Source organism: Strongylocentrotus purpuratus, unplaced genomic scaffold (assembly GCF_000002235.5).
Source record: "Strongylocentrotus purpuratus isolate Spur 01 unplaced genomic scaffold, Spur_5.0 spur5_scaffold_8, whole genome shotgun sequence".
Taxonomy (NCBI): domain Eukaryota; kingdom Metazoa; phylum Echinodermata; class Echinoidea; order Camarodonta; family Strongylocentrotidae; genus Strongylocentrotus; species Strongylocentrotus purpuratus.
Window position 1 is genome coordinate 11,048,934 of NW_022145614.1, and position 51,089 is coordinate 11,100,022.

Consider the following 51,089-nt stretch of genomic DNA (forward strand, 5'->3'; position numbering starts at 1 on the left):
GACATGGCAACACTGCAAGTATTACAAACATGGTTACATTCATCTGCTGTAATGTGTCTCAGTAGTCATAAAGGTATTTGTTGCCACGTTATACTTGTGCTGGGACATGGCAACACTGCAAATAATACAAACATGGTTACATTCATCTGCTGTAATGTGTCTCAGTAGTCATAAAGGTAGTTGTTGCCACATTATACTTGTGCTGGGACATGGCATCACTGCAAGTATTACAAACATGGTTACATTCATCTGCTGTTATGTGTCTCAGTAGTCATAAAGGTAGTTGTTGCCACGTTATACTTGTGCTGGGACATGGCAACACTGCGAGTATTACAAACATGGTTACATTCATCTGCTGTAATGTGTCTCAGTAGTCATAAAGGTAGTTGTTGCCACGTTATACTTGTGCTGGGACATGGCAACACTGCAAGTATATATTACAAACATGGTTACACTCATCTACTGTAATGGGTCTCAGTAGTCATACAAGTAGTTGTTGCCACGTAATACTTGTGCTGGGACATGGCAACATTGCAAGTATTACAAACATGGTTACATTCATCTGCTGTAATGGGTCTCAGTAGTCATGAGGGTAGTTGTTGCCACGTTATACTTATGCTGGGACATGGCAACATTGCAAATAATACAAACATGGTTACATTCATCTGCTGTAATGTGTCTCAGTAGTCATAAAGGTAGTTGTTGCCACGTTATACTTGTGCTGGGACATGGCAACACTGCAAGTATTACAAACATGGTTACATTCATCTGCTGTAATGGGTCTCAGTAGTCATGAGGGTAGTTGTTGCCACGTTATACTTATGCTGGGACATGGCAACATTGCAAATAATACAAACATGGTTACACTCATCTTCTGTAATGGGTCTCAGTAGTCATAAAGGTAGTTGTTGCCACGTTATACTTGTGCTGGGAAATGGCAACACTGCAAGTATTACAAACATGGTTATATTCATCTGCTGTAATGTGTCTCAGTAGTCATAAAGGTAGTTGTTGCCACGTTATACTTGTGCTGGGACATGGCAACACTGCAAGTATTACAAACATGGTTACATTCATCTGCTGTAATGTGTCTCAGTAGTCATAAAGGTATTTGTTGCCACGTTATACTTGTGCTGGGACATGGCAACACTGCAAATAATACAAACATGGTTACATTCATCTGCTGTAATGTGTCTCAGTAGTCATAAAGGTAGTTGTTGCCACATTATACTTGTGCTGGGACATGGCATCACTGCAAGTATTACAAACATGGTTACATTCATCTGCTGTTATGTGTCTCAGTAGTCATAAAGGTAGTTGTTGCCACGTTATACTTGTGCTGGGACATGGCAACACTGCGAGTATTACAAACATGGTTACATTCATCTGCTGTAATGTGTCTCAGTAGTCATAAAGGTAGTTGTTGCCACGTTATACTTGTGCTGGGACATGGCAACACTGCAAGTATTACAAACATGGTTACATTCATCTGCTGTAATGTGTCTCAGTAGTCATGAAGGTAGTTGTTGCCACGTTATACTTGTGCTGGGACATGGCAACACTGCAAGTATTACAAACATGGTTACACTCATCTACTGTAATGGGTCTCAGTAGTCATAAAGGTAGTTGTTGCCACGTTATACTTGTGCTGGGACATGGCAACACTGCAAGTATTACAAACATGGTTATATTCATCTGCTGTAATTTATTGATTTTTTATTGTTTATTGAAAAGGTTTTATTGATTGCACTTCGCAGCCAGATGGCTGAATTATGAACAATTTACATTGGCAATGAATTATAATACATACAAATGTGGTTGACATTGTCACAAAGTATAATATACAGTATATAACAAAATTCATAACAAAGTTCATAACTAATATGACGAAGGCAATAACAGTCAAATTAATTCACGTTTAAAATATATTTTGTGAGGTGACACAAGAGTAGGTCAAAGGATGAGCAAGCAGGCCCTTTGCTCTTCAATACACGCTCTCATTCCTATACACGCTCCTATTCTCACTCCTGTACCTTGGACACTCTCATAAACACTCACATTTACACTCCTATACAAACTCCCATTCACACTCCCATACACTAGCTAACGGTCTGCTCGCTCATCCCTGGACCTCTCGTGTCAAGGAGTGTCGGGTATTTAAAAAAAATAAACAACAAAACAAGTAAGCTCCTTCCCGACTTTCGTAAATTGGGGGGAAATAAGCAAATGAATTAAAAACTTGAACACCATTTGATCTGAATTGCCATGTCATGATTGCTACAAAACCTTATCACTATTCAATGTACATTTTAAAAAGATATTACAAGTAATTATGGAAGCATAGAATTTAAAATTTAAAATGCGGAATGTAAAATGTAAAAATGTAAAAATGTAAAAATGTATGCAGACAATGAGACACCGGACCATTCAACAGGTAGACAATTAAGATTCATTCATGCATTCAACAGGTCTATAAGGTATGGAATTGAGCTATTTCTATAGCGGTTCGTTTTACAATGAAATTGACGATACTTGGTCCTTCTTCGCAGTGAATAATCTACATTATTGTTAACAGGTAACCAATGTTTACAAAGTGGGTTGTTGACAAGAGATGAAGCAAAATTAGTGCATAATTGTTTGCGTCTATCTGACAGGGTCTGCAAAGAACACACTTCAAGAGCTTTGTCATAATTAATATATTGATCACCTAGTATGGTCCTACATGCTCTTTTCTGGATTCGTTCTAAACTTAAGATATGACTTTGGGTGAGATTTCCGTTAAAAACAGGTACTCCATAATCCAATATTGGGCGAATATATCCCTTGTAAATTGTTACTAGATCACAGAAAGGCAATCTGTATGTTTTGAGAATACGAAGCATGAAAAGTTTTTTATTAGCACGGCATAAAAGGTCTGAGATATGACTGTCCCATTTCAAATCGGACTGCACAGTTATTCCTAAAACTTTTGCTTTTTGTACACTGTTTAAGCACTCATCCCCAATAAACAAAGGTCTCTGATCAGCTATATTCTTAGAAAAAGAGATAAACATACAATGACATTTCGATGGATTAAGAGTCATGTTATTACGAAGGGACCATTGATAAAAATCAGATAAAGTATTTGGTAATTTAGATGGTTGTGATAATGTACGACTTTCAACTAATGTCAGATCGTCTACATACTTGAAGTATGGTACTTCTGAGTTAAAACAAGCATCATTTATCATTATTAGGAAAATAATTGGTCCTAATTTTGTACCCTGTGCTACACCGGCATGAGACGTTGACCAGTCTGAAAAATGACCAAGATATTTCACACGTTGTTGACGGTGTTCAATAAAATCTAAGATCCATGAAATAATACAAGGCCGAACATGAAGGTGGATTAACTTATTGGCAAGTATATTATGGTCTATACGATCAAAAACTTTTGAAAAGTCTGTAAATATAAGTGTAGATATGGACCGAGAATTTTCTGCATTTTTATAAATCTGGTGAAGCAAACGAATTAAGTAATGATTAGTTGACAGACCTTGACGGTTTCCGTATTGATTAATATCAATTTGAATTGAAATGTCTTCGAGTAACCATTTACATATATAAGACTCAGCTATTTTCACAAAAATAACTAGTTAGTGCTATAGGTCTTAAATTCTGAGGTATTACAGGCTTACATTTAGGAATTGGTGTGATCTCACATCGTTTCCACTGATATGGTACCACTGACAACTGGAAAGAAGTGTTTAAGATATCAGTAAGAGGTGTACAAAATTCCAGTGCAAACTCTCTAAGAATTCGCACTGGTAAGTCTCCACTTATAACAGACTTTTGTTGGTTTAACGAACTCAATTGTTTAAAAACTTCATAAGGTCGTACAATCGGACATGTTTCCTGAGCTGGTAAGTAAGCAGGTAAATCATTCCTACTAAGACCTGGAAGATCGGATGCCACCGCTAAAAAATGCTCGTTTATATAATTAGCAATATATTTGAATTTGTCGGGGTCATTCGGGTCAATATTTGGTACTACAATTGGAGTATGTTTCTTTTCAGTATTTGTTAAAATCCGAATCTGCTTATACCAAGCTGCTGGGCTGTCACTTTTTAAGTTGCGAACTCTGGTGTTATAATATGAAATCTTCTGTCGTTTTATCAACCGTTTAACTTTGTTTCTAAGATGATGCCACAAACTTTTTGATTTGTTATTAAAAGCTTGCTGTCTTTGGCGGATAACATCTTTAACTTCAGCATTTATCCAAGGCTTATCTCTACAATGCAAACGAATCTCCTTAGTAGGAACATGTATATCCAAATGAGACTGAATTGTATCCAAAAACATTTTACATTTCATAGATGGGTCTTTTACACTGAACATCTCTTCCCAAGTATACTGAGTTAACCAACTACCAAATGACCTTTTTCCACTATCCGGAATAGGGCGAACAAGCTTTTTCTTTACTCGGTTACTGCGATTTATCTTATCTTTGGGTATCCAAAGTATGCAGTTGTGGTCACTCATACCAATAGGCGGCAATATTTCCACTTCTTTATACAATAAAGCAATAGTGGTTACAATCATGTCAAGAATATTAGACCCTCGAGTTGGTTGTGTAACAATTTGTTTAAACTTATTATTTTCAAGTAAAAAGGTAATATCTAAATCATTAAAGTCACCTACTATTGAAATTCCAGAATCCGGGTAGCGAAGTAAGAGGATATCAATAGCGGAAGTTAAATGATCAATGTACTGCTGCACATTTGGACTTCTTGGAGGGAAGTAAATGACACACAGAATCAAACCTGAAACTTCCCTTGGTAATCTTTGGGGTCTCATGTATACCCATAAGGCTTCAACCTCTTTCGGTACAGGTATATCAATTGTTCTCGCTTGAAGGTGATGTCTCGTGTAGAGTGCAACTCCTCCTCCTGGTCGATCTTCTCTGGATCTTGAATGTAAGGTAAACTCTGATAATGCATACATATCTAGTGGTATATCGGAGCTGAACCACGTTTCGGTGATGGCTGCTATGTCCACTTTATGTTCTTCGATGATTAGGGATAATTCGTCGAACTTGTTCCTCAACGATCTGGCGTTATGTAAAAGTAGTCATAAAGGTAGTTGTTGCCACGTTATACTTATGCTGGGACATGGCAACACTGCAAGTATTACAAACATGGTTACATTCATCTGCTGTAATGTGTCTCAGTAGTCATAAAGGTAGTTGTTGCCACGTTATACTTGTGCTGGGACATGGCAACACTGCAAGTATTATAAACATGGTTACACTCATCTACTGTAATGGGTCTCAGTAGTCATACAAGTAGTTGTTGCCACGTAATACTTGTGCTGGGACATGGCAACATTGCGTATTACAAACATGGTTACACTCATCTACTATAATGGGTCTCAGTAGTCATAAAGGTAGTTGTTGCCACGTTATACTTATGCTGGGACATGGCAACACTGCAAGTATTACAAACATGGTTACATTCATCTGCTGTAATGTGTCTCAGTAGTCATAAAGGTAGTTGTTGCCACGTTATACTTGTGCTGGGACATGGCAACACTGCAAGTATTATAAACATGGTTACACTCATCTACTGTAATGGGTCTCAGTAGTCATACAAGTAGTTGTTGCCACGTAATACTTGTGCTGGGACATGGCAACATTGCGTATTACAAACATGGTTACACTCATCTACTATAATGGGTCTCAGTAGTCATAAAGGTAGTTGTTGCCACGTTATACTTGTGCTGGGACATGGCAACACTGCAAGTATTACAAACATGGTTACATTCATCTGCTGTAATGTGTCTCAGTAGTCATTAAGGTAGTTGTTGCCACGTTATACTTGTGCTGGGACATGGCAACACTGCAAGTATATATTACAAACATGGTTACACTCATCTACTGTAATGGGTCTCAGTAGTCATACAAGTAGTTGTTGCCACGTAATACTTGTGCTGGGACATGGCAACATTGCAAGTATTACAAACATGGTTACATTCTCCTGCTATAATGTGTCTCGGTAGTCATAAAAGTAGTTGTTGCCACGTAAGACAAACGCATGTGTTATGGCTTATCCTACCTAACAACGTGTATTATGTGCAATTTGCATTCTGCCTGTGAAAATAAAATTCTTCGAAACATGGGGATGAAATTATTGATTGTTTGATTATTATTATTCACGATTATTCTGAGTTTTGTTCTGCTCATTCATACATAGGTCTTTTCTCATGTACCACGAAACCGATATGTCCATACTCTGATATACCAGGACAAGGTAAGTAAATGCATCAGTTTACCAAGATAATAAGGGATTACAGAGGGAATATGCAACAGTGTGATTACATAAATGTAACAGGAATACGGGAGGTGGAAAGAGTTTTGGACAGAGAGAGTTCTTCAATGTAAAGGGAATGCGTGACAAAGTAAGTTCGGGACAAAGTGAACGCGAGACAGATGGGATATGGGATAGACATGACAGAGGGGATGGATACCGGGATTACTGGAAAGGAGCAATACAAGAACAGGAGGGATGCCGTATATAAAGAGATTATGGGACAGAGGGAATACAGAGACAGAAGGAATACAGGGACAGAAGGAATACAGGGACAGAGGGACTACATGGACAGAGGGACTACATGGACAGAGGGACTATACAGGGACAGAGGGAATAAAGGGATATAGGGAATAGAAAGACAGAGGGAATACAGGGAAACAGGGAATACAAGGAAACAGGGAATACGTGGACAGAGTGAATACAGGGACAGAGGGAATACAGGGACAGAGGGAATACAGGGAAACAGGGAATACAAGGAAACAGGTAATACAGGGACAGAGGGAATACAGGGACAGAGGGAATACAGGGACAGAGGGAATAAAGGGATATAGGGAATAGAAAGACAGAGGGAATACAGGGAAACAGGGAATACAAGGAAACAGGTAATACAGGGACAGAGGGAATACAGGGACAGAGGGAATAAAGGGATTTAGGGAATGGAAAGACTGAGGGAATACAGGGAAACAGGGAATACAAGGAAACAGGGAATACGTGGACAGAGTGAATACAGAAGGAATTTTGAGTATGTTGATGAATAAATAACATTTGTTTCAGTAGACGCTTATTGTCTTTTTTTTTACTCGCTCGCTGGCAAAATTTAGAAACGGCAAGGTTATAGAAAGGTGCATGAATTCCCCATATAACCATTTCAGTAAATTTACTGTCTGAATATCGTCGTATCCTTGCAGCAAAGTACCCGAATATAATTTATATAGTATTTTTATCGTAAAATGTTGTTTTTCTATTAAGTGTTTTTTTTCCCTCGCTCTCTGTACATAGTCGCAAAATTGAAAACAGGATGATTCTTTCGGGTATTGAGATGCCAGAATATGTCATTTCTTATCGTATTACACTGATGGCGAAATATTGATTTAACATATTATATTACAAGAGTAAATTGGCAATGCGTGAAAATCATGTATTTACTGATTAATATACTTAAACATATGCTATATAATGTGTTGAGTTATTTGGAAATTTCACGCATTTTGTTTATGTCATTAAAAATAATTGCTAGCTCAGCCGCTTATTTTTATCTTCATAAAATGTATTTATTCCTCAACATAAAGACAAGACTATCGAAAATAGTAAGTATGCTTATTACTCATTAACGCATTAAAAAAAATATGAAACTGAATATTTCGATAAATTACTTTTTGATCAAATGAAATACTTTGTGAATAAATTGTTTTCCTAAAGGTTTTTGACATGATGATACCACCACATATTTCTTGTTATACAGTTGGACAGAGAAAACTTAATTTGAACGAAACAACAACAGCCCACGCAGAGGAACACGTTTTCGGACCCTCTGCGGGAAAAGTTCGGACCTTTGTGAAACGAGCCAATGAGATTCTTCTTAAGAAACTCGTCGATCCCAAGACTGGAAACATTACTCACGTTGATTGGCTCTTTGATCAAGTCCTTAACCAGGAAACAATGAATATAAGCAATTATTGGTATCTTCCGGGTGGACATTGGAAACCAATGAACTGTTTACCGAAATGGAAGGTAAATATGGTTCTGATTTCTTAAGTGAGTTGTGTTGTCAAATATAAACTGATGACAGAAATATCGATTTAAAAACTTCACCCCTTCATAATGAAATTTTCTTTTATTAACATTTTCATTTCAGTTTTCATTTCAGATCAATGGCAGTTTATATCTCCTCCTCTTATTACGCTCTCTCGCATAATACAATCTAGTTCTAAGATATAAAAGAAAAATTGGGACCTACAAATATCTCATAGACAGAGAACTAATCGTTTGTTTACAAGAGCGAGAGAATTAACATTCACAATAATTTATGGTCGTGAAATGGAGGGAAGTGGAGTAGATATATGGTGCAAACTGTGCGTTTGAGAATCCGATGACCGGATTAATTATATATGTAAAGCGTTTAGAGAAGGTATTTCGTGTTTAGCACTATATATCACAATCCAGATTCATTATCATTTTGTATTATTAAAATAAAATGAAGGGTTAGGTTTTTAGTGGGAGACACCATTTGCTCAGAAATATTTAAGATGTTCGTTCTCCCCCACCCCCCATTTAGAATATACAAATTAAAAGACAGAGAATAAAAAAAGTGTCTAAATTATGTTCTAACGCTGCTCATAACTACCAGTGTGATAAAAGTACTCTAAGTACATATTAATAAACCCATCAATCATTCAAGTCGCATGACACATTACTGAACTATAAAATTAAATCCTTGAAAAACGTTCGACGTTCGCTTTGCCCTTTTCTCACTTGAATGTTTTACGTCCTTCTTTGTCCGTTTAGGTTGCTATTTTAATACCATTTCGAGATCGCTTCTATCATCTTCCCATTCTTCTGCAAAACCTGATACCGATGCTTCAGAAGCAGCTACTCGAATTCAGCCTTTTTGTTGTTGAGCAGGTCTGTATAGTCGTCATCTTTTATTTCATGTTATGCTCTGGTATTAAAAGGGACGTCGATCTTTGAAGGGGAGGGGGGGGGGGTGCATTTGCAATTACCGAGAAGTGATTTCGGAATTACATAGAATTGGGGGCACTGTGGTTTGTTGATGAAGGCTCTTGACTCTTATACGAGAGGTCCTGGATTCGATCCTGGCTCGGTGCTTAGACCCTTGGGCAAGGTGTTTTATCCACGTCTGTCCTTCTTGATCCAGGTGTATCAAATGGCTAGCAATGCTGGGGTATTGATAAATGTAGGGACTTCAGGACAGTATTTATGCTGATGAGACTTTTCTTGGTAAATAATACTGCCTTCATTATTATTGATATGATTATTATTATTATTATTATTATGATTATTATCATAATTATCAGTATCATTATCAGTATTTGTATGAGTAGTAGTAATGGCAGTAGTAGTAGTGGTAGAAGTAGGAGTAATAATAGTAGCAGTAGTAGTAATAATAGTAGTAGTATTAGTAGTAACCTTATTATTGCAATCACGAATATCGTCATTGCCTTGTTTTCGTTCACATTCTGCCCCATTAATTGCAATGACGAATTTCGTCATTGCCTTGAATTCTTCTTCTCCGTGTTTTCCGTGTTGTTTTCGTCAGGAAATCACATTCGTTTTGCCCGAAGTGCTTGTTATCACTAGTTATGCCCTTTTCTCATGTTCGTTTCCTTTCACATTTCATAGGCATAGTCTCTAGCATCTCATCAAAGTCACTAAATTCTTCGATTTTCAAAATCACTAATGCATAACCGCCCAGGCGCCATTTTGTCCGTTTTTGGTCCGTTTTAAGGTCTTTCTTCCTTCCTTCCTATCTCCACTATCCTAGATCCTACAGAGTTCTAACAAATTATCTAAATAGTCCAAGATATGTGCTTTCATCTGCGACGCATAACCTGACCTTTAATATGCCATCTTTGAACTGCAAATTGAAATCAGAAACCGACTCCGTCAAAAATCTCTACACTGTTTGAAAAATGAAACCCTAAAAATTTAAAATTGCCATAACTTTCTCATAACATTTTCGTTTCGTCTCAATTTCTTGCAGTATCTTTATCTCATAATTGCATAAAAGCTATGCTGAATTTAACGCTCCAATGAATATGCAAAAAAAAAAATAGTGCCCTCTAAATTTCTGGGAATTGGCTTTCTTTCTGTGGCCTGGCGTATCTCCATCATTTCTATCGAAACCCGTACCCTTTTGTGGATTTAGATACTTGAAGATATGCCCTTTCCAGCCAAGTACAAACTTATGTACCCTAACGCTGACCAAGTTAGAGAAAATTGCCCTCTAAATTCGCCATTTCCAAGAAAATTGCGAAATAACTTCAACTTTAGCTTTAAAATGTGTGTATGCCAAGTTTCATTGACGTAGGTATAATGATCATTATACCTACGTCAATGAAACTTGGCATACACATATATCCAAGCACGTGACAACTTTCGGCGAAATTTGGTAAAATTTGATGACGTCAGCGCAAAATTATTGCCCAAACTTATGAATTTGTTATGCATTACGTAACAGTCCGTAAAATGCTGCTGAGTTTCCGCCAAGTTATAACACGTATCGGCTATGACATCATCTTTTAGACTGCTTTTCGCCCCCTTCCCGTCCTTTTTTTCCTTGAAATTTTGCAGTGATATTCCGAGTTGCAATACACTTCGAAGCCGGATCGTCAAGGGGGCCAATCAAGACGCCATTTTATACTCTGCATGATTGTAGTATGGGCGGCTGTTTATGCCACAGCACGCGTCACCACAAGTTCATCATGCACCAAATCCTATTGGTTTTGTACGCTGTGGTTACGGGTCCTTTCTAGGTCCTTTCCACTATTCCAATTCCCTTCAAACTTCGTAGGCATAATCTCTAGCATCCCTTCAAGGTCACTGTATTCTTCGTTCTCCGGAATCCCTCTTGCGTGACCGTACAGGCGCCATTTTGTCCGTTTTGTATGCCTTGCTTTCGCTCTACCTATCTCCACTATCACAGAAGCTACTTCTTACAAATCGCTCTGGATAGTTCGAGAGAAGCTCTTTCGTTTGAACCGTAGAAACACGTGCGTCATTGCACGCACATCGTTGTGACACGATTGCATGTCTAGTTTTATCTTTATTGTTGTTATTATCATTATTATCATTATTATTATTATCATTATTATTGTAGAGGTGTCGTGGTCGAGTGGATATGTCACCGGACTATGGATCACAAGGTCCGCGGTTCAAGTCCCGCCACGGCACTGATGTCCTTTGGCAAGACATTGATCTACATTTGCCACTCTCCACCCAGGTGTTAAAATGGGTACCCGGTAGGATGCGAAAGCTAATGTGGTTTGATTAGCAATGGCGCTTGTAAAATGGCGACTGGCTGGAATACTCCCCAGGGAGTGGAGAATGTGCATACCTTGTGTGCGGGTAAGCCTGAATCCGATGACCGGGGTAATAATATGTTCCGCGCCTAGAAACAAAGTATTAGGCGCATTATAAATGTGAGCTATTATTATTATTATTATTATTATTATTATTATGGTTATTTGTATTATCATTATGATAGTTATTGATGGCATTACCATTTTTTCATTTTCATCATTATTATTATAATTATTCTTTTTAGGTGAGCCAGCTGCTGATCACAAGTTGATTTTCGCCAGAGTCTTTAGACATTGTTCTTTATTTGTATATTCTCCCTTTCTGTAAGTTTTTTTATGGTCAGAATTTTTCTTAAAAATCGCACAATTCGATAACCATCAATTTTTTGCCCCCTGCATATTGCTCTGATTGTCTCATTTTTGCTCGCGTGAACATTGCCAGCACAAAACACTGACCTCTACCTCCTGGACGGATCATCGCCCATTCCCATTCACTATACGTTACGTACTAAAAGGCTGTATTGTCTGATCTTTCATGACTATTCAGGCAAAATGTTTGCTTTTACTAAGTGGAACAATTACGGTGGGGGTTGGATAAAAATTGACATAATGAACATAGCAGAAGTGATAATTGATAATTCATGCTTCTCATCCTTCGTGTGCTTGACCTATAATCTTACAATCACTTGGCAGACTGAGTCCAAAGTTCGACTTGTTTCACGTGTGTATTATAGGCAATGGCGAGCTTGCAACCTATTTTGAAAAAATACGGCGGGTGAACTTTCAAAAGTCAATGAGACATGAGGGCTCCAATGAAAGAGCTAGTGATAACGTACGTCGGGGTGGATGTGCTTTTCGTTTAAACAAAAAAATGAATTTTTAACGATTTTTAAAAAAATCGTCCATAGGCTAACATGTATGGCTGCTGACTCTGACGATAGGGGGCGTTGTGAAATGAGACTAAACGGAGCTATATGGATTCCCTTTGGTCAGGATTAGAAAACCTCCCGGTCTCGGTGTAATCACTCAACCGTGACGTCATCTAGGCGCCATTTTCTAGAATCAATCATATCTTCATAACCAACCACAAAAACTTGATCAAAGTTGATACACATAAACTTCAGGCCAAGGGGCAATATCAGGCATAATCAAGTCCGCGCATATTCGGCCCGTTTACACATCCAATACACCATTTCGATAAACCGTCGAAATTTGCTCATACAGATTTTTGGGGTGAGTAGTTCGCATGCGCTATTCGTCGGTGCCCTACATGAATACGCACGAAAGCGAGGAGAGTTACGTGAGCAAAAATCGGTATCTTCAATACCGAAGTTTTCATTTACACTGCAAAAATCGGTGAAAAATTCGGCAGACGCTTCAATAAAACGACACTTCAGAGGCCGATTTTTCAGTTTCGATTTTTCGTCGTGTTTGCCGGAGTTGCTTTGCCTTTCTATCTTAAATTCGTATCAAAATTCAGATGATTCACGTTTGGATTCATATCCAAGACTAGGTACCCCAACCACTTGTGTCCTTGTGTCATTGCCACGACGAACAGGAGTGGATATACATGTAGACTATCGCCTTGCAAGATTCCTCTCTTGATACTAACTTATCCGTGCACTTCACCATTGCCTTCCAGCACAGTTTTTCCATCTTGTCAGAGTTTTGCTGAGGAACCTCCTGATTTGGTACTCCCAGTATTCCCATATAGACTCGGAGATCCAGGAGTATGGAACCGTGTCTAGCAATCGTCAATCTATGCCACTGTCAAGTTAATGTCCTTTACTTGCTGCCTTACATCACTCCTTTGTCGATGCATGTAGTTGATACTTTGTACCCCTTGCTTTCTCTTGCACATTCCTTCTTTCAATTGCCATGTGAATATTGATTAATCTCTTACGAAATTATTCCCATTAACATCTTCCAGAGAACCGACAAGCAGGTGGTTGGACGATAGTTCGATGGTACATTACCTTTGGGAAATCCTTTGGGATAAGAAGACTGTTCTTCCTTTCGTCGTTCATTCTGATAGGTTTCTGCTCACAAACATCTCCTCCATTTGCATCATCAGCCTCTCGTGGAAAGTTTTGAATTATTAATCCATAAGGCCTGCTTTGCGTCTGGACCAGTGGCCTTCTACGTGCCATCTGAATGACCGTTTCTAGCTGATTCTTGTTGATTTTCAAGTCACCTTGGGGAAGCACATTGGCACATTCCTGTTTGCTTCTCTTCAACCACTGAGCTTCTCGATTGTGGTATTGTTGTGGTCTCCAGATGCTGCTCCGGAAGGCAATTATAACTATCGGTTCTAGTGATGGGAGTTCGTACTTCCATTGATTTCTTGCTAGAACCTTTTTTGTTGTTGTAATTTTTGCTGAATCATGGTATCTTCCCTGTACTGTACTGTCAGTGTATTTCTTCATTTTTGCCGTGGTTCTAATTATTCCTCTATCCCCGTCTCCTTTCCTTTTCCCTGACCATCAAGAAAATCTTCCATTCTTCTATGACCATCCCCAGCTGAATCTCCGTCAGTCTCGATAAATATTTTCTCCATACCTTTACCTGTTGTTTTCGAATCTTCTCTTCCGTGTGGGTAGGGGAGGGATTAAGATGTTTGTTCCGTTTTTTTTACACCAATAATCTCTCTTCTACCAGGATTGGTCCAGAATAGATAATAGTATTGGTAACCGCAATGATATACGTGATGATTAAACACTAGACCTGTAATGATATTGGTGATAGCGCCAGCTATCAGCTATCGTTGAAAAGTATATTCAGATCTAAATATGATGCCAATAGAATCGTACTCTGAACTGTAAGTTGAGTCTCCAAAGTTGTCTTTATTTAGCCTCCATAATATAAGGCGTCATATTACATGGTATCAGAAGTAAATCATGAACATATAATTATGATTTGAAATGAACTGTATGCAGTGAAATGTTGTTAAGTCAACAGAAATTGTGTGCGATTGACGATGGAATGCTGATGTATTGCATGCACTGAACGTTACGTGCATGAGTCCCCGCAGCTCGACGTCCAGAAATGACCGGCTACTACATCGTGGAAATGCTCAATTGACGCTGTATTGAAACTGAGCAACCTATAGAACTGGCTTTAAAAATCTGTTTAAGTTCGGCATACCTGAGTTGAGATTGATTTGGGGTAACTTGTGAAAGATGGAGCATATTAAGCCACCTCGATCTTTAGATCTGGAAGCCAGTAACGTTCCTCATGAATGGAGAAGATGGAAGGAAGAATTTGAATTGTATTTGGATTTGATCATGGATGAAAAGGATGACAGCAAGAAGTGTGACTGAACCAGTGGTAGTAAGTGTAGATGCTTCTAAGAATGGTGTGGGAGCAGTGTTGTTGCAAAATGAACGACCTGTCGCATACGCATCCAAAGCATTCACTGACAGTGAGAAGAATTATGCTCAGATCGAAAAGGAGCTTGCTGCAGTGGTGTTTGGTGTTGAACGATTTCATCAATATGTCTTCATGAGGAACTTCGTGGTGGAAACTGACCACAAGCCCCTTGAAACAATCATTAAGAAGCCATTGGCTGATACACCACCTCGACTTCAAAGAATGTTACTGAAGCTACAGAAGTACGACCTGACACTGCAGTGTAAGAAAGGAACACTAATGCATTTTGCTGATGCACTAAGCAGAGATTTCAGTCCCCTTACTGAAAATAATGACAACCAAGGAGATGTAGTCATTTGAATGGTAGACTGTCTACCAATGACACCAGAGCGAGTAGACGAGATGCAAAGAGAAACCATGGGTGATAGAGTACTGCAGAAACTCAAAGCTGTAGTTCAAGAAGGTTGGCCTGCAAACCGTTCAAATGTTGACCCTGAGGTTTGCATGTATTGGGACTACAGAGATGAAATCACCATCGAGGAAAACCTGCTCTTCAAGCAAGGTAAAGTGATCATTCCAGCCAAATTGAGAAAGTTGATATTAACAACGCTACACCAGGGTCATCAAGGCATAGAGAAAACAAAGAGATTTGCCAGAGATGTCATTTGTTGGCCTGGTGTGAATGCTGAGATCCACGACATGGTCAGCAGATGTGAGATTTACAGTAGGCATCAAAACTGCAATTCAAAGGAACCATTGATGAGTCATGGAGTACCAGAAAGACTATGGCAAAGAGTTGGAGCAGATTTGTTCTATGAGCAGAACAAGACATACCTAGTACTTGTCGACTATTTGTCAAACTTCATTGAGATCAGCCAACTCACAAAGACGACAAGTACAGCTGTCATTACTTGTTGTAAGCAACAGTTTTCCAGACATGGGATTCCGGAGACCCTTGTGACTGATAATGGGCGACAGTTCTCTAGTGCAGAATTCTGTACATTCAGCAAGCAGTACGGATCTGTCCATACAACATCATCCCCGCACTACCCACAATCAAAAGGCAAAGCAGAAAGGGCAGTGCAAGTGGTGAAGAAACTGTTGAAAAAGGCTCGAGAGGCAGGAGAGGATCCACATCTAGCATTGTTGCAGTACAGAAATACGCCAGGTGATGGTTTGCCATCACCAGCTCAGATACTGATGAGGAGGAGGACGAGAACCACCATCCCGACTACCAGGCAGCTGCTGAAACCCGCTACCAAGAAGGGCGTTGTCACCAGGCAGACGCAGTTGAAAGAGAAGCAGAAGAAGTACTATGATCATGGTGCTAAGCAGCTACCCTCATTGAAACCTGGTGATCCTGTAATGATGAAAGCAGGAAATGATACTCATTGGAAACCAGCTGTCGTCGTAGCTGTAGATGCCAACCCCAGATCACTCATCGTTGAAGGAGAGGGAGGAGGTCGCTACCGTCGAAACCACCGACACCTTCGCTTGGCAACGAATCACCCCGAGTTTGACCCCGAGATGGATGACGATGACCTCCTTGATAATCCAGCGCCAGCTCCAGTGAAAGAGCGTCGTTATCCTCACAGAAATCGATGACCACCAAATCGCCTAAATTTGTAACAGAGATGGAGATGTGTGGAAATATGTTCTACGTTAAGTTCGCGATATCAGTGTTGAAATTGCAAGAAAGTTTTCGCGACATCAGTGTTGAGTTTGCAGGAAAGTTTGTTTGTGTTCACTTCGCGAAGGCAGTGTTTAGTTTGCGTGGAAGCTTCTACAGTAGTTTGTGTTTATGAAAAGCCACGATGAATTGGAGGGAAGCAAATATCAGTGATTTCAACATCTACAAGCACATAATTGGTGGAAGTATTGGAGATTTAGTTTGAAATATCCAAATGTGGAAAGAGCTCTTTGGAGCTTTGAAATGTGTAAAAAAAGGATCAATGTGGAAACATCGCAGTGTTAGGAGATTTATTATCAACGTGTGGCATTGGAATCATTATATGAAAATAATGATAAAGCCAATTATAGCAAATACAAAGGAAGCAGCTACTTCTTGTTTTGGATGGTTATGACAAATAACTCAACAGTAGCAGTACTCGTACAAAAGGAAAGATGGTTGAACACGGAACACAGACATATGAACAGACTCCTTGAAAGACTTAGTTATTTGATTGAGTTATGACATTTATTTGTTTCAAATGTTTTCAAACTAAAGAAAGGGGGATGTAATGATATTGGTGATAGCGCCAGCTATCGTTGAAAAGTATATTCAGATATATATATATATATATATATGATGCCAATAGAATCGTACTCTGAACTGTAAGTTGAGTCTCCAATGTTGTCTTTATTTAGCCTCCGTAGTATAAGGCGCCATATTACAGACCTGTCTTGCTAGGTCTTGTACATTCTCTTGATGTAGCCTATTTCTCGTCAGCTCTGCTCTCAACATAACATTTCACGACGTTTGTGCTTCATTTGCAGTGGACACATGCAAGCGTAGTCTAGGCCTGCTTAGAACATGTTAAAATATAACCCCTTTTCTTGCTCATGTGTAATCTGTAATAGTAATGTCATATTTACACAAGCAATAACAAACAAAGACCAAAATGAGATGAATACATGCATTTGTCATACTTCATCCGTATATGTCTCTCTCTAATACGTCTATACGGTGTCGTGAAAAAGACCAATTAATTTTAAACAACATGCTGTACAGACAACAAGAAAATTGTGTTTAATAATTAATTAATCATTGTATTACACAATTATCACTTTGCTAGAGTCAGTTTTCTATCCGCTATTGTGATAAGAACATCAAATCCAAAGCCTACACAATGCTTGTTCGTCCTCAACTTGAGTATGGCAGTGAAGCTTGGAACCCTCGGACTCTGACATCAATACAAAGTCTTGACAAAGTACAGCGAGCTGCCGCCCGTTTTGTATACCAAGACTACCAGAGAGTAACATCAGTCACAGCACTTGTCAACAAACTGGGATGGGATACCCTTCACAACCGCAGGCTTCTTGCACAGTCCACTTTGTTTTACAAGATGCACCATCATTAACTCAACATGCCTTTTCCCACTCACATTATCCCAGCTACATATCTGGGTAGAAATGATCACCCTCTGAAGTATGCAGTACCCCAAGCTTCCATTGATAGCTTTAAGTACTCCTTCTATCCTCGCACCATCTGGACGTGGAACCACCTATCAGCTGCTGCGGTAACATCTCCAACAGCTAGTGACCATCTTACAGGAGGCTGCTCTACCCATCATCAGAGCGTTGCCTCCTCCTGTAGGGTCCAAGCTACTGTAGACTCCACGTCTCGGTTTTTACTTGCACGTCCACCGTTTTATTGTAAATAATAGACATCATTTACTGTTTTGAATTACTTCATGCACTGTCACTATGCAAGCACGTTGCACGGACATCCCAGTTTAGCTGTATGATAGCTGCCATCGGGATTATCTCTACAAGTAACAAGTAACAAGTAATAGTTTTATTCCTCAATCTCTCTCTCTCTCTCTCTCTCTATTTTGCCCAGGCTAATCAGGAACTCTTCAACCGCGCGATGCTCATGAACGTCGGGTTCCTCGAATCGCTTAACTTCACCGACTACGATTGCTTCATCATCCATGACGTCGACTATGTACCCGTCGATGACCGTAATTATTACGGCTGTTCCAGTATGCCCAGGCATTTTGTCTCCAGTTCTGATACCGATGGATGGAATAACCAGTAAAGAAATTTTACACTTCAGTGAATGATTTTAAAGTGGGCCAGTGGTCAGCTCTTTCAGTCTTTAAATTAACTGAAAAACATACTCAAATCTCAGTTTAAAAAAGTGAATCCGACATTATTTTGGCGACACTTGCGCCGAGGTTACTTTCGTCATTTAGAGTGAGAGTTATAGGCTGTGATCGTGTGTAGAGTTTAAGTTCAATGTTAAGCATATTAGGTATTGTGTCCTGTGTTGAAGTTTGGAATTCGATAGGAGTTAGATATTGATCTTGGCGCAATCACCACCAGATCATGAGTCGTACTCCTTTCAAAAAGTGACGATTCCATAGTGTACAAAATGTCATAGATCCTCACAAACACACAGTCCCTACATATTGTCAATAATAGTCCTGAAATCTATCCTTGTAAGCGTTATTGTAACATTTATAAGATATTATCTTTTGTATAATCGTTGAAGCGTAAGTGTTTTACTCAGGATTCGGCAGCATCAGTTGCATTTCCTATTATCTAAACCGATTGCGGTAACATTTTCAAAAACAATTTCTGAATATGCTGTATAATCTCTTCACGAATTTCGTAGATTTGCCATGTCAATGCATGCGTTATTACCTACGTTAATCGAGCCTTTGGAAACAATTGGCCTATACGCGAGTGTTTAATATGAGAATTGTTGATTATGCAGTCTTTTTTTTCACTTACGTTGACTCCCGTTTAGATTACCGTATGGTGAATTCTTTGGAGCTGTCGCTGGTCTTACTAAAGCCAACATCCGAAGCATCAACGGATTCCCTAACGTTTACTGGGGGTGGGGTGGTGAGGATGATGAAATATATAAAAGGGTCAGGGACGCTCGCCTCATAATCACCCGCCATAAAGGACCCATCACCCATTATAACGTCATTAAACATCATCACGAAAGCGCACCCATGGCAAAGGACAGGTAGGCATTGTATGTGCTTTGGATGCAATCTGATTATGAATATTTCTATATAGGCCTACTCAAACTTTCCATGCATGCTGCTTGGAAGAATAACTGAAATACTCCCCTTCTTTATTATAAACAGTTAAATATTAATTATTTTTAACCCTATGATTGCACAACAGATAACCCAAGTTGGTTTAAAAAATATTAAAACAACTTGCCTAAAGGTGGTCGGACGCATATTCATATTGCTCCGGTTGTCTCATTTTCGCTCGCTGGACGTATATAGCAGACGACATTTGGCGGATTAGACGACACTTGGTAGTGAATTTGTATGTGAGATTGCTTTGCTTAATATAAAATACAAGAACATTTTCCATATCTTTAAACTATCATTGATATCTGATAATTAAACAGTAAAATAAACCTACCAAACTACATAATACAATGAAATACTTGACTTAAAGTAGGGGAGTTTGATGTGGTGCACAATTGCATCCCTCTGTAAATAATCGAATAGTCCATGGTGATCATGAATATTCATGTTTTTGCTTACCTCGGCAAAATATTTGCTTTTACTGAATGGAAAAATTACGGTGGGGGGGTTGGATGTAATGTAAAAAATATGAACCAATCAGAAGTGATCTATGACAATTCATGCTTCATATCCTTCGTGTGCTTGACCTATAATCTTTCAATCGCTTGGCAGACTGAGTCCAAAGTCCATGTGTATTATAGGCAATGGCGAGCTTGCAACCTATTTTGATCAAATTACGGTGGGTGAACTTTCAAAAGTCAATGAGACATGAGGGCCCCAATGAAAGAGCTAGTGATAACGTACGTCGGGGTGGGTGTTCTTTTCGTTTAAACGAAAAAAAAAAATTAACGATTTTTTTCCGTAGGCTAACATGTTGGGCTGCTGACTCTGACGATAGGGGGCGTTGTGAAATGAGACTAAACGGAGCTATATGATTACTAAAGTGTCTGCAGTTTATTGACAGTTTACATACAGTCGAACACCATACATGAATACATATGTTATTAATTTTTGGTATAATTACCCTCTCATACTTTTTAATTGCCCCCTGGTTTAGTGTATAAATGACGTATTTTGTATATTTCGGCATTATAACCCGGGACACAACACAAGCATTCTAGTGTATATTAAATGCCGACATAGTTGAATGTGATCATCAAATTTGGACGCCATCTTGAATTTCCTCGTCTTCTGGCCTTCTAACTAACTGTAAGTAGTATAAATTGATTTTCCGACTCCAAAAACCTAGGTAAAGACACCAAAATAACATTTCGCAGATGATTTGTGGCTATTTTAATGTATTTGCGGTATTGGACGCCAATTCGAAAGTAACCACTTTCCGGGGGTCTTAGATTTTAAGTGTGTTGTTCCTGATGTCAAGCACTACAGAATTGCAATGCAAAGCTTCAATGAAATCATACCCGGTAATCAATGTTTTTGTTCTTTCCTCTGATTCTTCCTTCAGGGGAGCTCTTTTGAGCACATACAAACGTCGAAACAGAATGGATGGGTTGTCGAACATCGTTTATCCGACCCCCGTGTACGACCTCCATACTCTCTACACCAACGTCAGCGTCGACATCAAGAGGATCAAACCACATAGCCCAATGCCAGGGTTAAAAGGCTGGTAATCAAGGTGAACTAGCCAAAAAGATACTCATTGCTGGACTGGCGACGAAAAGAGGCAGCGAAGAGCCGAAGATATCGGGACCGGGAGATTGAGAACGCCCGTAGATTTGGCCAAAACCCGTTCTGGATTTAAGTACCTCAGCGGTCACCCCGCTGTTACTATAGTAGCTTCTCGATTTTGCACACGAACCGCAGATTCTCCGTCCGCGTTGAGCTTGAGAAAACTTCCTAATAACTACACACACGCATATACACACATACACACACGATTCACTCACAAGTCATGCACAAAGATCGTAAGAACACATTTTCATTCACATTTCACCTTTATATTTTTCTTTAGAGGCCGCCATCCTAGTCAAGCGTCGCTTATGATGGCGGTCTCCTGCACTTTTCCATATAAAGTTAGAATAATACTTATAACTCGAAATAATATATTATAGAAAAATCAGGTTCGTTTTTATATGTTTATATGTACATCACATTTCGACATGAAGTTATTATTGTTTGCATCTTTGTATTAAGACCAGTTATGGTCATGCGATCACATTGTGAAAGAAACGTTGTGGAATCGATCAGAAAAGGTTGATCATCTAGCATATAAGTATTGGTGTGTACTGCAAGGTTCTGAATCATCAAAATGATAAGAAATTTGGCCCAGTCTTGGTAAAGTTACAAGCACTGTACACAGAAAGATGTATATGGGACTACACACACGTGCGCAACACGTGCGTTATATCTATCAGGTACAAATAGATATAGTAATTTACCAAATATATCAACTAGTAGGCGGTTTCTCGGCAAAATGTGTATGATCACGTATTAGTCAAAACATATTCTTTCACATGATTGGTAATAAGAGCTTCCATTCCATTTTTTGAGAGGGGGCGTTTCCAAAACTGGTCTTTACCTTTAAATCATTTTTTTGGAAACTGCAATATTCATGTTCAAACTACTTAACAATATGCTACCGAAGTCTTAGATAATTATATTACTGTAAATTGTTCTGTTCATAATTAAATTACTAGGAATTCTCAAAATATTCATCCCCCATTTAACCGATAACTTAATCTTCCGTCTTCTAGAATGGCTCAGTTTTATGGAATAACCTTCCTATAATAGTAAGACAGTCAACCAATTTAACGAATATATCAGCAATTTCTTTATGAAAAAAAAATTAATAATTTTAATATTTATACAATGTTTCAACCTTCTCTTTTGTATATTCTTTATCTTCTATTTTTGGGGTAATCTTAATTGTATGTAAGTTATGTACTAACTTTATCGTTATTTTATATATTTTGTGAAGATTCTTTTAGCTAGCCATTTATGTGCTTTTCATGATCCTCCCACTTCAGATACTTTATTGCGTACGTTTAATATTTTGAAGATTGTATAATTTTGTTTTGATCTCGACGTGTAAATAAATGAATGGAATGAGATACCTTACGTTTACACGTTCTTTGTTATTCATGTAAAAACGTCTCGTCATAATCGTCTTCAAGGGTCTGGATTGTTTACCGCTAGACTAGGCGGGCCGCGTAAGCAAGGACAAATAAAATTGGCGACGTAATTGGCGACGAAACCAGCCAGGCGTGAATCTCGTCGTGAATTTTATCGCCAATTATTCGCGACGAAATTGACGACGTCGTGAATTTTATCGCCAATTTTTCACGACAAAATTGACGATATCGTGAATTTCGTCGTGAAAAATTGGCGATAAAATTGGCGACGTCGTGAATTTTATCGCCAATTTTTCGCGAAGTCTATTCGCGATGTCCCTTCAGGGCCACCATACACTGTTAAGAAAAACAGTAGATTTTACAGAGAAAAAAATACAGAACCATTCTTTAAAGTGTTGTAACAGCAAATTTTCTGTAATTTAACAGGACAAATGTCTAGAAAAAAATGAAGATTTTGTTTTTTTACAGGCAATTTGCGTGATTTCAGATCCCATATACAGATTTTTTACAATTCTACGGAATGTTCTTTTTTTATTAAGAAAACTTCATTTTTTAACGGATAATAAAAAAGAAATTACAGAAAACAAAAATACAGAACCATTCTGTAAATTGATGTAACTGGAATTTTCTGCAATTTAACAGGACAGATTTCTATAAGAAGGGGAGATGTTTTTTTTTAATAGGAATTCTGTATGCTTTCAGATCCAATATGCAGATTTATTATGATTCTACAGAGCGTTTTTTTTTCAAAGTAAACCTCATGTTTTAATGAATAAAAAGAAAGAATCTACAGAAATTAAAATACAGATTCATTCTGTAAAAATGTAAACTAGAAACTTTCTGCAATTTAACAGATCTCTAAAAAGAAGATCCCATGTAAATAAATGGAGTGTCTTTTTATTCAAAGTAAACCTCATGTTTTAATGAATAAAAAAAATACAGGAAACAATAATACAGAACCACTCTGATAATTAATGTTACTTGACATTTTCTGCTGTGAAAAGGACGGATCTCTCTCCCTCTCTAAAAAAAGGATTGTTTTTTTTCTTTATGGAAATTCGTAGGCCTATGTTTTTAAGCAGATTTTGCTTTTAATTCTACAAAGTGTCGATTTATTCAAAGCAATCTCATTGGCCCGAATTCACAAAGGAGGTTTAGATTTAACCCAGGCTAAATCGCGTCATAATACGTCATAACCCCGAGCTTTAGACCATGGGTCATTATTTTGGTATTCACAAAGGAAGTTTAGATTTAACCCAGGCTAAATCGCGTCATATTACGTCATAATTTTAACCTGCTCAGAAGGGTGGTTTAAACAGCGGGCTAAATCTAACCCACGGTTTAACCCACGGTTTAACGCGTCATATTACGTCATACCAGCGAGCTTTGGCTTTTTAGCGCCGACGAACGAACAAATTTTGTTGACAAATTTGTGGTAAAACAAAGGGAAGAGACCTTCACAAAGTTGCTGTTTTTTCATCTTTGATAGCCTACATTGTAAGTATTTTTAGTTATTCACAACATATTTGTACCATATTCTCAGTTCTGCTACAATGGAAGCCCAATTGAACATGATTTATGTGCGTAAAAAGTGCACGAATAATAATCTTCATCGTAAGTTGCACAGCCTTTGCGAACATTGTCGCAGAACCTAACGCAGCTCGGACCCATGCGTGTGTATTTGTGTTGTGTTGTTTATGTAATCCTGCGAGGCAAGGCAATTTCGCAATAACTGCGAATGTGCCAGCTAACAATACGAAATTAGTTATAACATCACACAATTGTGTGATTTGGGAAGAAAAATATGTTAATCATGACATTTGAGACATAATTCCTGGCCTCGGTGGGGGGGGGGGGGCCGGGGGTAGCGACAGTTCCATTTGTATTTTCTGCTCTGCTGATGCTGCTTCTCATCTGACTAACGGAGGAGAACGAAAAATGCCGAAATAAAAATGAAAATTCTTCCACGATGATGGATTTTACTAGTCTAGTCTAGGCCTACTATATACAGAGGCCTGGTCTAGACCTAGATCTAGACTAGTCTCTAGTACTACTAGGCCTACACTGGCACTCAGTACTGACTGAATAAGACCTGAGCTTGAGCTCGAAGTCGGTGGCAGTGAGACACGCAAACACGACGTGGGCCTAGGCTAGATGATAGGTGTAGGCCTAGATCTATCTAGATCTAGTCCTCAGTCTCAATAAATTAGTCAAAGCACGCCAAACCATGGCATGAATTTATTAAAAGTATTTTGTAAATTATTTTAAAAGATGCAGATCTAGATCTAGAGGTCTAGAATCTAGACCTAACTTAGATCTAGATTGTTCTAGGTCTAGAATCTAGTCTATTCTAGATTTAGAAATTGAAATGGAATAAAAATTAAAATATTTTTCAAAATAGACCTAGATCTAGTCTAGGTCTAGTCTAGGTCTAGTCTAGTACTCTAGACTTTCTAGATCTAGAACTAGTAGTAGTAGACCTAGGCCGTAGGGTCTACCGGTATAGACCTCGGGCTCTAGATCTAGAATCTAGTCTATATGTGGTCTAGATCTAGACCTTTCTAAACCTACTTTTCATAAATTCATGCCAAGCCCGCGCCGATGGTTTGTTGTGTTGTGTCTTGAGAAGTTGAGTGTTTGTGTGTCTCACCGTCACTGAGTTCGAGCACAAGTCTGAGCTGAATGAGAGGTACTTTGTCTTTAGGCCCATCTAGATCTAGATCTAGCTAGACTCTAGTACTGACTGTCGAATGTCTCTACACTCAACTCCTACAAATTTATACTATCATGATCATGACATGTCTAGGCCTAGAGTCTACATCAATACATTGTTGTACTTGAATTTTGAAGCAAGTTTAAAATCTGTGCAAGCAAATAGCCAATAAATCAATGTGTGTTTTTCCTAATCTACATGCAATCTTAGTCAAATTCAACCTTTCACATGGGACATCTAATGCTAATTTACATGTACATGTATCTAATTTCACATTTTATCAAGCATGAGTAGATTTTTAACAAAACATGACAGGAATTGGCCCCTACGTTCTTATCGAGGTTCAGTGACATCATCTTTCCTAATTGCCCAATAGTATGAATCAATAGCACTCATTTCTTTAATGCAATCAAAGTATCGTTAATATTTTTTTTCGAGTTTGCAAAAGCTATTCAAAATCAGATTGTCTACAATACAAAGAATGCAAAACATGTAATATCATAGGATTTACTTGATAAACAATGAATGATATTTTTTCATTTCATGTTCTAATTTTAATTCACTTTTTTCTATTTTGTTGTGACAGAGACAGCATGGCTGAATATATTCACCATCTCCGCCAGCTTGATCGGAACAGAGAGTTGATAGGCAGACCTCAGAGAGGCCTTCGTGACCCATGAACCCTTTTGAAGTGTATGATGATGAGTCATTTCGGACCAGGTACTGGTTTTCCAAAGAGACAGCGCTCTACCTCATCAACTTGGTGGATGAAGAGCTGAGGACGACAGACAGAAACGACCCAATACCTATACAGGTAGTGACAGCACTTCGATTCTATGCTGTTGGTGAGTAATTTACCTTATTTAGTATTTAGTAAATTTCTATTTAATCTGGGCTGAGCAAAAAAGTAAAAGGGTAAAATTGCGGTTACCATGTTTTGCGGGAGGTTTTTTCATAAACCGGGAGATTCTACATCAAAGCGGGAGGAAGGGCGTGGTGGCGTGAGACCCCCTCTGAATGCAAGAGGGTTGACAGCCCTGATTTAATAAAAAATCTATTCTACAATTTTAAGGACTTTAAACATTTCTCAGTTTGAGAATTTGATCTGGCCATGTAACTTGTAAGAAATTGTACTAGTTGATATTTCACTAAAAGGATTTTTTTTTTTACAGGGTCATTCCAAAAGATGCATGGTGATGAGGCACAACTTTCAGAGTCTTCTGTATGCAGAGTCATCAAAGACGTGTCAGAAGCGTTTGCAAGAAGAAGGAAACAATTCATGAAGTTCCCAACATCAAGAGAAGAAGTAGAAGCAACACAGCAGCAGTTCTACCAATACTGCAGGTTGCCAGGTTTTCTAGGTGCAATTGATAGGACTCGTGTCTACATCAGGAGTCCTGGTGGAGATCAAGCACTGTATTTTATTAATAGGAAGAACAGATACTCTATTAATGAAATGAAAATTTTCCCTTTTTTTGGAGATGCTCCCCATTTACTTTTAATGCAATTAATTAAATGACCGATATGGAATTGGTTCACCCTTTAGTTTCTCTGAACGAAACGTACACCCATGCAGTACTGTGGTCTGAAACAATTAGACCGTATGATTTGAAATCTAATGGTTGATATAGTTCCTCCCAAAAACATTTTTGCAAAAGGTACCAACCACTTTGAAAGGGAAATCGTCATCATCTTCATCATTATCAACATCGTCACTGAAATCGTTATTTGACTGCTTCATCACCATCACCACCGAAAACATTGCTGTCATCATTATCATCACTGACATCATTATCGACTTCAATATTGTCTTCGTCAATAACCTTGAATACTTATTTTGATTATCCATATTAAATCGTCAATATTTAAATATAAATTTCTCTTGTTTGATGGTGTGGTTTTTCTCGTGAAATCATTAAGTTAGGAGGTAAACGTTTTACAAGTGAATGACCTACTTTGTTTATCTTGTTTAATTATTAATATACCATTTGCTGTTATCTATTACTTATAATTACCCAGTACACACCATGAATGAAAATGGATTCGGTATGTTTCGCTAAATCCAAACACCCACACAGAGAGAGATGAAGAAAGAAGGAGAAAGGGTATGTGTGAGAGAGAGAGGTGGAGAAAAAAGAGAAAGAAAAGGGGTACGAGAGGGATTTTAAAAAATGGAGTTCTAACGAAATAAAAAGATATTTGACAGAGGTGGGGTGGAGAGCTGGTGAAAAAAGAGAGACAACAAACAAAAACAAGGAAGGTGAAAGAGTGAGAAATAGAGACGAAATTTACAAAAAAGTTCTTTTCTTTTTGTTTAAATCACTATTCCCTTGAGAAATTCAATAAAGCAGAAAAATTAAGAAAAAAAAATGAACGCCCCCCTAAGAAAAGAATTAATACAGCAAATAAACAAATTCAGAAAAAATTAATGCCCCCCCCCTAAGAAAACAATTAATGCCCCCTCCCCCCTAAGAAAAATTAAAAACAAAATTACCCCCACCCCCAGTATAAAGCCCCACCCCCTAAGAAAACAATTAATGCCCCCTTCCCCCTATGAAAAATTAAGAACAAAATTAACCCCCCCTCCCCCCCCTCAAAAAAAAACCCCATCCCTTAAGAAAACAATTAATGTCCCCTCCCCCCCCCCCGAATTAGGCCTAATAATTCTTTATCACATGTCAAGACTGCCTTGTTTTTGCTGTCCTCCTATTTTATGTGACCAGTAAGCCCGGTTTTTTTTTCTCAATACATCTATGCATATTATGCATTAATGCCAGTATTTTCTATCAGATAGTATTTATCGTAACCTTTCAGCCCTTTCTTTCTACATCATCAACACATTCTGGACTAAACGTCATCGATCGCTTTCGCTGCCTCTACGGAGTCTACGCTATATATAACACGAGTCTACTCTTCGGATTGATTAATTGCTAAACTAAAGTGTGGCCTACGCTCTAAAATCATCATAACAATCAACGAAAATGTGATCATATAGCTCTATAATGAACACTACATCATAGAAAATTTTCACTCTGGTATAAGGGTCGTTTACAGAAGTTTTTTGTGGACTCTTCCACGAAAACTGTCCATGTTTAGTGTGTTGTGATGCCCAGCTGATCATAATTATGTCGGACGATTATAGGCCATAAATTAACAACGATAGTGAGGAATTATTGAGGTAATTTATGCGAAATTCTATAATATTTTGAGGACATCTGTATGAGAACTGTTTTAGTATGTGAATAGTGGTTTAAAGTTTTATCTCAACTTAGAATCGGTCGGTTTTCAGTCTCTACTTGTAGGCGAAGAGTAATAGCCCAAATACAACTGAATCTGGACTTAGCAGACGACGGTGAACTAGGTGGAGTAACCAAGTGTACTGAGCGCGCATGCTCAGTTCAGTGCTTCAATTCTGCGCATGCTCAGTTTATTATTTTGCTCTCTTAGGCATGCTTAAACCGTGGGTTAAACCGTGGGTTAGATTTAGACCATGGGTTATCTAACCCACGCTTTGTGAATACCGAGCGAGGTTTAAACCGTGGGTTAGATTTAGCCTGGGCTAAATAACCCAGGGTTAGATTTAGCCTGGGTTAAATCTAAACCTCCTTTGTGAATTCGGGCCATTTAGTTTAATGAATAAAAAAGACAGAATTTATAGAGGAAAATACCGTAAACAATTCTGTAAAATTAATAGCTGAATTTCACTGCAATTTGACAGAAATTTAAAAAAGAAGTTGATGAGGGTTTTTTTTCAAGGACATTCAGATCCCCTATAGATATTTAATGTTCTACAAAATACCCTTTTCAATTTAAAAAAAAAAAGACCTTAACTGCCTTTTAATGCCTTAAACTCAACAACGTAAAATAATTTGCGGTAAAAATACAAAACCTTTCTGTTAATTGACTCAAGCTGCCGAATTCGGGCACATTTAAAAGGGAAAGAAGATTTCGTTTTTACCGGAAATTAGTCTGCTTTTATCAGAGGTTATGCTTTATATAGGCCTAAATTTTAGTAGGCTAGGCATAATTATATATATACTTCAAAGTTCATGTAGACCTCTCAGAAATCTTTTTTTTTTATGCCATAAAAACAACGACGAACTCCCACGAACTGAAACTGTAACTATACCGGTACCGTAATTTTTCTGCATCTTCTTAATCTTCTTCTTTTTCTTCTTTTCTATTCTTTTTTTCTTTTTTCTAACAGGAAGTTTTAATAGTGCTTTCATATCTTATTCAGATTTCTGTTTTTTTATTTTATTTTTTCTTTCTTTTCTTTTTTCTTGCCGCCAACTTTTTTGTTACCGTTAGCGATAGCGTGTAACATGCATGCGTGCACTTCGTTCGCGCCCATATATGCATGCATGGCGATCGATCAGATCAGAACGAACCGGCCGGGCGCGCCGGGCCAGCGCCAGCTATAGCTTGCTAGCTGCTTGCACTCGCACGCGCGCGCCATGCATTAATTGTGCATGTTTACCATGATGTGTACGTACGTACATGTACAGTGCAGCATAGAAGTTATCTAGTTAGCACTATGAACATGACAGACAATGAAAGCGGACAAAATATACAGTTCCTCAGGAAAACAAAGGAACATCCCTTCACTGCTATTATGTAAAAATGTGTAGAACAGGTGAATATGCATGTGACACCTGTTCTACACATTTTTACATAATAGCAGTGAAGGGCTGTCCCTTTGTCTACCTGAGGAACTGTATATTTTGTCCGCTTTCATTGTCTGTCATGTTCATAGTGTAGTCTGATCTATGTACATAATGCATGCAGTACATACCTGCGAAGTTCGTTCGTGAGCTGAGCCTGGGCCTGCCTGTGATTTGAATTGGATTGGGTAAGTCGATTGTCAATTAAAGTCTCTTTTTCGTTAGGTATTATAACAAGAATTTCAATGTAGTGTTTATAGTATTAAGAATTGAGTTTGTTGGTGATCACCACGATGAGATTTAAGTCGGATAGAACTCGAGAATTTATGCTTAAACTCTAGTAAAGTAAGCTAGACCGATTAAATCTGTCTCTGTTTGGGGTAGACCGAAGGCTCCGGCCGTGTGTGTCGCGCGCTCTCAGTCATTAACATACGGACATTCTCTTTTTACCCTCTGAGTGGAGAGAGGGTAAAAAGAGAATGTCCGTATGTTAATGACTGAGAGCGACACACACGGCCGGAGCCTTCGGTCTATGTTTGGGGGACCTAGTATTTACAGTACGGTCATTAACGGGGAGGGCCGCCCGATTAATGACCGTACTGTAAATACTAGGCCCCCCAAAACAGAGACAGATTTAATCGGTCTAAAACTCTAGTAGAATCTAGTAGACTCTAGACTAGACTAGAGTCTAGTCTAGGACTAGGTCTATTTAATGATCTACAAGATCGAAAATGCCAAACGTTCTCACACACGTGGTTTGGTCTCTGGACTTTGTCTTTGGTCCTTGGATCTAAAAACGTAGGATGGGAGTTGGGTGTCCGGCACACCTGCTAAGCAAGTGGTAAATAAACTAGATCTACAAGATAGTATATTGACCACTTGCGAGGCAGACTTGCAAAAACCTGTTGACATTTTTGTGCCAATAGAGGGCTTAAAATATTGCCGACTTTACATTGGCAATACACACGCGCGCCGAGTCGATAACGCTATTTTCCAAGTCGACATATTTTCTTTCGTTTCAATATTCAAATTTCGAGAAGTTAAGCGTAGTTAGAAGTATGAAGATTAATTTGCAAGATAACATCTCTGTTTGTATGTATTTTCAGGGAACTCATTGGCATCAGTCCTGGGGGTCCAGTAAAGAGTGGAGGAAAGAAGAAGAAGAAATCGGCCGTGTCTCCAAAGATAATTGCCCTCCTTCGTGGAATCGTAGAGTTCGAATCTGACTGGAAAACAGAGTAGCAGACATCCAGCTCTCATTTTTTATGCTTCTGTCAATTTGTTTTGAGATGTGCTTTATTATGCACGATTTTTATTGTGACGAATACATGGATGAGACAATGTGATGTAAGAAACCTGTAAATTTCTATTATTTGTGCCTCATCTTGAAAGCCTTTTCTCAACATCCCCAACATAATGCAAATAAATATATATAAGTATTAGTATAGTATAGGATGTATGCATCCAGATGTGAAAGGCTTTGATTTTTGGAAAGAGCCAAGATAGTCCTTGCCAAGGAACAAAGTGAGTTTTTTAGATTTTGTTGGTAATGTAAGAAAACCTCAGCAGGTCCTATTTATAATTTTATACCTATATAATTTGTATATTTGTTCTTTTGAAGGTTGTTTATAGTGTTTTCTTGATGATATATGCTACAGTATGCAAACATTATACCATGTTGGTGTTTACCCTGGTCAACTTTATATACAGGGTGTCCCATGAACAATGCCTGACACACTTCTGATAGCACACAGATCAACTTATTAATACCATTGGTAAGAGCAACATTTCCTTAAGGCCCTGTCACATTAGGCTTGCATGTGACTTGCAAGGAAATTTGTTTTGCTACCCAGGGGTCTGCGATACTGCGATACAACAATATTACATTTTGAAATAGTTGAGAAGAGGATCGGTTGAAAAATACAAATTTTTGAGGTGCTGAGTATGTACTAATTTGTGTTTTCAAAGGTTGGCAGCTATGCTATGTACATCATCTTCATCTTTTATTGGAAACATGTACATATTTTTCATTGAGGCAAGTGGGTATTTTGAGAACAAAAATAGACATTTGTATGCTGTTTAGGAAAATAATGTACATTATGCCATCTTCAATCATGAGAACTGATGGCCATATTAATTTGATATTCTTGGCCCGAACTCACAAAGGAGGCTTAAAGGAGAATAAAAGTTAGACAGTCACATGATTTCAGTGAATGGAGAAGAACAACAAGACTTAACAGTAAAAGTTTGAGCAAATTTGGATAATCCGTTTTCGAGTTATGTATTTTTGAAGTTTTAGAAAATCCTTATTATGGACTTCCTTAAGTTGGCAACTTCGCCAGAATTTGTGATGTCATTGTGCTCAACTCTCCATTGGTTATGTACAGAGAGTTTCACTTTTTTCTAATTTTCATCAAAAATAATATTTCCGCCAGTGTATTTTGTTTTTGTATGACATGGCTACATCAATTCTGCAGTATGTCTGAAAGAATCAATACAATTGCCCTTTTAATATTTTATAAAAATAAAATGTTGTGAAACTCTCTGTACATAACCAATGGAGAGTTGAGCACAATGACATCACAAATTCTAGCGGAATTGCCAACTTAAGGAAGTCCATAATAAGGATTTTTTAAAACTTCAAAAATCCATAACCCAAAAAAGGATTATCCAAATTTGCTCAAACTTTTACCATTAAGTCTCATTGGTATTCTCCATTCACTGAAATCATGTAAATGTCTGACTTTCATTCTCCTTTAAACTCTGTGGGGGGTTAAATCATGGTCTATGTAGATTTTGTGTATAATTTGCGCTTAATTTAGCGTGTATGCTGAGAAAGGTCCAATATGAAGGCACGCTGTATGGCAAAGGGCGCTCAATTCATGCTTGTTGCTATGATTTTAAACCATAGCTTTAAACCATGGCAAAAATCATGAATTTCTAGTACTTTGCCAAAAGCGTGCATTTATACTGGATCTTTGTCAGCTAATCATACACAAAATCTGCATAAACCATGGTCTAAACTTAAACTTCCTTTGTGAATTCCGACCATTGAGTGTGTGACCCTCAAATCGAGCAGAATTGCATCAAAATATCATCAGGTTAGATTTAGTGTGCATTTTGTTTACATTTTCTATGTTACAATGGACATGTTTGAAATAGACCCCCCCCCCCCCGGCACAGTTTTAGCATTGTTATAGCACATCTGAAAGAGCACCTCAAAGTGGTCTTAGGGATCCCGTTAGAATTTGGTTTAGATGGTTGATTGGAAGGCTTCTCTTCTACCCAACCAGAAGAGCGACATGTTATGATCCTTGGACTGTGATTTGTATTTTTCTGCACTTCACACTATTTGCAATATGATATCTGATCATGCCAATCATTTATTTTTTTAGAAATGTGTTAAATTATGTTTTGTATGTGTTTAAATATGCCAATCACATACAAGTCATGTGTTGCAGTAGGTTCTATGCCTCCAGATTTTAAAGGTTTTCATTATTGGTTTGAGCCAAAATAATCTTTGTAAAGGAATGAAGAATGCAGGTGCCCTTTTCTTTAGGCATCTATACAGGGTGAGTCAGAAAAAAAAGTCCACTTTCAAAAATCTATATAATCTCTAATGTATGTTATTCTTCAAAGACTGTGGTATGTCCTAAAAGAGTATCTTCCTCTTTTATTTGGTATAAATTTTATCAGGTTTATAGCATGAATGTCATGCTTGTCTATACAGGAGGCCCTTTTTTTTTTGAGAGAGAGAGGAAATAAAATTTCACCTGCGCCAGAAGTGGTGGCATGTCGATCATGAATTAGCAATAAATGATATACCTCGGTTAAACATGACTCTTTACGATTTCATATCATGGGGGGGGGGGGGGGCACCCCGTAGGCTATATAGTTTTTTGTTACATTTTATATCTTTGTTACTCACTGAAGTTTGCTTTTATTGTTTTCTTGTTGATTAAGCTCCTTGCAGATCAGTATTTACATGTTTGTAATTGGTAATGATAAATGAACCCTTTTAAAACTACAAAATGTTGCAGTTGTTTGTTAGGCCATATAGTTTTTGTTACATTTGATATATTTGCTACTTACTGAAGTTTGCTTTTATTGTTTTACTGTTGATTAAGCTCCTTGCAGATCAGTATTTACATGTTTGTAATTGGTAATGATAAATAAACCCTTGAAAAACTACAAAATGTTGCAGTTGTTTGTTTGACTGACTTGTGTATCTGTAAAATTAAAGCAGGTGCCTGCAGCAGTCACAAGATTTATTTTTTTAGTGTGTGTTTTGATGGTAACTTGTACATACACACTCTAGCATTAAGGTCTTACAGATTTTTCATGAACATGTTTGTAGGATTTCTATAGGATATAATTTAAATAATTTCATGAGAAATTTCATTTATTACACACAAATGTTATAAAACAGATTGGCTGTAAATTATGAATCATGCTATAAAATTACAGAATTTCTCGAGACTTCTGCAAGCACCCTGCCCTTTTTATTATTTTTTCATTCCGTTATAATTTTTCTATTTTTTATTTTTGTTTATTTTTTATTCATTTTTTTTTTACATGCCGATTTTCTGTTTCAAAACAGATGGACTGTAGATTTTGAAGAGAAATATGTAGTCAAATTAAAGCACTCCTGTAAACCTTGATTCAGGCACTCCTCTGTCTTTATTTTAAAGATAAATTTCATGTATCACAGATGGCTTGTTATTAAAAAGATGAGCTGTAAATTTTGATAGTAGATCTGCTGCAAAATTACAGGAGTTCCTTGTAGTTCGGCAAGTTATCTTTCTGTTTTTTTAAGAATAAATTTCATTTATCATATGCAGATTTGCGGCTAAAAAACAGATGAATTGTAAATTGTGAAAAGAAAAATGTGGCAAAGCTAAAGGATTCCTGTAAACCCTGAATCAGACACTTTTCTGTCTTTTTTTTTTACAAAAATGAAATGTTATAATCACTTACAGATTGTATGTTATTAAACAGATCAGCTTTAAATTATGGTTACAAATATGGTGTAAAAAAACTGGAGTTCTCTAGAGTTCTGGAAAAATATATATATAAAAAACAGAAAATTTGTATTTATCACCTCCATATTTGCTGTTAAAAAACTGATGACTTGTGAATTGTGATAACAAAGTTCTGTAAAATTACAGGAGTTCTCGAGACTCTGCTGCAGGCACTTTTCTGTATTTTTATGGAGAATTTTTTTAACAGTGTAGGTATGGGTACTGTGAAAATATCGTGGAGTTACTGCAACTTTAACTCAGATCGATGACGCACTTTGCATATATGATATGCATGCACGGCCGGTGACGCGAACAGCGCATGCGCACTACTCCGATATAGTTGTAGTTTCCAGTCTTTTCATGTATCTTCCCCTAGTTTTGAAAGCAGTTTTACACAAAAAACTAACATCTGCGCAAACATAAAACTTCGCAGAGAGCGAAACTGGAGTTTAAAGTCTAGTTTTTATCATTATCATTTTAATCATTATTTGTACTTTACATAGCATTTGGAATAATAAAAGACGCAGTGTACACAAAGTACACGAACGAACACAAAGAAATCGGGATTTTTTTTCATTCGTTTTCTTCATGGCTCTAATCATTCTTTTCTTTCACCCTTAACAGGTGTTTTTATTTCAACAAAATAATCAAACTCACATATATTTTTGTTTAACACAACCACTATAATAATTGACACATACATTTCTATGAATTCAGGTAAATTATAAATTTTCGCTTCTCTTATTTTGACAGAGCTGCGTTAATGTCCAAACGAATCTTAACTTCTTTCAAAATAATATATACCATGATTTTTTTTTTATCCTTTCATCTTTTTCTATTTCGTTTCTCAAAATTATCATTTTATATTAGCTCCAAAAGGCAATTGTAACAATATCATCAATATTTTTTTCCAAATTGGTTTTTAACAAAAGGCCTAAGCCTATATTAAAATCAAAATCTACATTATAGGCATGCTTTATCATTTCCATAAAAGTTCATTTCACATTTAAAAAACATGAAATAAATCTTCTCTACAGTTACAAGTTTCACTAATATCGGAATTACTAAATCCCCATGAAAACAACATTCTTTTTGATATCATAATGGTTTTTAAAAAAATATATTAAAAAGAAAACTATAGATGATTTACAATTGAGCATTATGAATAGAAACATGCAGTAAAGAACGATACATATCTATGCTGTCCTATATAAATAAAAGTGCATACTTCTTATTCACGGTTTCATAGTGTGTTATGGTCCGAGTACGCAGAGTAAATAATTAAATGGAAACCTTTCTTCCACTTCTTACTGTACACACAATAAACTTTATTTACAACAGTCATAACCCCAAAGTCGGTAGTTGTACTAGTGGAGTATATTACTAGCACAGTATATTACTATCAATAGCTGGGGTATTTGTGATACAATGCTATCAATAATAAAAGACAGGATATTATGGGGAAGCATAATGATAACTGTAGTTCATTAATTAATCTGAAATGCATATTTTCCTTTTCATCATTTTGGAGCATTGTTGCCAATTGAATTATAATATTATTTAGATTTTCTTTGATATGCTTTAAAAAATGTTCTTGTTAAAGGATATGCTGTTTATTTACATACCAATACAATGTAAATAAAATGAATGTCTACTGACTGCCTTGCTATAAACAGAATAATGAACATTTTGACCGATTACCACTCTTAAGTGTCACAATTGTCCAAACCAGGTTGTCTACCTATCCTGTACCCGATCATACTTTTCTTGCGGGGCGCCCTGGTTTTTGGATGCCACATTCAACCGATGAAGCTTTTATTTTGAGATTTTTTGTATAGGGTGCCGTCCTTTAAACTACAAGACTGACAAAATATATTCAGCTTCATTTTGCCTCAATTCGGTTCGATCAAATTGTTCATTTGAACGGCTGCTTTTCTAACATTATGTACTTACATATACATATACAAATCTTACAACGTGAGGAGGGGGCGTTCTGGAGGACCCCAGTAAATACATAAATTTATTATGGTATGTCGTGTATTAGTCACTAATTTTAAAGGTCATATCGTTAGAAGTCACAATTATGTCGGGGTGTAGGAGAGCACTCCTAGCAACTACGTTATATCGTAACTATATTAGTCACTATATTTTGAGATACTTTATAATCAAGTATTGATATTACTGGTACTTATTCGCTTAATGTTGATTGGCATTGCTTCGAGGCAAAAGTAAATGTTCGTCTTCACGAGGTTCAAGACGTAGATGGTCGTCGTTTTGTGGCGACTCCATTTCCCTCTGTGTCTTCTGAACGTAATACTGCATTATTCTAAAATTTAAAACAAAATGTAGATTACAAAATAATAAAGGAGTCGGAAACATTGCTTACGTTGTCTATCGCCGAATTACCAATATATTTGAGTATTTATATTTTCGTTCAGATTTTTCTCGCTGCAGAAATTAGAATATTGGACTATCAGCAAGAATAATCATCCTTCATATTTCGAACTAAATGAAGTTAGTATGATACATGAATTAAAATACTTCCATAGAATTTCTTCAATCAATACTTTAATCCATGTTTCCACACTCTTCACCCAAATGCTAACTGGGTACCCAGTCATTGCCGGTAGGATGCGAAAGTCATTGTAGTTTGCTCAGCATTGCGAGTGTCTATTAAATGGCACCTGGCTGGAATGGTCCCCAGGAGTGGAAAATACATTGTGGAAATGAATACATTGTATATGCGAAAGCCTGAGTCATGTGAGCGGGGTAATAAAATAGCCGTAAAGCGCGTATAACACAAGCAAATATTTTCCAAAAATTAACCCTAGGCAATTGCTGTAGCCTCGTGCGTCACCTATTGAAATGTGCAAACTTGACAATGGCGTATTACGTAATGTGAACATGATTTCTATAGGACATATTTAATAGTATATCTGACGCCCCCGTCCTAAAGGTATTACAGGGTTTTGGTATGGGGGTCATGAATTTGGTTCAAATGAACATATTGGAAGCAAATACGATCCTACAATATTACGTGATCGTTGTCGCGGTTGAAATCGAGTCTAAAGTGATGAAATTGTAAATAATAAATTCTTTATGTTGAATAGCACTCTTTCAAGGTCAATATATTAATTTAGCTATACAACAATGTTATTTGACTAAAATCGACCAATTTGCACCGTTTGGAATAAAAAATATCACAACTGCATATTCTGAGATTTTCATGGTAGGAGCACCGGTAAATTTTTCTATTAAATTTTTCTCGAAAGCAGAAGTGTTTTAGAGGCTAATTTTTTGTGTGCTTATAACACATCCATAGGGGCATCCACATATATCAAAATTGTAAAGAATCACTATCCAGGCAATTTTCAAAATTTACCAAAACTTTGTAATACCTTTATAGGCAGGCTTTACTACTTCTGCTAGAAGGGATTAGACCACCCAGCAAGCCAGCGAGGTCATTGTGACAGGTGGCTATCTAATTAACTCAGCTCTCATTTATCATAAGAAAAAGAGGATCATGGGGGACCAACAGGCACCTATTGGGGAAGTTTCCTATATAGATGGAGCAAGTAGCTACAAGTAGGACAGTGTGCCTTTAATAGAACTTTTTCGATCTCACCCTAGCGACTTGTGGATGAGAAACAGTGGGGTTTGATCGTAAAACACGGGGTGAGCTTTTGGACACCGTCTTAATCAGCCATCCGCAAAAACCTCAATCATCGATCAGCTGGCGCGCGCTGTGTACATGCAGTGGCGTACGCAGGATTTTTTTCAAGGGGGGGGGGGGGTAAGAGGATATATATATATATATATATATACATATATATTTTTTGGTCCCAAAATTTGAAAATTTGACCGATTGTCATTCCGTTCCGTTGGGGGGGGGGGGGGGGTAAGGTCATCTTTTTTAGGTCATCCATTAAGTTGTTTTTTTTTAATTTTTAATTTGTAATTATTAAAAAAACATAATCAAAAAAAATATATATACACATAACAAAATCTGAAGGGGTGGGGGGTAACCCCCCCCCCCCCCCCCCCTGCGTACGCGCCTTTGTACATGTATACATTTTTACACGGCGATGACGTAATTTACCCGGATAAATATCACCCTGGCTCGTCTAGGGTGAGATTTACCTCGATATTGTCCGGACATTACCCCGATTGACGCGTCTTAATTGGAAGGGGGTAGATGTCGTCACGCGACTTTATTTTCCAATTAAGACGGGGTTTAAATTGCGTCTTAGATTATTTTGTTATAAAAATAGTGTTTTAGAGACATCGTCGATGTATAGAGTTAGTATACAATTGTTGACTTACCCATTCAATGTCATAGGGATAAGTAGGATAACTGAAGTCACATAAAATGTGATTTGAGGGAAGCCAATCTTATTCGTGTATGCGAATAGTCCATTGACGAGAAAGGGTGAACAGACAGCCATTAGACTCGTAGCAAAGGATAACAAGGCGAAATACATTCCTGGAAAGATAATACCAAACATAATTCCAGTCATCTGCGACTGATTGTGGCCTGAAACTTCCTTACTGACTTCCTCATGATGATACGTACATTTCGAGCATGATATGTTTTTGTTCCTGTAATATGTATAAAAAATCAATTATATGTTTCTTCTACTTATGTATCAGGAATTAAAATACTGTATATAAAAGCCAGCATTTTATTAATTAATTTCTTTCCAAAGATTTATGTTTTCAGCCCGTCATCGTAAAAAACGACATGATGAGGCGAATTACCAAATAACTATCAAAGGTCTCCGGAAGTTCTTAATATTAAACAAATATATATATATATATATATATATATATATATAACAACAAAAAACAAACGAACAAAAGAAACAGGCAAATAAGCACTGATCATGTGTCAATGAACTGAGTTCTTACCATGCTCTCTCTTTGAAACCGCTCTGGAAATGAGATCCTTGCAAACAGGTGAAGCAGTGGTTCTCATAAAGCTGACGACAGTTGCTGAAAATAGATATCAAAAGATTATAGGTAAATTTAAAGCGATACTGAACTGATGAATTTTCTGCCCTAGCGTATATTGTTTATTATACAGCGCCATCTCAAGGTCAACTTGCCAATGTAGTGCGTAACTCAATACATATTTTCCACTTCGCAGACAGGGGAATCGATGCGAGAACCAACAGCGCAGCTCGGGAAGCAGCTCGGGACCATACTGCGGTAGCTGACCTGAGATGGCGCTAGAGAGGATTTTTGGTGCTTCTAGTAAAGTATGATTGGGAGTGTCGTAATCGAATGGTTTAAGGCGCTTGACTGGAGATGTGAAGTTCGAGGGTTCGAATCCCGACAGGGCAGTAATATCCTTTGGTAAGAGAGAGAGAGAGAGGGAGAGAGGGAGAGAGGGAGGACGAATAATGCCGAGTGGTTAAAAAGGATTGTATAAATCCACTCGTCCAGTTTGATAATGCTACAACGCCATGAAGCACGACTCGGCTCCAAACTTCTAACCTCCATGCTTCAATGTGGAGTGGATTATTCGTACCCTCAATAAAACGGTAGCACTGCAATTAAGCCTGCAAGTAGACTAATCTCCAGTTATCTCCGTCTTTCTTTGGATTAGTTTACCTTCTCCGGACTCTAAGCAACTCGGTTTTTATTGGGGACAGGTAATACCCATTCCAAAGAGGAGACCGGATAAGAGCTTCAAATGAAATCTAACCTTGTTTACAAACTAATCTTACTAGAGGAAAGCAGAAAAATTAGAGAAGTAGACTGTGAAAGTTTTAATGATATCGGACCAAAAATTAGAAATTCATGAATTTTAAAAGTTGTAATCACTATAGATATGGGCTCTTCAAATGGGCTTAATTAGCAATGTCTCTGTGATGTAGTACTGGACAACTTTCCCATTTGTTTCAACACACACAATTTCAATCTTTAAAACATGTATGTCTCGGGGGGGGGGGGGAGCTATTATCAATAGAAGACCTACAATAACATGCTATCCATACAACGTTTTGAGTATAGTGCCCCAAGGGAGAAGGCAATTAGGAGAAAAACAGAAGTTAATGATAATTTTGTACACGACAAATCCACTGACCAAACTGCCAATTTGAGATTTACATAGACTTAACAGTGATCTCATATTTTAACGATATAACTTTCTTATTATTGGTCGGATTTATTTCAAACTTTCTCCATTTTGTTTTTCATATTTTTTGTTTTCATACAAAGTAACTTTATTACAAGGGTTAAATTGCCCTTTCAGAGCTCGTGATAGAGTGTGTTGTAATATAGCAAAAGTTGGGGAGTTGTACATGTTAGAAGTTTACACTACCAATGATGGCTAGCTGAACTGTATTCTGTGCCAATGCTGACGTCACTTTTTGGGCGATAGCAGAAATGAGCGAAAAATGGATGAGCCAGTATTCCGAAAAGCACCTCAGTAGTGGCCTCACAATGAGCGATGCAACTGGAGAGGAGAGAAGAAAAAAAGCCATAAAACAAACAAACCAACAAATAAATATATAAATACAATGTTGATAATATAGATGGTAATGATGATGATGATGATAATGATAATAATAATAAGAATACTAGTAGTAATGAAAGTAATGATCATTATAGTAACAATAATAACAGTTATAACAGTGACAATGAAGATATTAATACTACCACTACTAACAATAATAAAAAATAACAGCAATCATTATAACCAAAACAACAACAACAACAAAATACATATTTTTAATTAAAAAATACAACAAAATCCTAAATGAAAGGCTAGGCCGATGTGAAAACTTGATAATGACTTTAAAGAATACATGAGCAGCTATGAATTCTGAATTTAACCCTAATAAGGCCGGGGGCTATTATGCCCTCCCCATCCCCCTCCATGATATTCCTGATTTTTCGGAAGCGCATATGGATGGCGCCCCACCGCTCGCTGACTTTTCTCTTTCGTGTCTAGCTCATCTTTTAAAAGATTTTTTTTTGAAAATCGGACCTACAGTTAGAAGGTCACGTGACCTTTTGTCTTTGCATGTCAGCTCGAAAATCGCTCATTTTCGTGATTTGTGTACAAAACATATGAAAATGTCATTTTTCCTAAAAATAGATCAAACATTGGTTATTGGGTCTTGTTTAAAGTTCAGGTGGTTGTTTTGGGAGTCGAAATAGTTGAATTGTAGTTAAAAATGAAATTAAAAAAACAAAAACGATAACATACATAAGTTAAAAAAAAAATAAAATACATAAGAAATTATCAAAAAAGGAGATAACATTAGGAATACGCTGGCTCTTCCAATTTTTCTGTCGTATTATCATTCCAAATGGTCGAATGAATATATGTAGTGTAAAATAATGCTTAAATATATGATTTGTGAGTAAAAATGTGATTTTATGACATTATTTGCATAAATTACCCTAAATATGCAAATGAGTGACTTTTTCAAAAATTGAAATTATCATAGTATTGTATATACTTCACTTGACATGCGTGACAATTTTCGCGGAGATCGACTGTTTCACGGCCGAGATCTTAAGGGGGGCATAATGCCCCCCCCCTACCCTGGCCGTACTCAGACCTCAAATAGCCCGGCCTCTTTAGGGTTAAGACGTGGACTAGACTGTTTAACTTTAGTACTTTTTACTTGATCTTCATTATACAATGAAATGGTTTTTAAACGTATGGACAAATTTGATTGCTACAAACAAATTCAATCATGGAGGGGGGGGGGTGTTTTTTAAAAGTCAAATGAGTATGCCCCATAAACTCCCTTTTTCTTTCGTATACTCCCATTGAGACTAACCAATCTATTATGGCGCCCTACTACGAAAGTCCAGTGTTTACGTCTGAATCCTTATCTGTTACAAAAGTTATGAGGACCTACCTCCTGCAGGAAAGAGAGAGACAGCAGCAGAATAGTAGCCTACGATATCAGCTGTCCAACAAAATGGGCTTCCAAGACCATAGATGATGATAATATCGTGAAGACTCTCAATTACGAGATTTTGTAGGCAAACTATGGTGATCAGACACCACACCGTCCATCTTTCCTCCGACATCCTCCTGCTGAAGATGCCTCGGAGGTTCTTGAAACTTTTGCAGAGGACTTCCTTGGCATTGAAATGCTCTCGAGGGGGCATCGTCTCAAGGAGTACCCCTGGACATACTGTGTACGCTAGATTGATGACGGATAGTGCTACCGGCACTGCGAAACACACGGGGAAGTTACCGAGGTACCGTAGAAGCACACCACCAACAGCCTGGCCACAACCCCATCCTGCATATACGGCGAGTGATTGTAAAACTAATCTCTGTGTGCGGGTATTACCACTTGTAGAGTCCGCAATGTAAGCAGTACAGACAGTAATTGCTGCCGATGTGTCACCACAGACTCCTAACGTTATGGCTGCGAGGAAGGTCACGGCAAGGGGCAGCCTCATCACAGAAACAAGGAGATAGATTAGAGACGCAATGAGGTGACCGGTCGCTGAAAATATCAGAATGGGTTTCCGACCGATGAAATCCGAAGTAGCAACCAGAACAGATGCAGTAAGGATGGGTATGAAGGTCGAGATGCTTGCTAACCACATAACCCACAGTGCTGTCTCAGAGTTGATCTGGACTTCAAGGGGGTTGGACACGTTCGGAAGTGAGCAATTGCCATCTTGTTGAGGAAGCAAGTTGTACTCATAATCACTGGCGAGAGTCTCTCGAAAGTAAAGTGTACGGAGGGTAGTGAGCATCCCTTGAATTGCCAAAATAAGAAAATTGATGGGTTCAGTCGCTATGTATCTGGCCTTACTGATTTCCTCTACGGCGTCCATTCTGAAATTAGCAAGCAAACACGAACAATGAGAGACGATATTTAACAGTATGAAGAGTACTACGTAGAGCCTTTTTTATGCACTTTTTCTGTTCCCATAGTCCACTAATTGCAATGACGAACCTTCGTCATTGCCTTGTTTTCGTTCACGTTATTAATTGCAATGACGACCTTCGTCATTGCCTTGTTTTCGTTCACATTCTGCCCCATTAATATACTTATCCTCCTCCTTATCGTCCGGAATCCCATTCGTTTTGCACGTAGTGTTTGTTATTCCTAGTTAGGTGCTTTCCTCAAGTCCTTTTCCTTTCAAATTTCGTAGGCATCATCTCTAGCATCTCACCAAGGTCACCTACTTTTTCGATTTTCGAAATCACTCATGCATAACCGTCCAGGCGCCATTTTGTCCGTTTCTGGTCCATTTTAAGCCCTTTCTATCTTCCTTCCTATCTCCACTATCCTAGATCCTACAAACTTCTAACAAATTCCTCTAGATAGTCTGAGAGATGTTCTTTCATCTGCGACGTATGACTTGACCTTCAAAATGCCATCTTCATACTCGAAATTCAAATCTAAAACCGACTCCGTCAAAAATCTCTCAAGTTCTTGAAAAATGGACCCCTAAATAATCTAAAACTGCCATAACTTTCTCATATAAATTCCGTTTTGTATTTAAATCTCACAGTATCTTTATCTCATAATTGCACATAGCCATGCCAAATTTCACGCTCCAATGGCTTTGCACAACGTAAATAGCGCCCTCTAAAGTTCTGGGAATTGGCTTTCTCTCTGTGGCCGTATCTCCATAATGGCTTGGCAAACCCGTACCCTTTTTTGGATTTAGATACTTGAAGATATGCCCTTTCCAGCCATATACAAAATTATATACCCTATCACTGACCAAATTTGAGAAAATTGCCCTCCAAATTCGCCATTTTCAAGAAAATTGAGAAATAACTTCAACTTGCTCTAAAATGGCGATCGTTATACCTACATCAATGAAACTTGGCACACATATGTATCCATATACGTGACAACTGTTTACAAAGTTTGGTAAAATTCGAATATGTCAGCGCAAAGTTATCGCCAAAAATGATTAATTTACTATGGATTACGTAATAGCGCGTTCAATGCGCGCAATACATTGCGCGCAGTTAACAATGGTGTCAAACTGACCGCAATGAAGTGCCCTTTCGGATGATACCAAGTATTATATATGTTCACACAGAAAATTGTGAGTAAATCGCATTTGAACAAAGATCACTACACGAATTCCGCCGAGTTTCCGCCCGAACCTAACACGTTTCGGCTATGACGTCATTTTTTCAGACTGCTTTTCGCCCCTTAAACGTCCTTTTTTTTCCTTGAAAATTTGCAGTGACATGCCGAGTTCCAATACGCAGGGCACCTCTTGGCCGGATTTTTGAAATTGGTCAAGGGGGCCATTCAAGACGCCATTTCGTTCTATAAATCTATTTTACATCACGTGTTTCGATAGGATTATCATAGATAAAAAGAGAGTAATTAACAATAACAACCATGAAATTCTCTTTCTAATGATACCAAATACGGCCTATAAAGAGACATAAAGAGAGAGAGAAAAAACAATTTAACTCCGGTCATAATACAGATCCTGGACGTTTTCCGCCCATTCATTACACGCATTGTCTATGGGGCATATCGGGTTCACGCTTTTGGCCCCCAGAACGATGTTTATTGCAATGACGAACATGCACCAAATCCCCTTGGTTTTTGCACGCAGTGTTTAGTAACTCTTTCTAGGTTCTTTCCCCTATCCCAATTTCTTACAAACTTCGTAGGCGTAGTCATTACCATGCCATCAAGGTCACTCTTGAGGCCTTTCTTTCGCCCTACCTATCTCCAATATCACAGAAGCTACAGACTTCGAACAAATTGCTCTGGATAGTCCGAGAGAAGCTCTTTCGTTTGACACGTAGAAACATGGAGTCATTGCACGCACATCGTTGTGACACGATTGCATTTCTAGTTTGGATTTAGATACTTGAAGATATGCCCTTTCCAGCCATATACAAAATTATATACCCTTACACTGACCGACTTTGAGAAAAATGCCCTCCAAATTCGCCATTTTTGAGAAAATTCCAAAATAACTTCAACTTGCTCTAAAATCGCGATCGTAATACCTACATCAATGAAACTTAGCAGACATATGTATCCATATACGTGACAACTGTTTACCAAGTTTGGTAAAATTCAAATATGTCAGCGCAAAGTTATCGCCAAAAATGATGAATTTACTATGGATTACGTAATAGCGCGTTCAATGCGCGCAATACATTGCGCGCAGTTAACAATGGTGTCAAACTGACCGCAATGAAGTGCCCTTTCGGATGATACCAAGTATTATATATGTTCACACAGAAAATTGTGAGTAAATCGCATTTGAACAAAGATCACTACACGAATTCCGCCGAGTTTCCGCCCGAACCTAACACGTTTCGGCTATGACGTCATTTTTTCAGACTGCTTTTCGCCCCTTAAACGTCCTTTTTTTTCCTTGAAAATTTGCAGTGACATGCCGAGTTCCAATACGCAGGGCACCTCTTGGCCGGATTTTTGAAATTGGTCAAGGGGGCCATTTAAGACGCCATTTTGTCCTATACATCTATTTTACATCACGTGTTTCGATAGGATTATCATAGAAAAAAAGAGAGTGGTTTACAATAACAACCATGAAATTCTCTTTCTAATGATACCAAATACGGCCCATAAAGAGACGTAAAGAGAGAGAGAAAAAACAATTTAACTCCGGCCATAATACAGATCCTGCACGTTTTCCGCCCATTCATTACACGCATTGTCTATGGGGCATATCGGGTTCACGCTTTGGGCCCCCAGAACGAACTTGATTGCAATGTCAAACATGCACCAAATCCCATTGGTTTGTGCACGCAGTGCTTGCGAGCCCTTTCTAGGTTCTTTCCCCTATCCCAATTTCTTTCAAACTTCGTAGGCATAGTACCATCCCATCAAGGTCACTGTTGATGCCTTTCTTTCGCCCTACCTGTCTCCAATATTACAGAAGCTAAAGACTTCGTACAAATTGCTCTGGATAGTCCGAGAGAAGCTCTTTCGTTCGACACGTAGAAACACGGCGTCATTGCACGCACATCGTTGTGACACGATTGCATTTCTAGTTTGTTTTCTTGTTTTCCTTTAGATGTCTTTCATCGTTTCCTTCTCTAGATCTACATGTTAAGTACAATTCCCTTTATAATACACTGCTGTACTCGTACCCCGATTCGGTCTAGTCTAGACTCTTCGCGAGCGGTTTCATTGGAATTAATCGAGAAATTCCCCTCGCTGCCGTGTAAATAAAAAATACGCGGCCCGCGTACACATAGGGGACGCATGGGAGACGCACAGCCGGCGCATTGAAAATCGGAAAAGTCGTAAGCCCGACTTTTGTCAGGATTTGGAAGAAGCTAGCGAGCTGACACCGAATGCATGCATGTTGCTAGCGCACTGCTTGTATACAGGGCGTGTGTTCCGCGTATGTCTGACGTTTGTCTAGCGAGCTCCGCGCATGTCTGGCGTCCTTTTGGCGTGTACATTCATGCGTCGAGCTCCGCGCACACTTTTGAACATGCTCGAAAAATCCCGACGCACACGGCGAATGACGACGGACGCATATCGTTGGTCCAGCGTTGGTCCAGCGCGCTCGACGAACGAGTAACGAATGATGACGCACACTTAGCGAACGACAACGCACTGCCCAAAATTGCAAATTTCCAATGCGCTGGCAGTGCGTCCCCCATGCGTCCTCTATGTGTGACCGGGCCTTTAGAAACTGATTAACACTGAATATGAAAAAGAGACAAGCAAGTGACAGGCAAATACATGACAGAAGAATAAGCACAGAAGTAAATCTGGCTTCTCCGAATAAAATGTCGTACATAAGACTACGCACATAAAAGTGTCTAGTTCGTATATAACAAAAATACCAGCTGAGCTATTATTACTTTAATATCAACCTCAGAAATTCAAGAATTTGACATTTGGCCCATTGAAACACAAATTGTATACACCACCTCAGGTGTGTGTATGGCATAACAAGGAAAACACAAAGGGAATCAAAGAACACATTAATCAATGCTTTTGACCACGGCATACACAGAAAAAGACTTTAAAAAAAACATACATTGTTCCTATACTTTGCGAACATGATGAGCAAAAATATTGCAATCTCTTGATTTGCCTTTGCCCCCCCCCCCCCCACCCCTCCCCGTTCGAGATGTGGATTTTACATGCGTTAATGCGACGTACAAATGACACCCATGAAAATGCATGGGTTAAACAGAATAGTAAAATCAACTTTGATTTTGTTTTCCTTTTTTCTTCAAATTTTTCATTTTATTAAATATTAAATCAAGCTGATCGTTCGGTGATTTGTACATTCTTTCAGATCTTCCTTCTTTGGCAATGGTATAAAAACAGCTCTACACCAGTCCTTAGGCAACTCCCTCCTGTTCCAGCTATTGCAACAGAGACGCCACAGGTCAGTACCTTCTTCACCTGTAGCCTTCCACACCTAAGAATTACTAATTTTTACACACCTCAATATCACAGATTCACAGCTTAGATTATTAAGCAGTTAGAGTCACGTAATCTTCACCACAGAGATTATGGTAACTTTTACCACCATTAAAAAGGTGTTTAAAGACACCTAAGAATTACTAATTTTTAACACCCAAATATCACGGATGCCCAGCTTAGATAAGTAATCAGTTTGAGCCACGTGATCATCACCATTAAAGTTATGGTAACTTTAAAACCATTTAAAAAGGTATTTTAAGACACCTAAGAATTACTAATTTTTCACACCTAAAAATCACGGATTCACAACTTAGATTAGTAATCAGTTAGCAGTGGCAGATTCAGGGTGGCACAGGGGGGCAGTTCCCCCCCCCCCCGGTAAAAAAAAAAAGGGAGAAAAGGAGAAAAAGGAGGGGGACAGAAATAGGAGGGGGAAAAGAAAGAAAAGGAAAGAGAGAAATAAGAAGAAAAGAGAGAGGAGAAAAGGGAGGGGGAAGGAAGAAAGTGGAAAAGAGAGGAGAGAAAAGGGGGAAAAGGAAGAAAGGGGGAAAGACGGAGGAGAGAAAAGGGTGAAAATGGTGAAAAGGAGAACAATGAGATGGGAAAAGAAAGAAAGGGGGATGATATTATAAGAAGGTGTTTTTTTACCAGGAGAGGGGCGAGGGGAGGGGGGCACGCAATTTGGCAGTGTTCATAATATGGGGTCCCTCTTGCCAGGCGTGTAGTCCCCCCAGCACAAAAGCACAAGAAGAACAACAAAAGAGATGTGGAAAAATTGTGAGTTAAAGGAGAAAGGGAAACAATGAAAGAGAATTAAACAACGATATGAGAGAGGTGCGAGAGCATGAGGAATTGCATTTCGTTTTAAAGAATAATGGGATAACAACCAGGGGAATCGCTAAAGGGGGGTGGGTGCGACCCCCCCCCCCTCCCCATCTGTCAGGATATTGTCTGTAAAATTGTGCTGCTGTCGGGGAAAATGAGAAAAGGAGGAGGGGAAAATGTGAGGGAAAGGGAAAGAAGAACAAAAGAGGGGAAATAAAGGAAAGAGAAAAGAGAAAAAGAGAAAGGAGAGAAAAGAAGAGAAAAGAAAGAAAAGAATGAAAAAACAAACAAAAACAAAACAAAAGAAACAGGGGATGGAAATGAGGAGTGAGAGAGGGGGTAAGAGCCTGATAAGAGAGGGGTGGGAGTTAGTGAGAGAGAGGGGTGTTGGGTGGAGTCACCACGTCGAGGGGGCAAGAAAGATACGCATGGATAATTATGTTGCTGTGTCCGGTCCGCTGTGTCGGTATTCTTGCTCGATCCTAGTGTGCAATATCAATTTAGAAGTTTGAAGTCGGTGAGATGTATTATGTCGGTCGGCCGGCAATTTTTTTTCCCCCTACGAACTGTGACTTTTTATCGGACAAAGGAACACATTTGAAAATTCAGACAATGATTAAGAGTCGGTTAAAGAATCGTCTTCTTTCTCTAATGATTTAATGAAACGTCAAAGCTTCCGCGCTTCGCTCGGTAGGGGGAACCTGAATTCAGACAAGGATTAAGAGTCGAAAACAGTACAACGAATCGTCTTCTTTCTCTAATGATTTAATGAAACGTCAAAGCTTCCGCGCTTCGCTCGGTAGGGGGAACCTGAATTCAGACAAGGATTAAGAGTCGAAAACAGTACAACGAATCGTCTTCTTTCTCTAATGATTTAATGAAACGTCAAAACTTCCGCGCTTCGGCGCGGGGGAACTGAAAAATAACTTAGTTCCTGCCTTCCTGGCCCCGGGTTAATAGGGTTAATTTTTTTGACATTGGGGCTTTGGCATTGATATATTTGTCGGTAATTGGTGGCTAGTTTTGTCGGTAATCGGTGGCCTCCACACCCCCCCCCCCCACCCCCACTGAAAAAGGTCTAGCGACGCCCCTGATAAGAATACAGTTCATACACTTGTGATAATTTGTGCAAGTACTACTGGTGAAGTACCAGACAACAGTCTTTGTGCATTGTGCATCAACGAAACATATACAACGTCTCGCGACGTGACAAATCACTTTTCTCTTAGTTCTAACCAATCAGAAGGCCTCGTTTTTTCCAGGTGCCAATGGTCATCAATGCGCCAACTGTGGTTCTCAAATTGCAAAAGATCCCTACTTTTGGAGGGGGTAGGAGAAAGCAATACTACTAGTAGGGTGATCACAATGCCTGTGCACACAGTCTGCCCCATGAACACACACACAGCAGCAGTCAGTTGGTAGAAATAGCAATTTTTGTAAATTCATTTTAAAAAAACTAAACAATATTTTTTTTAATTATTTCACATATATTTCAAGCATACCTTTAACTACAATTCAGTGTAGTTTCATTGTTATGGGCATGTGGGAAATATCTATAATTATTTAATTAGAATATTGTCTTTTCAGCCATGTGTGACATGGCCCGCTGATCGCCCATTGACTCGCATTGTTATTCTGCGTGGTGAAAATGCACCTCAATGTATAAAACTCCCCTACAAAAAATGCAATATCCTCATGGTTTCACTCATTGAATCAAATTGTTGTTTACACTCAAGGTAGCCACAACTGTACTGGGGTCACCAAACTTTCTGTTACTCTGAAATTCAGTCCCTGTGGAATGTTATGGCCTGTTGAATGTTTTCTCGGAAAATCGTCATAAATCCTCAAATCTTACATCTTAAAAATACAAATATACTATGATGTAGCTGAAAGTCTGCAAATTG

General features: G+C 38.2%; 2 protein-coding genes and 2 long non-coding RNA genes across 5 annotated transcripts; 3 read left to right on the forward strand and 1 right to left on the reverse strand.

Moving 5' to 3' along the window:
• The first annotated feature begins 5,586 nt into the window (after window positions 1-5,586).
• On the forward strand, window positions 5,587-19,672 carry LOC755711 (beta-1,4-galactosyltransferase 5-like). Its single transcript, XM_030975613.1, has 6 exons — window positions 5,587-5,605; window positions 6,231-6,287; window positions 7,810-8,078; window positions 8,853-8,969; window positions 18,318-18,495; window positions 19,220-19,672. Exons 1-6 carry the CDS (start codon window positions 5,587-5,589, stop codon window positions 19,456-19,458), a joined length of 879 nt encoding a protein of 292 aa, XP_030831473.1. The 3' UTR covers window positions 19,459-19,672.
• Window positions 19,673-23,689: 4,017 nt separating this feature from the next.
• On the forward strand, window positions 23,690-27,511 carry LOC115920315. Of its 2 annotated transcripts, XR_004062332.1 has the most exons (3): window positions 23,690-24,062; window positions 25,865-26,123; window positions 26,451-27,511. It is a non-coding gene; the product is annotated as an uncharacterized LOC115920315 (long non-coding RNA). The 2 variants fall into 2 exon arrangements; XR_004062331.1 differs by lacking the exon at window positions 23,690-24,062 and having other exon boundaries at window positions 25,796-26,123.
• Window positions 27,512-29,943: 2,432 nt separating this feature from the next.
• LOC115920204 lies at window positions 29,944-40,339 on the forward strand. Its single transcript, XR_004062249.1, has 3 exons — window positions 29,944-30,130; window positions 31,049-32,958; window positions 40,328-40,339. It is a non-coding gene; the product is annotated as an uncharacterized LOC115920204 (long non-coding RNA).
• LOC755719 (proton-coupled folate transporter-like) lies at window positions 35,530-43,891 on the reverse strand. Its single transcript, XM_030975421.1, has 5 exons — window positions 42,844-43,891; window positions 41,289-41,423; window positions 39,872-39,955; window positions 39,287-39,446; window positions 35,530-37,289 (listed from the first exon to the last, which is right to left on the reverse strand). Exons 1-5 carry the CDS (start codon window positions 43,781-43,783, stop codon window positions 37,160-37,162), a joined length of 1,449 nt encoding a protein of 482 aa, XP_030831281.1. The 5' UTR covers window positions 43,784-43,891; the 3' UTR covers window positions 35,530-37,159.
• Between the last annotated feature and the right edge of the window lie 7,198 nt (window positions 43,892-51,089).

Excerpts from the sequence above, each read along its gene's own strand:
- LOC755711 (XM_030975613.1), top strand. Across the intron at positions 6,288-7,809 it reads CTCTGATATACCAGGACAAG|TTGGACAGAGAAAACTTAAT; the intron begins GTAAGTAAATGC and ends CTTGTTATACAG. Across the intron at positions 8,079-8,852 it reads ACTGTTTACCGAAATGGAAG|GTTGCTATTTTAATACCATT; the intron begins GTAAATATGGTT and ends TTGTCCGTTTAG.
- LOC755719 (XM_030975421.1), bottom strand. The coding sequence starts at position 43,783 with ATGGACGCCGTAGAGGAAATCAGTAAGGCCAGATACATAGCGACTGAA. Across the intron at positions 41,424-42,843 it reads CTCTCTCTTTCCTGCAGGAG|TTGCATCGCTCATTGTGAGG; the intron begins GTAGGTCCTCAT and ends TCTCCTCTCCAG. Across the intron at positions 37,290-39,286 it reads ATCCCTATGACATTGAATGG|AATAATGCAGTATTACGTTC; the intron begins GTAAGTCAACAA and ends TTTAAATTTTAG.